The sequence below is a fragment of the Coloeus monedula genome (genome assembly GCF_965178545.1).
Source record: "Coloeus monedula genome assembly, chromosome: 24".
NCBI lineage: Eukaryota > Metazoa > Chordata > Aves > Passeriformes > Corvidae > Coloeus > Coloeus monedula.
Window position 1 is genome coordinate 377,896 of NC_138804.1, and position 68,588 is coordinate 446,483.

At 55.9% G+C, this 68,588-nt stretch overlaps 3 protein-coding genes across 3 annotated transcripts in view; 2 read left to right on the forward strand and 1 right to left on the reverse strand.

Annotated features, from left to right (window-relative positions):
• Positions 1-1,931: 1,931 nt before the first annotated feature.
• Positions 1,932-26,999, reverse strand: WDTC1 (WD and tetratricopeptide repeats 1). Its single transcript, XM_082296640.1, has 16 exons — positions 26,815-26,999; positions 20,914-21,052; positions 18,491-18,574; positions 17,410-17,456; positions 16,143-16,254; positions 15,534-15,721; positions 14,688-14,870; positions 14,296-14,390; positions 13,064-13,179; positions 11,922-11,997; positions 11,211-11,307; positions 9,667-9,840; positions 6,150-6,385; positions 5,608-5,776; positions 5,007-5,199; positions 1,932-4,873 (listed from the first exon to the last, which is right to left on the reverse strand). Exons 2-16 carry the CDS (start codon positions 21,019-21,021, stop codon positions 4,676-4,678), a joined length of 2,076 nt encoding a protein of 691 aa, XP_082152766.1. The 5' UTR covers positions 21,022-21,052; positions 26,815-26,999; the 3' UTR covers positions 1,932-4,675.
• Positions 27,000-31,231: 4,232 nt separating this feature from the next.
• Positions 31,232-57,614, forward strand: SLC9A1 (solute carrier family 9 member A1). The gene is made up of 12 exons (XM_082296396.1): positions 31,232-31,609; positions 50,553-51,013; positions 52,519-52,769; positions 53,251-53,468; positions 53,927-54,129; positions 54,339-54,428; positions 54,787-54,857; positions 55,308-55,481; positions 55,611-55,725; positions 56,132-56,233; positions 56,517-56,589; positions 57,245-57,614. The coding sequence occupies exons 1-12, from the start codon at positions 31,282-31,284 to the stop codon at positions 57,571-57,573; spliced, it is 2,415 nt and encodes an 804-aa protein (XP_082152522.1). The 5' UTR covers positions 31,232-31,281; the 3' UTR covers positions 57,574-57,614.
• Positions 57,615-65,027: 7,413 nt separating this feature from the next.
• The window catches only part of TENT5B (terminal nucleotidyltransferase 5B), a 5,437-nt gene continuing 1,876 nt past the window's right edge, over positions 65,028-68,588 (forward strand). Inside the window, exon 1 of the mRNA XM_082296408.1 lies at positions 65,028-65,460. Within this exon, the coding sequence (XP_082152534.1) occupies positions 65,278-65,460 (183 nt within the window). The 5' untranslated portion in view covers positions 65,028-65,277. The remainder of the gene's footprint in view (positions 65,461-68,588) is intronic.

Below are 68,588 nucleotides of genomic sequence, written 5' to 3' on the forward strand. Positions count from 1 at the left end.
TGGGAACCTTCCCTGTTGTGACAGCTCGAACATTAGAAGGACTGCCAGAACCAAAGCACTCCAGGAGGAGATCCCCTCCCCCTCCTGACATTGACAGCCGAGGCGGCAGCAGGAGCTGACTGGAAATGTCACCGAGGCTCGGGCTGATGGAGGACACCAGCCCCGTGTCCTTCCCCGGCCCCACAGGGGAGGCTGGGCTGGGTTTGTGCTGTTCCCCTGCTCTGGTCTGTGCAGCCTGAGAGCCTCTCCCGGCTCAGTGCGAGCCAAAAACCTCCCTCGGGGCTCTGCTGGTGCCACTCAGCCCCACGGGACGCGCCAGGCTCAGCCACCCTCCCCAAAAGTGGCCCTGAGCCACCTCGGCCCTCAGCTCCAGCATTCGGGGCTTTTCTCTCTCCCTGTCACTGGGAAGCTGCATTTCCCTCCCCCCCCCCCTCTCCCTCCCCAGCTGCCACAGCCGATCCACAGGGCAACTTCCATGGTTAAAGGAAAAGCCACCGGTTTCTCAGGGACAAGGGGCACCAGTGGAAGCGCTCCCAGAGCCAAGTGCTGGTCATGGTGATTTCTCAGCTGTGAAATCCAGGACAAGACCCAGCTCCTCTCCAGGCTAGCCCTAAAGGGGGTCCCCGTCATTCTCCTCTCCTGCAGCAGCAAGGCCTGAAACATCTACAAGGACTGAACTGCTCCTGGCACCCACAGCAGGCAGATTCCCGACACCCTGCTCCCATTTTGCTCAGACACAGGACCCATCTTGAGCCTGGTGCAGTTTTATTGCTGGCACTGCCAACAGTTCCATCAGAGAAAAGTGAATTTGTCAGTCAGGCTGCAACTGTTCCTCCCCCCACATCTCAGAGCATATCCCTCCTCTGCCTCCTCAACCCAATCCTCTCACCCAAATGACAAATAAAACTCATTTTCTGGGTCCTTCTACCCATTTCCACCCACAATTCAAACACTCAGCTTCCAACCACTCACTCCAAGAGCTGACCCAATTAGCTGATTGCCAATTCCAGCTATGGATGCTCATTGCTTTGTTACAGCAGAGCTGCCTCTTAAAGCAATAATTTATATCAGACAGGATTTGAAATGAAGAGGCCTCAAAAGACCTTTGGCTGAAAGGTGTCCAACAGGAATTTTTAAGAGAAGAGTTCAAATGGATTCTGAAAATAACAGCCTGGTTTTCCAACTCTCCCTTAAGGCCTGCAGCTTGGAGAGCAAGGAAATATTTGGGAGGTTTTGCAGCAGGAACCCAGAGGAAAAAGTGAGTTTGTGAGATCCTTTAGCAAAGGAACATCTCAGGGTCCAAAGGCTGGTGTTGGACACGCCACGCAAGGCAGGGAATGTGCTGCTGCTGACACGGGAACATCTCGAGGTCTCTCAGTGAGTGACTCAGGCAGGTGACCTTGGCTCTGCCCGGGGCCCCCGGGCTCCACAGCTCCGGCCCGGGGCCTCTTCCAGAGCAGCCACAAGGCCGGATGGGCTCGGGCAGCTTTGTGCCTCTGCTCACCCACCTCTGGCTTCTGGGTTCAGCAGGGACCTCACCAGGATTTTACAGCTTTGCTGTCTCTGACAAAGCCCCTCAGACCCTCGGACTGCTGGAGCAGCTCTGCAGGATGTGCTTTTCCCTCCCCTCCTCCCAGGCAGCTGCTCCCATCCCCACCCCAGCGCTGGCAGCTCCAAACCCTCGCGCCACTGACAGCTCTGAGTTCCCAAACCCGGATAGATTAACTCAGCACTGACTCCGTGGCCACCACAGCTCATGAGCCACGTTCTGGGCTCCCCAGCCCCCTTCCCACTCAAGTTTTTGGAGCCTCTGTTCTCTGAAGAACAGACAGCACCTGGCCCAACCAGGCCACCCTCCACCCACCCGCACAGAGGAGAAAGGTAGAACAAAGCCACCACGATCCCCCAAACAAAACACACCAAGAAAGAACTAGAACAAAGAATCGTTTAATCGCTTAACCCTTTCTCTTCCAGGGACCAGAGAAACAAGTTTTCTGCTCCTTCTAATGAGGGCAGTAAGGCTCGTGTGTTACCTCTACAACTGCAGGGGCAAAGTTTACGAGATGATCATCTTTAGTACTCGAAAAAGCGAGAAGCAATGGTCACTGCAACACTAAGAGAATCCTAGAGTCTCCTAACGGAGAGCCCATTGCTAGAATACAAAAATAAAGGAGGCATCCCTGCATATCCCAGGCTAGAAAGAGTTAACCAGAAAGAGCAGGAAGAAGCTTTCCCAAAGAGGGGGTTGAAGTAAACAGCAGAGGTCAATAAAGCAACATCTTCTCCTGACTTCCCCAGCATGTTTTTTTCCTTCACCAATAAATACAAATTCCTCGTTAACAAGCGACAAGCAGGTAATCTGCCCACAGCAAGGGGAAAAGGGGCTAGAGGCAGAAAGATTTTTCTCTCCCCTTCTCTCCTATTATTATTAATCTTCTTTTTTTTAACCAAAGCAGCCATTAAAAACAGCAACCCACTTGCAGAGGCAGGGAATCTGGTTGCTTTCACACTGCAACTGGCAGGTAAAAGAGCTGCACTGTCTCACAAGGGTAAAAAAACCCAAAAAATAGCTGCCACAGCAAAAGGTGAATGGGGAGGGAGAGGTCTGTCCTCTTCAGAGCCTTCCATCTCAGTCTCTCAGTTTAAAAATCAAAGTCTGCAGACGTCTACTGAAAGCTGAAAAAAATGTTTGAGTGGGAGGAAGAGAGGGGGAAAAAAAAAAAAAAAAGATGCATCTAGTAGGAAGCCTTAAGCAAAAAAAGAAAAGGGCATACCATGTCAGAAAGTCACCCAAGTGAGGAGAATTTTCTGCTGCCTCTGGGTTTGGAAGAGCAGCAAGTGCCAGGGGTGCACCCCCAGCCAGGTGAACTCAACAGTCTCAGGTACTGCGTGAGAACAAACAAACCTGCCCCAGGAGCTGAGGGACACCTGGCCCAGGTGAGCTCTGCCTCAGCAGCAGAGGGGAGGCTGGTCCTGCCACCACAGCTGGGCAGAGCACACGGGGAGCTGGTCCCTTTGAGGGGCTCCCACAGCACCGGGGCGAGCTCGGGCTTCACCCTGGGACAGAGCAGGCGAGTCTCTGTCTGAGGGGCACCCTCAGGTCCCAGTTCTCTCTCTCTCTGCAGGGAACAGTCCTTGGAGAGATGCTGCCCGCTGACCTCTCTCCCTCCTCGTGTCCAGGACTGTTCTGGAAGGCAGAGGCAGCCCTGGCTCCGGCAGCCCCGCGCAGCCGCGCTCGGCAGCGCCTGGCAGCCAGAGGCAGCCAGAGGCAGCCAGAGGCAGGAAAGGGAGGCCTCTCATCTTTCCACGGCAGCAACAGGAAGACCAGGGATTGCACCACATGGAAGAACAGCACACACACATGCGCGCACACTCCCAGACACACACCTCACACCCCTGGGACCACGGCTAACATGTTCAGACCTTCGGCAGGAAGAGACACGAGACAGCGCAGAGCGGTTCAGATCTCCAGGGGCTCTTTGGTCTTGGTTGATAGTCCTAGAAAAAAACAACCTCCAGAGGTGGTTGTAGCACAGCTGTGTAAGATCTGTGGGGTATTTAGTGTTTGGCAACTGCAAGAGGGGAAACAGGGCTGTGTGTTACAGGAGGGGGAAGGAATGGAAGTACAGTGCTGTGTTTCCAGGTGTGCTCCTGGCTCTGCAGCCAGTCAGGGTGTGGAGAGCAGGAAGAGGAAGGAGGGTTCCTGAGAGGACCACGAATCCATCCAATGTTACACCAACAAGGAGGCAGGGAAGGCCCACCTTGGCCAAGACAGAGCAGCTGGCTGCACAAAAACGCTGCTTCTGACAACTCCAGACTGTAGCTGCATCATTCACGCGGTGACAACGTTCTCAGCTCCCGCACGGGTGACACGGAGAGGAGAAAGCAAACACAGCTACACACCTTGGGCAATGGAGAGGTGCTGTCACCTGCCCGCTCCTCAGCAGCTTTAGCTACACAAGTCCTTGGCCTCTCATCCAACCTGTGCCCATCGCTGTCACCTCCCTCCACGGGCTCAGGGACCACAGGAGGGAGTATCAGAACTGGGCAAGCTCGTCCTGCCCCGTGGAGCTGCTGCACACACCCAGTGCCTTCTCTGATCCCTCAGCTAAAACAGGGGGACAAGACAGGCAACCTCCAGTCCTCAATACAGCACAGCTACATCTGCTGACGTGTCTGAGATGGAAGCCAGAAGAAAGATGTTATGGGACAAAACAGGTGTTTCATGGCCAACAACCATAAACCGGGGGCCTCTAGACAGGCTGGTAGCACAGTCAAGCTTTCAAAATCACTGCAGTAAATTCATTCCATAACCCCTGCCCTAGGTTTGTATTTTATTCAGGAATTTAACATCCCCCCTGCAATGCAGGCAACAGCCCCTGTACCAGATCATACAGCAGCTCTGGAAAAATAATCACCAGTTACACTGCTCACAGACAACTCAAAGACCCCTGTTGGGACTAAATTCCACTAAAGGCAAACCCCGGACTGCACTGCCGGGGAGGAGGAGGAGGAGGAGGTGATGGTTTAGAGACGGCCGCTCCTGCCCCTGCCAGCTTGTCCTACCCTGTGCATAGTGCGAAACAGTGCAGTCATTCACCAGAGAAAGTTCAGGACCAAGGAAACTCGGTTCCCTTTCAGCCAAACAATTAGAGGAAGGAGAGGCAGTTCTGTTTTAGCTGGGCCGGCACTGGACTTGCCCCTCTGAGCTGTCTTCATCATCTGAGCCTCCAGCCCCACCACTGGTCAGTCCTGTGATCCGGTACCCCATGTTCAGCAACATCACCTCCAGCGGGTCCGCGTTCATCCGCCTCTGGTTGGCTTGGGAAGCACCTTCCATGTCCACGACCACGCGGCCGTTGAGGGTCTCACTCTGCAAGACACCGAGGGACAGCACTCAGGACCAAAGAGGGGCTGTTCCCGCTGCTGCAACGGGAGAGCCCAGTAGGAAAAGACAGCAGCAAAGAGCATCCGACGACACGGGAGGCTCTGACTGCAGCTCTTACCTCCGGCCTGGGGTTCCAGAGTCGCACAACCGGGTCGATGCCGCTGGTGGCCAGGAAGCAGTAGCTGGGATGAGGCTGCAGACAGTTCACAATGGACTCGTCTCCCTGCAGCACACGCACCAGGTTGGTGGTTTCCTTCTCCCAGATGAAGAAGGAGCCGTCGTCCGAGCCGCTGACGATGTACTGGGCATTGCTAGGGCAGAGGAGCAGAGCCTGGGTCACACTCAAGAGCCAGGCTCCAGCAGGCTGAGAATCTCATATGGCTTCTACCATCAGCAGGCTGACACCCCTCACACTTACAGATCCACATAAAGCTACCCGTGCTTGTTTCCTGCAACCCCAGGAGCCCTGTTTTCAATCCCAAATGGATTTCTTTAGTGCTAGCCCAACCAGGCCCTTTGTGGATCTGCTCCTCACCAGCTGCTCATGCAGCCACACGGGAGGAGGCTTCCCGCCAGCTTTTCCCAACCCTCCAAACCAGCGTCCGTGTCATTTCATGAATGGGAACATGGGGCTACACGTGAGGCTTTATCCCACAGAACAGAGCACCCTGCTGCTGCTCACTGTGTCCTGCACCCCTGGCTACCACCTGCCAGCATACCTGCCAAAGAAATTGGCCTCTTTGATGTCTGTCGTGGTGTTACAGTGGCCGCAGTATCGGAATTTGTAGTCGTAGCTGCGCTCCCTCAGCACCATCTCGTCCTCAGAGATGGAGTCCTTGCGGCCTGTGGCTCGCAGCCGGATGGGGCCTCCCCCCTTCTTGTCTTCAGCTGGAAGGACAACACGTTTCCCTCAGCACCACTGGGGGAGTTCTAAGCAAACAGCACCCCAGGAGACCCCAGCAGCCTTAGAGAAGAGTTAAGGACAATTCCAGCAGGGAGCTGGGCTCAGAGCACGAGCTTCCTTCCTTCTAGATTATCTCCTGGCTACATCAGACTCCTTTTATCACACTCTCACTCAAGAGCAAACCAGGACCAGGCACAAGGAAAGAACAGGCTCAGGCTAGTTTTTCTGCACAGCAACAATCAATCACTCTCAGAAGTTGGAGCTTTACTTCAGAGGGGCAGTTTAAGGAGGAAAGTCCTTGTGTGCTCATTAGATTTCAGTGTAACCTTGGAGAAGCCCAGGAGCAGCAGCACTCACCGTTATCACTCTTGGAGAATAGGGCAGCATTGATGTCCCTGTCTAGTGCATCGCAGGCACTGCTGTGTGCTTGTTCTGGAAACTTCCCTTTAAAGTCATCCAGACACTCCAGTGCTTCTGCCACGTACTTGAGTTCAAAGAGACAGCGGGCAAGGCGGAAATGGGCCTTCAGGTGGCATGGATTTAGGGATATGGCCTTCAAGCAGTCCCTCAGAGCATCGTAATGGTCCCCATCCCTGAGGAAAAGGGAGCGGTGGATTAGCCAGCCCAAGCAGCAACAGCAAACATTTTCCACTGCTGTTTCCCAGCCCTCATTTCACTCCACAGCTTGTTGTTTCCAGCTCTCTACACAATCCCACACCCCAGGAGCTCACTAACAGCATTTGCTGTGACTCGGGGGCACCACCTGACCCAGCCCAGCCTCCCCAAGGCCTCTGCAGACGCCCACAGGCAGCTCTGGGATGTGACCACACCAGGCTGCCCCGCCAGCCCTGACCTGCCATTTTAAATCCAAGAGAGCAGAGCTCCCTGCTGCAGCACATTTCGGGAAGTCCTTTGAAGATGGAGGATGCAGCAGCCCTCTGGCCAGGCAGCACAGCCCTCCCGTGCCAGGCGGGCTCCCTGTCACAGCTCAATCGTGCCCCTGTGTGGACACACGGCACAGCTCCGGCCCACGGAGCCCCCGCCAGGAGCTGCAGGACTTCCCACCACAAATGCACAAATGTCTCAAGCAGGAGCCTTTTCTCACCTTTACAGGAAAAAACCCTGGAGTTTTAGAAGTGATGTTACAGCAGGCTGGGCCATACTGGGTATTTGTATCCTGTTTACAGCCTGATTCCCCGAGCTCAGGGCTGTGGGGATGGGGCTGTCTCTGGCTGTGCTCTGGGAGCAGGAGGGACTTGTTGAGCCTGCTATGGTGCTCAGCTCAGGCTGGCAGGGCAAGGCTGAGTGCCCAAGGCTCCATTTGATGGTTAATAATAATAATGTTTCATACCTGTAACCTACATGCCCCACTGTGACTGCCCCATCCCTGGAAATGTCCAAAGCCAGGCTGGACAGGGCTTGGAGCAACCTGGGATAGTGGAAGGCGTCCATGCCCATGGCAGGGAATGGGATGAGATGAGCTTTAAGGCCCCTTCCAACCCAAACCATTCCAGGATTCTGTGCACTGTACCTACCAAAGTCCAAAACACCCCCAAGGAGATGATGAATTTGCAGAGCAACAATTTTAGATCACATGAAACCCTTGTCAGGGAAGCACAGGAAGGCTCAGGTGGGAAGGGACCACCGGAGGTCATGCAGGACACCCTCCCTGTTCAAACAGGGCTCCCTACAGCACATTCCTCAGGATTGTGTCCAGACAGTTTTTAAACACCTCCAGTAAAGGAGACTCCACACCCCCTGTGGGGAGCCTGTCCCAGTGCTCTGTCACCCTCAGAGTAAAGAAGTTCCTCCTCATGCACAGGTGGAGCAGGGAAGAGGTGTCCCAGTGACTGGACTTACTAAGGGGAGCTCCAAATCTTGCAGGAGCATGTTTTGCAAACCATTCACCCTGCAGCTCCCTCCTGTCCAGGTGGGTATTGGCCACTCCCCAGCACAGCAGAGGGTGGAATGCCCTGCCCATGAGACCTGCAGCAGGAACAGGACTCTCCAGGGCTGCCTCTGCACACTGCCAGGGTTAATTCAGGACACGCAGCAACAGGCCCCTTTCAGTCAGAGAAAGAGGGAATGCAAGTTACCTGTTAGGGTGACAGACAGGTGTCTCACACTTGCACACCTGACTAGGCTTTTAAACTGCTCTGCCACCCTCAAAACATCCTTCAAGCTCAACTACCAGCGTTGGCAGCCCAACAGACTGGTGTGAAAATGGACATGGTGGGATGTAAAGCAGGCTCTGACTTCTCCCTTTGTTACAGGATTGACTCAGCTTGTGCAGAACTAGAAATCAGCTCAGTACTGCCAACGTGGACTGCTGAAAGCAATCCAGAGGGGGATGCAGTTGGCTTTTAGGAGCAAAATTTCAAAGGGCAGCCTTAGAAGTGCTGGAAAATATGAGCAGCATCTTAAGGGAGATGAGCAAGGGGAGGTTAGGAAATTACAGACCTTCATTTTTTCTTGCTCTCTGTTATTTAGAGAATGAGGCCAAAGCAGGACCTGCAGGGTTCTGAGGGTGGCCTGTACCTGTTCCAGACATCAAGAACACCTCAGAGACACGTGGTGGTTCAGCCTGGGTCACTGTCTGCCTCTCCTCCTGCTCAGTGACATCCCAGCCATCTCCTCCACTCTCCACAAACTATTCCTAGCAGAAAAGTGCCCCTTTTCTGCACCTGGAAGGTATCAGCTCAGTGCTATTTAAATCCTACCCCCTGCATGCCACAGAAACCCACTGTGTCTATGTTTTTCACATCTTCCTGCTACCCAAAACTGTGGCAAAGCAGTAGCTGACACACTGAAAGGTTCAGATGTGCCAACACCCTTCGGGAGAAAGGATTCCTATAAGAAAAATGTCATTCATGAGATCAGCACTCAGCTTCTGTGTTCCATCCCTTAATCCCAACCTATTGTTCTTCTCCCTCTGAACACTGAGGTCTTTTTGAGGCAGCTCCCAAATCTCTGCTATTGCAAAACAGCCAGTAGGCCAGTTACCAACAGTCACAACAACTGCTGGCTGCTCTTTATCTTGGCAAGAAGAGAGGAGAATTCATACTGGGGATTTCAGCAGGGAGAGGAGAAGGATATCCTCACAAAGCAAATGTAGATGAAGGACCACAGCTATTTTAAATATGTTAATGGCAAGTCATGCTACTCAGTCTTACTCTGCTCAAGGGGACAGGCACTAAAATAACTCAGCTGTATCTTGCAGATGCAGCTCTGGCCACTGGTCAGAGCAGACATTACCTACTGCAGAGGCTGACAGGGTGTTTTGCAACCACCAGGGCAGAATCCCCTCCAGACTGCCAGGATCTGCCACCTCCCCAGATCCCTCCCAGAGGTTTGTTTCCAGTCAAAGGGAATGTGGGTTAACTGGGGTAACACAGGAACCACCAGGTCTAAGTGTCTGCAGTGTGAGGTACTTGGATAAAGCAGCAACCAAAGCCACCCCAGCAGCCCTAAAACAGCCTTCTGTCAGGAGATGTTACAAAGCACAGTCACCATTACGTCATGTGTTGACAGCAGATTTAAGAGCCCTTCTTTAATGCAGATCAGAACCACCCAAAGACACACAAACACCCTTGGAGACACCCAGAATGCTGTGAATCAGACGTGGATTTGGGGTTTCTTTTTACACAGGAAAGGGTCAGGATTTCACTCAGCACATCAGCAGGTGAAACAATGGGCTGCTACCAGCTGTGCTCCCCAGAATCTCTCCAGCACAGACAGCTGTGCCATCCCTTTGAGCCAGAGGTGCCCAACTGTGGCTCAATCTGATAACCCCAACCCCGCCCTCACAGAGGGAAACCAGGTCCTTCACCCAGGTGGCCCCTGGGAGTCACCCATGGTGGCACTGCCCCCTTACCACTTGCGCTTCATGTAGGCAGCAGCTCTGTTCCCGTAGAGCATGGCGTTGTTGGGGGCCTTCTGCACAGCTTTGCTGTACAGCTGGATGGCCTGGGTCCACAGCTGGCACGCAAAGGCCTCGTTGGCTTGCTGCTTGATCCTCTCCAGGTACGGGGGCAGCTCCACTTGGGGGCTGCAGGGGAAGAAGGGAGCAGCACAGGTAAGTTGTACATCCTTAACTCCAGGTCAGAGTCTGCAGTGTTTAGTTCCAGCTTAGCTAATGCTTGCTGGACTTGCTAATAAAAGATTCAGGAAAAGGCAAAAAGGGACTCTGAACCTGAAGAATCTGAGTTTAAGAAAAAGGCTTGGTTTTGACCACAGAATTCCAGAATAGTCTGGGCTGGAATACACTTTAAAGCCCATCTCATTCCACCCCCTGCCATGGGCAGGGAAACCTTCTCCTATCCCAGGTTGCCCCAAGCCCCATCCAACCTGGCCTTGGACACTTCCAGGGGCAGCCACAGCTTCTCTGGGCACCCTGTGCCTCCCCACCCTGTGGCAGTCTCACTACATCAGTGTGACCATCATTTGACTGTTTCCATTTTTTCTTCATCTACAGAGACACACTCCAAAATGAGCAGTGGGTATTTTAAGCATCGGACCTCACCAATACATCTTTATTTTGACTGCATAAACAACATTTCCAATCCTCTTTTAGCAGTGCACAACAATGCAAATGCAGAAGCATCTGAGCTCACCAGGCCCATGCTCCGCAACCCAAAATTCCAGCCCCATTCCTGCTGCCGCGGTGGAGGGGCCATCTAGAGGAGAGGAGCTGAAACATTCCACAAAGTGACTTTGGAGGAACCCAGACTACCCATATATGGTATTAAATAAATGCCTCGACTTAGAACCAAATCTCATCAGCTGGAAGAAAAACAGCCAGCAAGATGTGCTGCTGCTGCTGCTTCGCCCCAACTGCATTTTGCTCTTAAAGAAAGAAATCAGCAGGAGCAACAGAAGAGGCTCCATCCAGTCCCAGCTCCCATGCCAGGAATGGCAGTAGTGATTCCAGTGTTGCTGTCACAGAACAATTCTGGCTGCTTTGGTTCAGTTTGCAGCAGGGAAGTGCCCAAAAAATGGCAAAGGGAAGCAAGGTCCCTTCACCCGGCAGCCTCTGCCACTATCAACACACGGTTCCTGTGGGCCAGGAAGCAACCACCACTACAGGACACTTTGCTTCCAGGCCTGAAAAATCATTTCTTAGTTTTGTCCACCTTAACTGATCATAAGAGAGGAAAAATCCTCACGGACAATTTCCCCCAGGATGCTCTTGCCCTGTCTGACTCCCTTTCACAGCCCAGGCACCAGAGGCCAACACAGCCCCAAGGACAGAGGCCACTTGGCGAGCCAGGAGCAGGGAAAGGGGATTTGCACTTCACACCTTTTTGGCAGCACCTCACCCTGGCGAGAGGCAAAGGACAAGGACAAAGCCAGAGAACCCCCTGGAGGGGCAGTTGTGCCCTCACCTGCTGTGTGCCCTCACCTGATGTGTGCCCTCACCTGATGTGTGCCCTTCCCTCGGACAAGCGGAAGCCGTTGCTGTGGAGATGGATCCCATTGGACACTCCATTGGTAGAGGTTTTTCCATTCTGCACTTCTGAAGGTTAGAAAAAGAAATATACAACCATGCTAAATATCAGTGTAGATGATACAAACTCAGGGTTTATTTTACAGCAGGGCCAAGCCAACACAACAGCCCCACTCAGAGCAGAAACAAAACCTCCGTGACTCCACCTGCTCCAGCCGCCTGGATTTGATTTGTCCTCTTATATTTACTACTTCTTGTATTTACAAATCTCTGCAGTGTCCTTTGCAATACAATTCTAGATCAGAAAACCAGACACACACAGAACTAAGAACTCACACACAGCAAGGGCTTCGACTGATTTTAGGCCACAGTTGGAGTAACATTGAATCCTGGAATGGTTTGGGAGGATACCAGCACCTCAACCACTGACAAAGTCTGCTTAATCCCTGAGCACAGCTTTAGGCACTCTCAGCTCACACACCCCCCTCTCCACAGGTCACTTCTGCCCTCACATTTTGTCCCTCTGCAGAAGGATTTTGGAACTCAGGGTATGAACTGCAATGCACAAACAGCCCAGCAACACCCACACCCAGCTTCATTTTCCTCCTGCACCCTGAAAATGAGTCGTGTAGCACAGAACTTCACTCTGCTGTTCACTCCCTTTGTGACAGCAGCACACTTACCCCCCGAAGTGTGGCACTTCTTTGGGAGGAGAAAAGTGTATGGTCGCTGTTTGTACGTCAGATCAAACAAATAGACCTAAGGAAAGGAAAAAAGAGCATGAGACAAGTCTGCAAAACAGAGATGCTCAAGTCAGAAATAAAAAAGGGCTCAGTGGGTGCACAGTTCCCTGTTTGTGTTTGCTATTTCCAGTTTTCTCACTGGCAATCTTGTTTATAGATGGACACACAAGGGATGGCAGCAGTAACTGGGGTGTGTCCCAGGCCAGCCCAGTTCAGAGAATAACACTGAGAAACAGGAACCTGGTCTTACTCCACACCTGCAGAACTTAGAAGATGACCTGACCAACCTGCTCAGAAAGCTTCATAGCTCAATTGAGCAACTAAGATATTTCAATTAACACAGTGATAATGAAGAAACCAAACACCAACTGACACAAAAGAGGCAGGACACTGAGGAAGAGACTCTCTAAGATGGAACCAGTATTTCCCGAGAAACTCCCAGGGCAGTCCTGTGAAATCCTGATTTACAGCTGTACTGGGACAGGAATGGACAGTCCAGGCCGGACCCACGGCTCACCTTCTTCTAAAGGGAGTGATTGCACGTGTGAGAAAGAGCTGCAGAGGACAAGCACAGTGTAACCTGCCCACAAGCAAAGGTCCTGTTTAATCCACGCTGATTAATGCTGTCAGGAGGATTTTCTCATTCCATTGATAGGCTTTACAAAGATCCATGAATATCACCCAGAGCTTAAAATTAAAGCAATCAATATTCCAGGTGAAGGCCTTTGCTTCTCCAAGTTCCTTATTCACTACATTCTATTACAGAAGCAGTTTGATGTTTCAAGAATGAGTTATGAAATCCTTTCTAGGTCAACAAAGGTCAGTTCCAGAACTGGTTTTGTTTATTTTCTTTCTCCTCTTCCAGAGAGTGAAATGTGAATTGGAAAATCACAACAGAACACAGTTTAACTTTGATCAGTGACAGCGTAACGAATATATCCCTAATCCCAAGTATTTAGTCTGAATTAATCAGAAAGCAGTTTAAAATCAATCCCATTACCCACAGAGAAGTTGCTGTACCTATTTTCAAGAGCACACAACAATGTCCAGTGACCCAATGTGAAGCTTTGCTGCCTCCTTACCTGCTCCCCTCCCATGTTGACCAAGAGCTCGGTGCCATCGGGGCTGAAGGTGACGTACGTGGCCACCAGGACCCTCAGCCGGTTGTTGTAGTCTGGAAGCTTCACCGGGAGGTGCCCTGTGAGGAGGACAAGTCCATAATTATTGGCTTAACTCCTAACTGTTGTCTTTGTCCTACCCCAGCTGCTCCCTTTTACAAGAGCAAAGCCATGGAGCACAAGCACCTCCGGGATTTTCCATTTCCCACTGTTTATTGGATCCCTCCATGAGGAACCAGAACACGCATGGTGCCTTTTCACAGGTTCCAGGCATCGATGCCCCATCCCTGGCAGTGTCCAAGGCCAGGCTGGATGGGGTGTGGAGCAACCTGGGACACTGGAAGGTGTCCCTGCCTATGGCAGGGGGTGGAACAAGATGTGCTTTAAGGTCCTTTCCAACCCAAACCACTCTGTGATTCCATGATTCCAACTTTGCACAGCCACCTCCACATGAAGACAGGAATTGTAACTGCCTTGTTAACAACGAGCCTGCAGAACCCAGCAAATCTCAGTTTTAGGGATTCACTAGGATTTGGCTTTTGTGATTTGTGGCCATCTGCAAATACCTCCATCCTCAACCCCCTAATTAGGTTTCCTTAATAAAGCCCTCAGCACAACGAAACCAAAGCTCCTAAATATTCAGCTCACACACAGGTTCTGTTCTTCAGACAGCAGATGTGTTGCATGACCAATTCAGGGGACCTGAGGAATCCTCTAGTGGGACTCATCAGGAGCAGGACTGTCAGAACTGGTCTGCTGAACATGCTGGTCTGAGCTATTTTTTAAAAAAAGAAACAAACATTTTGGGGTAAAGGATAGTAAATAACGAACACTGGAGAAGAATGTCATCTAGATTGCTCAGATACTGCATCACTGATTCTTTATCTGCAGGATGAGGACAAGTCACTTCTGTGCCAAAAAATTTTGAACAGCAGCTTTGCTGGGACCAACTCCAGCAAAGCCTTTAGAGCCCAGGTTATATCCAGTCCTTGACTTTCCAGTAAGAGTGACAAAAACTCATTTATGCTGGACAAGAAGCAGCAAGGCTAGCTCACCACCCCAGTGAAACAACCTGCAACTCCACGGAACATCCCACAGAAGAGATCTTCTGAGCAGGGGGTTTGTGTGTGATGGGCAGAACTCTGCTTCTTCAGGCAGTGAAGTCCCCCCAGTCACCCCCAGTGCAGGACCCATACCTGCCACGTAGTACTGAGCTGCCCCGTCCGGGAGGGGCTTCTGCCGGTCACAGAACGTGTGCACTCCAGCTGAAGGACTCTGCTTCATGCTCTTCCTACCCACAGAGAGGAACAGCCTTATTACAACCACAGTATTCAACTGCTGGAAGCCTGATCTACACCGGCTTTTCTTGTCCACCCACGAGGACAAGGCCTCCTGCCCACACAGCTGTGGGGTCACCAGCCTCACACCACCCTGATGTACTCATCAAAAAGACTTTGGGTGATAGAAAAAATGGAGCAAAACTTCCCAGAAACAGGTGAGTGCTGGACCCCTGCAAGTCCCTCTTCCCATCAGAGCCCTGACCAGATTCCTGCACCAGAAATGTGCCCCCAAAGCCAGGGGCTGTTACCTGTGGTTGTGGATCATGCGGATGTCGTAGAGCCGCACGAAGGGCCCGCTGGCCCCCACGGCCAGGTAATTGTTATCCTGGGGGTTCACTGTCAGGCACTTGGCCTCCACCAGCTGCCCACAGTACTCAGTCAGGTCGATCAGGACCTCGGAACGTTTGCTGTTCTCCCGCAGGTCGTACTGCCTGCAAAGGGATGGGAGTGGGGCAGACACGTCATGGGGTAACAGCAGGAACAGACTCATGGAATGGCCTGAGCTGGGAGGGACCCACCACGATCATCCAGCCCAGCTCCTGGTCCTGCACAGACACCTCAACAATCCCACCCTGTCCCTGAGAGCATTGTCCAAACACTCCTGGAGCTCTGGCAGCCCTGGGGCCGTGCCCATTCCCTGGGGAGCCTGGGCAGTGCCCAGCACCCTCTGGGGGAAGAACCTTTTCCCAATATCCAGCCTAAACCCCTCCTGACACAGCTAAGAGAGATGACACCAAGGACATGAACAACAGTCATTGGTGCCACAGGTTACTAGAAGCACCTCAGTTCAACACACACTAGGCCTCAGTATCAGGATAATCATTAAAAGCAGATCTATAATGTGCACAGATTTATTCAAGTTCCAAATTTAGCTCCCAAGTCATGACCTGTTCCTTTCCTGGCCACCCTTTCCAGCAGTGAGGAAAATGGAGGAGCTGAGGAGAGTATGTATGACTCCCCAAGATAAATCTTTCCAGTTTTAGGGAAGGCAGAGATGAGTTTAAGGTGCTTAGTACAGAGACAGCCTCTCTTCAGGTCTGTGCACAGCACACATTGTGATGGTTCCCACAACCAAACCAACTGGAATCCTGTACCTGATTAACCCATCTTCTGCTGCACTCCAGAAGGTGTTTGGCCACATGGGAGCCGTGGCAATCCGCTTCACTCTGTTGGTGTGATCTCCAAACATGTGCACGGTCTCCTTGACAGTCAAGTCGTGGACGTGCACCTTGGAATCTGCAGCTCCCGTGATGAGGACCCGATCCCCCGAGTGCGGCAAGAACTGCGGGAGAGGGATGGGACACTCAGGCTGGAGGAGCACCGAGGCTGCTGACATGGACACCCTGGCAGTCATGGAGCAGGAATTCTGCTTCAGGAACATGAGCTAACCCACGTTATTCCCTATTACACAGGCAGCGTGCACACTCAAGAGTCACCAGCCACAGCAGGACACAGGGGAGTGTCTTTGTCACACATCCCACTTTGCTACAACCATTTCCTTCCAATTCACAGAGAGAATAAGCCTGGGAGCTGCATAAACTGAGTGCAATATTAGATTTAATCCCTTTTTCCCCATAAGTAGAAATATTAAACTTTTTGGGGGGGGAAAACTGCTTGCAGGAAAATGTTTCCCAGCAAGGATTTATCCTTCTGCTGCTCAGGTTGCTGCTTCTGTTAGCTGCTCATTCCTTCTAACCACATACCTTGACAGAAAAGATGTTTGCAGTGTGTCCTGTGTGCATAGAAAGGAGTTTCTTGTGGTGCAGAGGATCCCACACAATGGTATGCTGGTCATCAGAGCCAGAGGCCAACAAGCTAAAAGGAACAGGAGACAAATATGCACCATGAATTCTTCTGTTCCACACCATGCCCGGGTCCGTGGAGCTGTTTGACCGCAGACATCCATTAACTTAATTCAGCCCTAAGCAGCCCATTTCCTCTCTTCCTTCAGCTCTCTGTCCTTGCTGCTCACCGTGCACCCATCCCTTCAGCCAGGTCAAGGAGCTAAAGCAGACAAATAGCCATTCCACGGAAAACACAGCTGACTGAAGCACCTCACCCCAATTCCGATGGGAAAACAGGAGTGTTTGCTCAACAACAAAATGCGGGGCCTCCGCCTTCCTTATTACCCTGGCTGTGTTAACTGCTCCACATCATCCCTGAAGCCCAGCCAAGGCACTCATTCCCAGGCTCTGGATGTGCCCAGGCAGTCCCAGGGCTCATGGGGTGAACCACAAACTGCTTTTTAAGTGCAAAGCCATTGCAAGGTGCTCTTGGCCTTGTCCATCCATCTGCATCTGAACCAAAGGAATCTGGCATCTGCAACTCTCAGCTCTTTTGAACTTAGATCTCCCTGTAGCCATTCTCTTTCAAGCACATGAAATTTTCACTGGTAAATAATTCTGAAGAGTATCAGAGGGCAGACTTTGCATGTTGTAAGAGGCATGTCCAGAAATACCCCCTCTTCCTTCCATCCACTCATTTCTCATGCAGAAACTCTTCATTCCACTTAGTTAATGGAAGTGGCTCTTTAGTTTCCCTCTAAAACTGCAGAGGAGTGAATTCTCTACCTCCTTGCCTCGGATATTTGTCCCTCAGCAGCAGCTTTTAACAGCATGGTGAAGGGGGTGGGGAAATGTCACCACCAGCTGGGCAAATCCTAAAGATCCATTATAATCCATAATACCACTTAAGAGAAGAGAAGAGAAGCAGCCTTCAGTCTCCACTTCTTAGTCTGACCATTTCCCTACTGAACTCACTAAAGGGGCATTTCTAATAATATCCAGATATATTTAACAAAATAAAGCTTCTTTTGAAGCGTGAGCTCTACTACAGCTCAAATTCTGAGCTTGAGCTCCACTTTACTAGAAATGGGAAGCAGCTGCTTATGATAAGATGACCTACATCCTACTCTTGGGAAAACCCGGGGTTATGGCTTCGTTGATCCCCCAAATGAAGCCACATACTTACTCTCCTTTTTCATTCCATTCCAGACAGTTGACACACCCGGAGTGACCCTGAGGGAAGGAAACAAGGGAAGATGGTATTACTCAAACTTCAGATTTATCAAACAGAGCTGTCCTAAGACAAGGCCACAGCAAGCTCCCCACAAATAACAACTTGTTCCAATAAAAGCAGAGTTCTTTATTTTTTTATTCCAACCCTGCAAAGAACTCCACACACTTGGTAGATAAGCTCCTCCAGAAAAGAGAGACATGCTAGAGCAGCTGGGGTAGAAAAGGCAAAATGAAACAAATAAAAAAAGGTAGTGTTGAATAAAATGGCAGTTTAGTCTCAGAGGCTACAGCTGAAATCCCGCTGTACGCACGGAAAGGTGACTTTGCTTCCAAAGCCCTTGGCTAGGCTGACAAATTACATGTACAGGCACTCTGGGAACACAGGGAAAATGCACTTTTGATAGCTCTGTTAGAAGCACCTTGCTGCTGGGTGACTACATCATCCATCTTCATCCACATTAACCAACCTGCACCAGGATGTGGGGGAGTGTTGAGCAGCGTTTGATATGGGCGATGTGACTGAAAAGGGGGACAAAAGAATCCTTTTCTCCCCCAAATCAAGATAATTGATGTGTTTGAGGTTGGCTCAGTTGGGTAGAGCAGGGTGTTGATAATGCCAAGGTTGTGGGTTTGACCCCCAGACAGGCTGTTCACTTAAGACTTGGCCTCAATGATCCCTGGGGGTCCCTTCCAACTCAGAATATTCTGTATGATCTTAAAATCTTTTCTAAGGTATGTCAGAGTGCACTACAACCTGTTCCTTAGGGATCCCATTAGAGCTGAGTATGCTGAACAGCTGACAATTGTCTCCTTCAGGGATCAGTGCTGGGATTAGGTGATGCCCACCCTGCTAGGGTTCTCCTGCAGGCGCACCAGGTAGTGCAGAAAGCTCATGCAAGCTCTCACTGAGCTACTCCTGGTTCTAATGCAGTTTGGGGGACCAAGAAATCAGCATTTACCTCACAAAAGTGAATTTCATCCTCTCCTGCAGTGAGGTGCACACCAAGGAGCTGGTTTGCTCTCTGGACACTCACCTGCAGCTCAGCCTCCAGCCCCAGGCGGCGGATGAAGGGGTCGGTGACGTGGTAGTGGCGCTCGAAGCCCAGCGCTCCCCTCTCCTGCAGGGCCAAACAAGCACCACACTGACTACAGCAAACACAACACTCCTTTTGCCCTTCCAGAGAAGATTCTTCAAGTTTAAAAATCACCCCAGGTACTGGGGTGCCCACAGGTCCTGTACTGTAGTAGGAGTCACAGAATCCCAGAATGGTTTGGGTGGGGAGGGACCTTAAAGCCCCTCCAGTGCCACTCCCCACCATGGGCAGGGACACCTTCCACCATCCCAGGTTGCTCCAAGCCCCGTCCACCTGGCCTTGGACACTTCCAGGGATGGGGCAGCCACAGCTGCTCTGGGCACCCTGTGCCAGGGCCTCACCACCCTCACAGGGAAGAATTCCCTCCCAAGATCCATCTAACCATGTCCTCCTTCAGCTCAAGGCCATTCCCCCTTGTCCCACCACTACACATCCTTGTGACAAGTCCCTCTACAGCCTTCCCATCCTTTGAACATCTCCAGGTGGGCAGATCATAATCTTTGCCCCTGAACTGATTTTAACCAGTGCCAGGCTCCAGCTGGGAAGCCAAAACCAGCTCTGAGAGGCCCACACTGAGGCAGAATGAGCTGACCCTACTTTGGGCCTGAAACAGAAGATACAGAAGAACCTGGGATTGCCTCTTATTACCCCTTGGCAAGGATTTCAGCAGGACCTCAATCCTGAGGACAGCAGAACTGGAGCAGAGCTGCTCAGAAGAACTCTGCCATTGCCGAGCCTGTCCCAAGGCACCAGCACCATGGGGCGAAGAAATGGGGAGTGCAACTGGCCAGCTTCCTTTAGGGATGGGCTGTTCCTCAGCGAGGCAGCGGGAGCTGCAGAGCCACGGCACAGGCTGTTCCAGAGGGATGGGAACAGCTGCCACAGAACTGCGTCAGTACAAATGAAGGTGAAGGAAAGCAGGACAGTTGTTTCCCCTGTGATCTCACAGGGCTCACAGATGCATCAGCAGATGGCTCTGATGAAAGAAGGCCAACTGCAGAGGCAGGAATGAAGGAGAGGGAATGCAAGTCAGATTCTGGATGGAACATCTAATGTCCAAGGAGATTCTTCCCTAGGACTTGACCCAGCTGTGGTCCCATTCCAAGCCACACTCATCAACTTAATCCTTCCTCATCAGCATTTCGAGGTGGGAACACCAATGTCAAAATCACCCTGCTGGTGCCCAAAAAATCACCCTGCTGGTGCTCCGAGCACATCAGCAGTCCCAGAGCAGACACACAAGTGCTGAGTTCCCTTCCCAGCCCAATGTTCAGTAATGAACTCCACACACCAAAAGCTATTTGAAGACAAAATGGAGACAGACATAAAAGGATTGGAGGCAAAACAAACCAGGCTTTTTGTAGGAGCTTCCATGACAAACTTCAAACCCCTTGATGTATTTTTGTGGCGAGCACTCCTAAAGCACTGCAAGGTGCTGCAGGTACAGTTCTGTGCTACTGCAGCCTCAGTGGCTTTGTGAGGGCTGTGGGGTAGGATATTGCTTTTCCTACAAGGAACTGCCTGACTTAGCAATCTTTCCAAGGTCACACATCAAAGTCTGACAGAGCAGACAGTGTGAGACAGTCCCAGGCTAAGGCTCAAACCACAGAACCAGCCCTTCCTTGTTAGGGCAGCAAAATAAATCTTTGCACATGGATTAAATTACAAGCTTATAACCGAGTTTGGTACCAAACTGCAAAGTGAGCACTCGAGCTCCCAGTTCCTTATTCTGGCTACTCACAGATCCTTTTCCTGAATGCTGATTATCAGCAAAGCTGCAAATGATTTCAGGCCTCTGAGTCCAAGCAATAATTGCCTATTGTGTCTGCTGCAGCCAGTCCTTTCACGTTGATATTCCACAAATGCAGCCATCAGATGACTGATCCCACCACTGCACAAGTTTTTTTTTCCCTACACAAAGGAAGCAACACAGCACTCTCTAAAGAAAAGGAGACAGAGAGGCTGTGACAGAGATCATTAGCTTTACTACAGTCAGAAATACCTCTGATGGCAAGATCACACAGGGAGAACACAGAAAGCAGAGAGGGAAGCTGGCTAAGGGCCTTTGTGGTGCCCAAACACAAGCAGCTCTATTTCTCTCTTCAACTCAAAGGGAACAGAGCTGCTGATGGCAAACCAGCCCAGGGAGAGGAACTGTGCTCCTGTCATGCCAGACTTCATCCCAGATCTCCATTAAGGACAGCGACAGGTCCTGCGTGTTTGTTCTCCTAAGCTCCTTACAGGGCTTATCAATATGTAAATAACAGAGATCTCTTCCCAAGCAAAGGCAACACCAGGAGTTTTTCCCAATCCAGCGCTGACTCCACCTCTCTCCACCCAACACCAACAGGGCTCACACGTACCTTGATCTGCCTGTGGATGATGTCTCTGGTGATGTTGGCTTTTGCCATCTTCTTGCAGTGGGGCAGACGAAGAGAAGCTATGGGAAGAGCTGCTGTGCATCCAAGCATCCCAGCCGAGCCAGGATCCACATTCAGTTACCTGGACAGGACAGGAGGGACACAGGCAGGGACACCACACGTTAGGCCACTCGCAGTGCCAAGCTCTGCTTCCCAGAAATAGTGGTGGCTAAGAACTGAAAAGTTTGGAATAAAGGCTCCTGAAGGAACTCAAGGAAGGGACAATGGAAGAACAAAGAATGTCTGACTCAAGGCCATTCCCAGTTTGTGGAGAAATTCATGATGAGCAGAATTCCAGGACTACATCGGCCTGGAAAATCCATGTTCCTATCCCAGCAAAGACCCTGTGGGTCCACGGCAGTGTCCTGTCCCAGGCTTCCTTCCCACCATTCCATGACCACCACGTCCAAGGTCATGTTTCCCAAACTCTACAACCAACAAGGGTTACACTGTGAATAAACACAGCATCGGTGCTTTTGGCCACCTCTTCTCTCTCCTTTGCTACATTGGATTATCAGCAAAACAGCCCTAAAATAGCCAAAAGGGCATGAACGTTCCCTGGAAATCACAACAGCCAACCACGAGGTGACAACTGAGCACCTAATTACCTCAGCAAGAGAAAAGGGATGACCAGTTAAAATTGAATTTCCAGGAGAAACTAAGAGTTTTGCACACTCTTAATGGAGTTTAATGTACTAACCTAAATAACTGAAAGCCCATGGAATTGGCTACTCCTGCTAAAAACCATTCAAATTGCACAGAGATGGTCACAACCCTGAGCTGGACAGGCTGCCCAGCAAAGGATCAGTCAGTCCCTGAGAAATGCTGTAATTCCCCCAATTTCCATCCCACAACCTGGCCCATTTAAGATATTTCTACAGCTCTCTTTAAAAAACCAAAAAGAATAAAAATTAAATTTCAAACACCCATTTTGTCCTATGTAACCCTCTAGTTTTAAATCCTCTTTAAAAACATTTCCAAGCAGAACAAGCCAAAATTTTCCTCTTCTATATCAGGAAATGCTGATTCATTGAAACAAGAGCATTTCACAGAAACGCTGCAACAAACAGGAGTCCTGGCAAACCTCATCTGATTCTCTGCTGCCACAGGAGGGCTCCCACTGGCCCTCCTGTCCCACCCTGCCATGGGCAGGGACACCTTCCACTATCCCAGGCTGCTCCAAGCCCTGTCCAGCCCAGCCCCAGCCACTTCCAGGGATGGGGCAGCCACAAAAACAACAACTTCCCTCGGGAATGACTCCCAAGGACAGGAAGGGGAGGAAGCAGCAGCATCTGGGCACAAGGGCAGGTGGATCTGCTGACTCTGCAGCTCCTGAGAAGTTTCTGAGCTGCTTCCCCAAACTTCAGGAGAGACACGGAGGGGCTGGAGCGTGTCCAGGGAAGGGAACGGAGCTGGGAAGGGGCTGGAGCCCCAGGAGTGGCTGAGGGAGCTGGGAAAGGGGCTCAGCCTGGAGCAAAGGAGGCTCAGGGGGGCCCTTGTGGCTCTGCACAAGTCCCTGACAGGAGGGGGCAGCCGGGGGGGTCGGGCTCTGCTGGCAGGGAACAGGGACAGGAGGAGAGGGAACGGCCTCAGGCTGGGCCAGGGAGGGGCAGGGTGGGCAGCAGGAACCTGTGACCAGTGACTGGTGGCAGTTGCACAACCTGTTCCAGGGAAGGGACTGATCCACTAACCCCAAGTCCATCCTCAAAAGACACAGGGACAATATCCCAGCACATCTCACACCTCAGTCTCATATGCAGCCTTCCACTCCTCTTACTGCTTCCCTACAACATTCCCAGCTCTGCCCACAGTCTCCCCTCTCCAGGCAACATTCAGCTTCCTCCTCTTCTTCCCTGCCGGGCAGATTTCCTGTCTTCCTCTTTGAGAGCAAATGAATTTTGTTCTTAGGACCCCAAAGAACTATGCCCGGGCCAGGCAGGCTGTCCCCTCCCGACTGACAAACACCCCACTGCTCTTTTAGGAGTCTTTTTGTCACATTTCCTATCTCTACTTGTGGCTGATTTCTAATCAGCTCCTTTCTCTTCCAACAGCACCAAACAACCTCAAGGACACATGTGAAAAAATGTGTGTGCATGGAAAGGCCCAGATCTCCCATATTCAGCCATAATTAACCCACATCAAGAAGCCAACTTAGAGTTAAATAAGTCACTGCAAAACCATTAATACCCTATAAACCCACTGCATGAACAGGATGCCCAGAGGGAAGGAATATCCAAACCCCCCAAAACCACCACTCCTTAACAGACCCGAATTCCCTGGTTTTTCAACAAAGGCTCCTCTGTGCCAGCATTTTCTACCTTGTGGAACTCTGACACCCACCCTGGCCGGGTGAGAGCAGCAATACACAGGAGCTGGCTATTTCTGGGAGTGGTTTTGGGATTATTGATGCATTGTGGAGCTTCCCAACTCTGGACAAGTCACTGCTGGCTGTGGTAACTCAGAGGTGGCCCCAGCAGAACACTGTAGCGCAGGTCTCGGGAGATCAACACATCTTAACTTTACTTCTTAAAAGACACAGGTGAGGAAAGCAGGCCTTGGGTAACAGGCTTGGATAAAACCCAGCCAAACAGGAATGAGGGAGTTTAAGGTGTCTCTCCATCCAGGAAAGTGCTTGATTTGGCAACTGGATGGTGCAAAATGCTCAAAAGTCTCCTGGATCTTGTGCCTTTGCTTGGCCAAGAAGGCTCCAAGAGCCTTTCCTCCTTTCCCTTTGCTATTTGTTGCTGCTCAACAGGTATTCCACAACTACAAAGGCTCTGGGAACCTTTAAATTATCATGGAATCACAGACAAAGGATTAAGAAGCCCAAACTCTCATTCCAGATCCCATTTTGAGCATTAGCCACAACTGATCCCAGTCCCAGACTCCCAGTCCCCATGGATATGACAGTTACCTTGTTCAAATATTAAATAAATAAATAATAAACAAATAAAATAAATATTAAGTGTTCTTAACACTAAAGACTATTGACCCCACCACTGTACAGATCCAGCCTCCAGTTACAAACTGACCCTGGAACAAAACACAAAATCTCCCAAGATTTGTAGGTCTCCTGCAAAATACAGATAATAAAAATCAGACAAAAATAAACTGTGCCTCCCAATTTCTTAGACACAAAGGCTTCCAAACATGAAGCCCCTCCAAAGAGCCTGTCTTTGTCACCACCAAAGGAATTGGGAATTCCTTGGAAATTTCCACCATGGAAATTGGTAAAGAATGTTCCTCTTTAGGCAAAACCACTGTGCAAATTCTGCTCTAACCCATTCTTGCAGCTCCTGGCTTTTAACTAACCCTGCACAACCAGCTCCTGGTGGAATGAGGGATTAAGCCCCAGCGCAAGGGACGGTTTAGGATAAATCTGCACTGCTGCTGCCAGGGCTGACTCCACAGGCAGCTGCACTCTGGCTCCACGCAAGAGAGGATCCCATCCCTCCCTGCCTCTGTGAGTGCTCCAGGCCAGGCTGGACAGGGCTTGGAACAGCCTGGGCTGGTGGAGGGTGCTCCTGCCACTGCAACAAGATGATCTGTAAGGTCCCTTCCAACCAAACCATTCCATGATTCCGTGACTTCTTTGGGGTTACTCCTTAGATGACACCAGGGCACATTTCTCTATCACCCTTCAAGGACAACTTTCCCTCATCCCTCACTGCTCCAAACCTACCTGGAACACCCCAGACAGGACAAAAACCTGGGATCCAGTAACAGCTGTCACCTCATCCAGTGACAACCTCTTCTCAAAGTGCTCCCTGGAGCTCACAGAGGATCAGCCCACCTGCAGCCCCCTGCACTTTCCTCCTGGACTCTCCTGCTGCTGCCACATAAAACTCCAGGGCCACAAACAGAACTTTCGCAACACTTGGCCTTTAAATCCACAGTCAAAAATTAACAAGGTACAGATTTCTGTGGGCTCCAAATCTGGCAGGCTCTGTTTACACTGACAGTCATTTAAAAGCCCCTTAAGCTCCTGGGAAAGTACACTTCCAGAGGGTACTCCAGGGCATGGGGAGGAACACTTGCTCCAGGTCTGGAAACAAAGCCTTAACAGTGATAACACAAATAATTCCATCAATTTAACACCAAACACTCCCACCACAGCTTGGATTTGGGGGATTGCTCCTTTGCTGGATTTCCCTCTCACAGAACCACCTGAGCACCTCCCACCCACAGCAACACAATGACAGAGACGGGCTCTGCACAGGGGGGTCAGAGCCCCAGCCCCCTTTGGAAAAGCTCCATCCACCCCAAGGAACTCCACAAAGCAGCAGGCCTCCTGAAATCAGCAGTTTTAAACAAGCAATCCATTCCTAACTGCTTGGATGTGCCCAGGTTTCTCAGGCTCCAAACTCAAGGTCATTGGGAAAAAGCAGCACTCTGCACACCACGAGCCTCTGGACACACAACTCATCCCAAGGGAAGACTCCTTAGACCCTTCCCTTCAGCATCTATGAATCATTTCAGCCATCCAAACACCACCCAGAACCCACCTCAAGAGGCTTCTTTATCCTCACAACTTATTTCCCTGCTTTCTTTACCTTGACTTTCCAAGAGGTCACAGATCAAATTAAAATATATACATGTAGATAGGAACTTTTTTTTTTTTTTTTTAAAGAAACCTGGAAAACCAAGAGGGAATGACCTGGTTAGCAGTAAACACCTTGCTAAAAGAAGGTTTTGCTCCAGCTGAAGGAGCTGTCAGGAGCAGCAGTGGCTGGCCAGGACAGATGGCTGGAACAGGGAGCCAGGAGAAGAGGTGAGATGTGAACCCTGACAGAGCCAGCACGAGGGGACTGTCAGGGAAACTCTGACACACTCAGGCCACACGGTGCGTCCAGCTCAGCCCTCCCACTGGAACCCTGCCTCTCCCTTGATCCCCAGCTGACACATCCACGGGAAAAAGGGAAGATGCCAGGCAACACCTCAGCCCCGCACAAGCAACATCCCAGTGCCAAGTCCCACATGGCCCAGCAGCTTCAGGAAGGAAGGAGTTTAACTGGCAAAGGAGGAGAGGCTGATCCCCTCTCCAAGGAAGGGGCTGCAGGCCACCCACCAGGGCAGAGCAAGTTTCTGTGAAGGCTTTAGGAAGGGACAGTGGGCAGAGAAGGGAGCAGAGCAGGGTCACACCCAGGAAAGGGGAGAGGAATGTGAGGACAGGGCAGTGCCAGGGGTGGGAGGGGAAAGAGAAGCCAAAAAGCAGGAGCTGTACCTGGCAGGGGGCGGTACCAGCAGATGATGCAGGGCTGGGGGGAAGAGGGGCCGGGAAAAATGGGGGTGAGGGGCTGGATAAAGGAGAGATCCTTAAAAGGAGTCAGACTCCTCGGGGGAATAAGGGGGCACCTGACAGAGCCTGGGGTGCGGGGAAATGTCAGGAAAGGGAGGTGAGGGGGGAGAGCTGAGAGGGAAAGGGGTACATGCGGATGTAGCTGTCAGGGAAGGGGTTTGAGGAGTACAGCTCAGAGGGAAGTGGGCACAGGGCGGGCAGCTGACAGGGAAGAGGGTAGAGGGGCACAGCTGACGGGAAAGAGAGTACGGCTGTCAGGGAAAGGGCAGGAGGTGTGCTTTACTGGGGAGGGAATGGGGGGATGCAGCTGATAGGGAAGGGGGCACAGCGGGGAGAGCTGACAGGAACGGAGCACCAGGGGCCGGCTGACAGAGAAGGGGCCCAGCAGATGTAGCTGCGAGCGAAGCGGGCACAGGGTGTAGCTGACAGGGAAGGGGGCACCGAGGGGCGGCGGGCAGGGAAGGGGATAAGGGGGGGGGGGTGTCTGACAGGGTGGAGGGGCCGCGGGGGCGGCGGGGCCCGTCCGGCCCGCGGGGGCCCGTTACCTGTCAGGCCTCCCGGGCGAGAGCGCAGCGGGCACTGGAGGTTGCGAGGCTCCATCCATGCGGGGCAGAGCGGGACGCAGCGCAGGGGCTGCGGCGGGGCCCCGGCCGTGCCCCCCGCCCCCGGCCCTGTTTACCCCCGCCAGCTGTCCGGGGCTGCGCTGCGCCCCCCGCCGCCGCGCGCTGCGCATGCGCCACGCCAACTGCGCAACCGCCCCCCCCCGAGCTCCGCCGCGCCCCGCCCCGCGCAAAAGGCGTAAATCCCGTTCGTGAATGCCGCCCCTTCCTGCCCGCCACCGCGCCGGAACTGACAGCTCACCGAGCCAATGGGAAGGGAGGAAACCGTTCGTGAGCGATCCGCCAATCGGCGTTGAAGGGGCGGGAGCGTGGCGGCGCGAACGGGCTGCTGGGAGATGTAGTCAAGGAGGGGGAGCGATGGCCGCCGGCTCCCCTTCCGCAAAGCTGGGCTTTAAAGCCCCCTGGGCCCAGCCCGCTCCACAGGCGGCTCCGGGTGTGAAGCCGGCTTCGGGGACGGTGGAGGGTCTGGAGGGGAAGGCATAGGCTGAGGTCACTCCGTTTGTCCAGCCTGGAGAAGAGGGGGCTCAGGGCACAGCATATCAGGGTCTGGAGCTTCCCTGTCCCCGGAAGGGTCCCGTCCCACCCCTGCCATGGGCAGGGACCCCTCCCACTGTCCCAGGCTGCTCCAAGCCCCGTCCAGCCTGGCCTTGGACACTGCCAGGGATGGGGCAGCCACAGCTTCTTTGGGCACCCTGTGCCAGGGCCTCGCCTCCCTACAGGGAACAATTTCTTCCCAAAATCTAATCTAAACTTACACTCCACCATCTTAAGGCCATTCCTCCTTGTCCTGTGACTCCAGGCCTTTTAAGTCATCCCTTTCCCCCTTCTTTGTCGGCTCCTCCAGGTACTGGGAAGCTGCAGTGAGGTCACCCTGGAGCCTCTCTTCTCCAAACCCAGTCCTGCCAGCCTTCCCTCGCGGGAGAGCTGCTGCATCCCTCTCAGCCTTTGCTGGCTCCTCAGGATGTTCTGTGATTCTCTGCCCTCTCCACAGCCCGGCTGTGACCGAGCCCCTGCAGGAAAAACTCATCCCAGCGCTTGTTCTTTGGAGCACAGCTCCAGAGGTGAAGGAGCAAGAAGCCGCTCGTCCAGCAGCGCCAAGCTCGGGTTTGCTTGGAAAATAAAACTCCCGTGGAAAGAGCCAGGGGGTGGCAGTGTTTGCAAAATCCTTCCCTCTCCTTGTCCTCCCCGCGGCCACTGGCCCTGGGGACACTGAGGACAAGCAAGTCCAGTCCCAATTATCTTAATGAACCCTCCCAAAAAGAGGATGTAAAATAAATCAAAACTTAGCAATTCACCTCCCTGTAATTTATTTCCACAATTAAGCATTCCTGAAGTCTGTTAATAAAGTGTAATGAATAGTTTAAATTTTCATTTGGAACTTAATGCCTTGGCTCCCAGATAATCCCAGCTGCACGGCAGAAGAAAATTGCTACTTGCTTATTCCAAGAGAAGGAGGAAAAGCCCCTTAAATCAGAGACATCAGGTGGAAGCCTGAGGACTGTTCCTTACAGCTTCAGCCTCCTAAGGACAGCTGCAGTGATTTGTCTCCATCTTGCAAGTCGTTAACCTATTCAGCTGTTGTCAAAGTTCTTTACAGAAGGTAATTGTTAATTGTTGCCTCTGCATCGGTCCAGACTCTTTAATTAAACAAATAATAATCGGGATCCATCCTCACAAAAGGGTTTTATCTTCTTTTCTCAGATGCCATCCCCATGGGGATCCAAAGCTCCGCACAGAAATGAGGCAGGCTTCGGATGTCCTTGACATGGAAGTTTTTCTCTCTGATGGAGAGAAAATTGGGGCACAGGAGCTTGATTTTTTTCTCAAGCTGGTGACAGGAATGACAGGGCTGGAGCCACGGAGGACTTGCTGGTTCTGACTGTCAGACCCAGAGCTTCCTGATGCAGTCTCAAAGTTGGGGGATGCAAACAAGGTGTTCTCCCAGCAGCGCAGCTCCTGCGGGACAGCCACACCTTGGAAAACATCCTCGTGGAACAGAGCTGTGGCGTTCCAGTCCAAGGAAAGGTACAGGGAGCAAGGGATAAATCTGCCTGAGAGCTGCCCTTGCCCTTCTTACAATCTTGGAGGGAAAACAATTTAAGTAACACAAAAGACATTTTTAACACTTTCAGTAAATACCTGTCTCCTTTTCTATCTTTGACCTATGCTGCAAAAAAGAAAAAAAAAAAGAAAATTCAGTGTAAAAACCCCACAACTTGCACATAAAGTTCAATTTTACACCCTGTGCCATGGTTAGGACATCCCAGGGTGAAAATGGAGTCTCACAGACATGGATTTTACTCTGTGAGTGGTTTGTCCTGCAGACACCTGGCACTGGACTAGGATTTGTTTGCAGGTTGAAACAGTCAGGCCAGACCAAGGAAATTTCCTCTCGGTCAAGAATCTGCAGCAACCAAAACCCTTTGCAGAGTTCAACAGCCTCGACAGGCCCTTGTCCAACCACGACAAGCAGGAACCCGCTACCAAAGCCACGAGGAGAACTTCCCTGGATGCTGCATCCCTCCCAGCAAACACCCACCAGCCAGAACGGAGCGATGCAGCCCTACCCCACCACGGCTGCCAGCTGATCCAGGCACGGGGAGGGAGAAAAACCCAACCCAGTTATTTCACAGGAACATTGTACCTGTTTTAGCTTCTGGGAGCTGTTTCTGAAAGCAAAGCAGCCCCCGTGTTTTTGCCTCAACGAGTCTCCCGTTAGCAGAGCACAGTCCTGCCTCAACCCAAACATCACCAACTGCATTGCACGGGCTCAGGCTTCTCACCCAGATATGACTAAGCCCTTTCAGAACGAGAAATGCTCAGGATTTCTTGCTTAATTGCTAAAACAGATTAATTTGACTATCCAGCACATAGGCAAGCGGAAAAGAGGAATTGACACACCTAGCTGGTTCCTGCTGAGGCCGATGATCTGCTTTAATTGATGGGTCACGTTTGGGGATGATTTTCCACCATGCAGCTGCCACAGGGCTGCTGGGCTCCCCTCCTGCCCTCTGCATTCCCTGCAGCCTTCTGACCACTAGTGCGCTGGGAAGCTTAAATCAAGAATGTGACTGATGCAAACCAGCAAACGCCACCTTCAAAGCTCGAGGTTTAGCTGCCACATGTCATGGAAAGGGCCCATGCCTTCCCCACATGGAGTTCTCCCAAGAATTAGGGGCTGCATCTTTACCAAAAGGTCCCTTGGCTCCAAAAGTTTAGGCAGTAAACCAGGTCAAAACTCGTTTGGATCGCTCTGGTCACACACATGTGACACTCAGGATGCTGGAGGAGAGCCAAGAAATCAGGGTGGCCGCAGTGCCAAGCAACCCCCCCACACTACTTCACTGGTTTTATTGAAGCCTTATCAGATTTCCTGGTGACTCAGAGTAACCGATGACCGGGGAGAAGGGCATGGCCACAGCAGCAAGCAGAGATGGGGTTACAGCTCCACGTTGGTCCAGAATAGCAGCCAATGCCCACCAGGCCCCTCCGGCCCCCCAGACCACCCCAGAGCTCTCCTGCTCCACACCGAGGACAAGCAGCCCACGGCCGTGCCCTGCAAGGAGCAAACACGGAGGAGGCAGTGGCTGCTCGCTGTTCCCAAGAGCCCAGGGAGCCCTGCCAGTCCCCCATGCCCTGGCTGAGTCCCCACAGGGCGGCTGGGCCGTGCACCCCCGCGCCCCTGCAGCCCCACGCTGCTGGGCACAGGGCAGTGCCAGCCCTCTGCTCCCCGACACCAGATTCCGTTTTCCTCCTTTTCTTTGGCACCCCCTGCCCTTGCTTTGGGGCCCTTTGATTCCTGCACAGCTCCCCTCTCTGGGCACCCCTTCCTGCGTTTTCCCCCCGTGCCGGCCTTGCGTGAGCACCCTCTGCCCCTGCAGCCCCTTCCCCTGTACCCCCATTTCCCTTGTATTCCCCCTTCCCCCTGCAGCCCCTCTTCCACCAGCACCCACCCGTCCCGTGTCCTGCCTCTGCACACACACACCCCCCGCAACCCCTTCCCCCGCACCCCACCTTCCACCCCCCCGCCTCCCGATCTCCCCGGTGCCCTTCCCGTTCCCTCCTCCGCCCACCAGCACCCCCAGCCCCGCTCTGCCCGTCCCTCTGCCCTCGCCCGCCCCGCAGCCCCATCCCCTCCCTCTCCCATCACGCCTCTCTCCCCTCGCGCCCCGCTCCGCGCTCCCCCCGCCCCGTTCCCGCCCGCCGCCGGCGCCGCCCCCGCCGGTCCCTCCCGCCGCCGCCTCCCGCCCGCTCTGTGGGCCGAGCCCGGCTCCGCGGCCGCCCCAGCTCCGCTCGGGCTGTGGCGGGGCGGCTCCAGCCCTCGCCGCCGCGGCGGCCCCGCCGCCCCCCGCCCGCCCTGCGCGCCCCGGCCCGCGCCCCCCGCCCGCCGCCATGGGCGCCGCGGCCCTGCGCGCCCTGCCCTGGGCGCTGCTGCTGCTGGGGCCGCTGCTGCCCGGGCAGGTCCTGCAGGCCAACCCCATGCTCACCTCCGAGGGCCAGCCCGCGCCGCTGCCCAGCGGCAACGTTCCGGGCTTCACCCCCGCGCCCCCCGCCGCCCCCGAGGAGATCCACCCGCTCAAGGAGCACCCGGCCAACGGCTCGGGAGAGGGGCACGCCAAGCCCCGCAAAGCCTTCCCGGTCATCGGCATCGACTACACGCACGTCCGCATCCCCTTCGAGATCTCCCTCTGGATCCTCCTGGCCTGCCTCATGAAGCTGGGTAGGTGGGCGGTGTTGGGGGGGAGTCCGTGGGAAGGGGGCTGCGGAGAGGCCCCCGGTGCCATGGAGAAGGAGGGACCCCCCAGCCGAGTGGAACAGGCAGCCGCAAGCATCCAAGGAGGGACCCCCTGAGCATCCCAGGGTGGGATCCCCCAGGTAAATGGGACAGACACCCCCAAGCATCACAAGGAGTGACCTTCGTGAGCATCTACCACAAGGGACCCCTAGGGTGGGACCCCCTGAGCATCCCAGAGCAGGACTCCCCAGCCGGATGGGACAGGCACCCCCAGTCATCCCAAGGAGGGACTCCTGTGAACATCTCAAGGAGGGACCCTCTTTGAGCATCCCAGGGAGAGACCCCTCTGAACATCCCAGGGTGGGATCACCCCAAACATCCCAGGGCAAAATCTCCCGCACATCTTCTGCAAACCTCCCAGGCCGGCTGGGCCGGGGTGGGCACTGCTCTCCCCACGACCTTGGGTCTCTGTCCTGGGCCTGGTGGGCAGCCACATCCCAGTCCCTCCACTCCCACAGACTTCTCATCTCCGTGCCTGGGAGCAGAGCTGAAGATGCTCCTGACCCCCGCTTGGACCAGGTTTGCTTTCCTCCCTTTGACACTCAGGGAGGAAGCATCCAGTTTGCTCGCTTCCTCTCTAAACCACAGATGCTTTTTGTAACCTTGGAGAAGTCACTCAAAAACCTCCCGGTGCTTCGGCCTCCCCTTCCTCCCCCTCCGCAGCAAACCGGGGTGGGTTTGACTCTGCTGCAAAGCATCCAGAGATTCCCGCATTAAAGAGAACGGCGTCAGGGCTGGAAATGTCACCCGCTCGGATGACCTGCTCTGGGAAAGCATCACTCTGCCGGGGCGGGGGTTGTTGACAAAGTGTTTTCCAAACTTCTGCAGCTGGATCGATACCAGCCGAATTACCCCAAACCTGTGACGTGACGTAACCGCTCCGCGCTCGGCCCTGCTGTGCTGTCCCCAGCTCCGGCAGTGCAGAGGTTCAGCTGGCCCTGGTCCCGTCCCTGGTGATAACGCCAGGGAGACAGGTGAAATGTTTGCTTGTCCCTGCCTTGGAGCAGGTGAGGAGGGAGGGGAACTCTGCCCTCCTTCGTTTTGCTCCTCAGTTGCCATCAGTGGTTTAATAACACTCAGGGGCACTCCAGCTTGCTGAAGGAAATCCTGCTTTGGGAGCTTTTTTAAGCTGGTTCCTGTTGTCAACTGTGCCCTGTCCTGGTCTGGAGGGGTCTGAGGGACCCCCAGGAGCTCAGATCCTTCCTGCCCAGCTATTCCTAAAAATATCCCATCCCCTTCCCAGCCCACTGTGAGCGTGCGTAGGCAGGTGAAGCCCCATTTCCACAATCCCTCCTGGGTTTTATTTACGTGCAGGCGCAGGAGTGAGAACACCTCAGACCCGGAGGCTTGTCTGGGAGGCAAGCACTCAGGACAGGGTGGAACCAGGTGGGATCCATGGGGTTTATGCCTTCCTGGCTTTGCCCAAAACAACCTCGGGCACGTTTGGCTGGAAGGTGCCTCTCTCCAGCCGGGAAATCTCCTTTCTCAGGGCTCTCCCGGCGTGTGCTCAGCGAGCTCCGCTGTTGCACTGCGCCTTCAGCCCTGCTCAGAGAGCAAAGAGTGATGAAATCAGGAATATCTGTGCGGAAGCTGGTGGAGAAAGGAGGGGCCAATGGCCTGCGGCCCTGCCGGGGCGCACGGGGGAAGCCGCGCTGGAAAACACCAGAATGGGCAGCGGGCAGCGGCTCCGGGGGGATGGATGGACGTGGTGGGAGCACCCATGGGAGCCCTCAGTCACTGGTGCTGTGGGAAGCTGCTCCTGCCGCCCTTGCCTGGAGTCAGGGCTCATTTGTGCTGCAGGAAAAGTTGTGTCTGCCGGCTGTCGCGTCTTTGATGCTACAAATATTATGCAAGACTGCGTGTTTTAAGGGCTGTATTTTAGGAGAGGCTGCCCTGCATGTTTGGCGAAGGTCTTTGGAGGTGGCAGGTGCTCTGCAGAGCTCCAGAGATGCTGATTATGCCAAAATCCACACCCTAGCTTACCTATACCTGTGACAGGGCCTTGGCAGCAGGGCAGTCCTGGGACACCCTTTTCCTTGGCCTCCTTTCCAGGGTTCTGCATTTCTTGTTCGTGCTGCCTTGGCACGTAGTTCCCAAGTTGCTGGTACAGCTCCCTCTGCTCGTGAGCTGCAAAGAAGATCTCACTGCTCTGTGTCCATATCCCAGCCTCATCTATCCCGTCCTGGATCACAGGATGTTGTTCAGCAGCAGAAAATAGGCTTTTTTCCATGCAGGGAGAGCTCTTACACAACTGGGCGCTGCTGACAGTACAACCTGGGGTGGTGGGACGAGGCTCACACAGCTCCAGGCTCCCCAAACTGGACAGGGTTTGCAGCATCCCATTTCCATGAAGAGGGGAAGGGGGTTGATAAACAGAACAGGAATTTGCAGTGCTTCCTCTTTCTCGCCATCCTGTCAGTGTGCATTTATTGATGCATCAGGATGATCCTCCAAAATTCTGAGGGGACAAACATCTTCTTACTCCAAGAGCAGGAGTTCCTGCAGCGTGGGCTGCGCATGACAGCTTGGCACCTCCTGACTGCCCTTCCTCATCTCCACAGGCCTCTTTGCTGGGTTGAAGCTGGTGATTGAGCCACAGGTTGCTGCAAAACTGAGTCTTCAACCCTGTGAGTCACTTCAGGGTGTCGTCCTCAGGGGTAGTGCAGGGTGACCATGTCGAGGAGCTCAGAAGTACTCACAGGGCTCTGCTCCAGGCCAGGAGATGCAACCTGACCTTGTCCTGTTGCTCAGTTTCCCCGTGTTGCTGCTCTTGATGCTTTAACAGCTCTTCAGGCTTAAATGCACCCCGTTGTCCCATCCAGGGGATTTGTCCTCTCTCCAGCAGCTCTCACTGTGAGATTGTTTGGGGAATCAAAGGTGTGAGTTGAGCCCTTCCCCTCTTGCTGCAGTTTTTGTAAAATGCCTCAGAGATGTTGGTTCCTGGAGGACTCCTCACCTGACAGGGCACAGAGGGATGTGTCCCCCCAGCATGTCCTGTGGGCGTGGGCTGTTTCTGCTTTGTTAATCCCGGTGGAGAAGGGGAAGCTGGTGCTGGCTGCTTTACTTACTACTCACATGGTATTTTGGGGCTGTGTAGGGGAAGAGGAAGTGAGGGACAGCTACAACCATGTTCAGATCACGTCTGGTGGTGGCCTGACTTTGCCAGGAGAAACCTTTGCAGCTGAAAGTTGCAACCAGACATTGTCTCAACATGTTGTATTGCTGCAGAAGGTCAGACCTTCACAAAATACCCCAGTCAGGAGCTCTCTGTGCCCTTCTCCAAGGTTTTGCAGGGATATCGTAAGGGTTCCTTCACACTGTGCCCAGGGAGTGGTTGGGAAGCTGAGGGGTTTCTCAGCAGGAGAACCTGGTTTCCTCACTCTGAGGGTTGACCTTTCAGCTCACATGGCTCCCAGAGATGTTAAGGGGAATTCAAGTTTTACTGTAAATACTTTTTTGTTTCAGGGGAAAGGGAAGGAGTGAGTCAGGAATGTAAATAACAGATTGTGGTCAGCAGTGCCTTTGCCGGCTGTGCTGGGGCCCAGCAGGCAGAGCTTTGTGGTGAGCACCAGCTCTTACCCACCTTGGAGAAGAGTTGAGGCTACCTGTGTCTCCAAAGCCCATCCTGGCCCTTCCTTCTAAAGCCAGAAAGCAGAGTCACATGCCATTAGCCACCTTCCACTGAGGCATGTCCTGTTGTCTGTCTGCACCAAATGGCTTCCCAGCCTCCCTGGAGTATCCTGGCCATTCCACCACTCAAGGGATTCTCAGGGTGTGGTGGGTTCACCTTGGCTGGAAAGTAACCTAAAATTTACATCTTGAGCCCAAGATTTGAAAGTTGGGTGGTGCCTCTGCTTTTTTTCTCTGGGAGTCCATCTCCCCCAGATGGAGAGAGGCTTCATACCAGGGCCTGTAGTGACAGGGCAAGGGGAAGTGGTTTTACAAAGGCGGGTTTAGATTAGATCTAAGAAAGAACTCACTCAGAAGGTGGTGAGGCCCAGAGCAGCTGTGGCTGTCCCATCCCTGGCAGTGTCCAAGGCCAGGTTGGATGGGGCTTGGAGCGGCCTGGGATGGTGGAAGGGGTCCCTGCCCATGGCAGGGGGTGGCACTGGATGTGCTTTAAGGTCCCTTCCAACCCAAACCATTCCATGATTCTGTGACTCCTGGTGCCCACCAAGCTGCTCTGTCACTGCCCTCCTCTGCAGGAGAAACTAGGATGGAAAAAAACCTAATGGATCAAAGGCAGTTTAATAAAGCAAAAGCAAAGGTCATCTGTGGAAACAAAGGGAAACAAGAGATTTATTCTCTACTTCCCATCAGCAGATGATGTCCAGCCACTTCCTGGGAAGTACCTTCAGGCATGTAGGGGCTGCTCCGGAAGGCAGATGTCATAATTAGAACTGCCCACCCTCTTCCTCTTTTCTCTTTGCTTTTATGTGGTGTGGAATATCCCTTTGGTCAGTTTGGGGCAGTCCCAGCAGTGTCCCCTCCCAGGATGCTGCCCACCCCCAGCTGCTGGCGAGGGGCGAGTGTTGGGGGCAGCTTTGATGCTCTGAGCGCCACTCAGCAGCAGCCAAAGCACGGGGTGTTATCAACCCCCTTGCAGGCACGGTAGGGTTGGTGCACTCTGGGGGCTGTTGTGGGGCAGATGAGCTCCAGCTCAGCCAGACCCAGGGCACAGGGACATCATTCCCTGCGTGCCCACGCCGGTCACCTCCCCACGAGGCACCGCTTCGCAGCTGAGCTCCTTGGCTCGCCGTGCGCCCGACGCTGCTCGCTGGGTTTGGAGCCTGTGGCAGTCCCTGAGTCACTGCTCTGTCTCTCCTTCCCCTTCGCAGCGCTGTTGTGTCGGGGGTGTTCCCTGCCCCTCCAGACCGAGCGACGGCTGCCAGCGCAGCCTGGTGCTCGCCGAGCTGTCCCCACCGTGCGAGTGTTGGGCTGGTGTAAAACGAGCCGGGGACGGAGCCCGTGCTCAGCGAGCAGAGGGAGCTGTGGCAGCGGTGGGTTATGTGGGGACACGCTGGTGCCTTGGGGAGGTTTGGTGTCACATCTCAGCCCAGCGTGCCAGCGCAGCGCCAGTGCTCAGTGACGCTCCTCTGGACAGCACCGATGGTCCCCAGCACTGCTGTGCCTGGGGAGGAACAAGATTAAGGAAGCTCTTGGAGCCTGCGAGCTGGCGATAGGAGCTGGGAGAAGAAGAGCAGAACATGACGGGTGCAGGTGGGGTTGTGGAGCCTCACGGGGGCTCAGGGCATGGGGGGTGGCTCCTGCACATGGAGGAGAGACAACTTCAAAATTGCCAGAGAAACATTTGTAGAAGCTGGTGGCTGCTGGCTGGCAGCGACATTTGGGTGCTAAAACTCTTGGGTGCTAAAACACTTGGGTGCTTTTCAAATGTTTTATCAGCCCACATCCCTGCCCTGAAATCGGGGCTTTTGGAGGGGCCACCCTGAGGTCTTACAGAGCCCTGCGAGTTGAGGAACTTGAGGATTCCTTTGGGCAGAGGGTGATAAGCAGGGTAGGAAACCTGCTGTGGTGGTGGCACTGGATGGAGGAACTGGATCTTGAGACCAGACACAGTGGAAACACCCCGGAGCAAAGCCACTGGCGTGGGGACGCCTCTGCAAGGCTGGGAAAGGGACAGCAAAGAAACATTCCCAGAAGATCTTTGCCCTGTGTTGGGAACACGTGTGTCTGATGTGTGGGATGAGAGTGCTGGAGTTATCTCTGTGGCCCTTCTGCCACCCCAAAGGTGGCTTCTCGGGCGCCAGGAGGACCGTGCTGGGCCGGCCTTGCTGGGATGGCCATCAGCAGAGCTGGGCTGGTGGAAGGGGCTGTTCCTTCTGGATCCTGGGACTGGCTGATGCAGGTTCCCTCACTGAGCCAGAGGGAAATCTTTGTCTTATTCTTGGTGGGAATGTTTGTGTTACAACCTGGCTTATCATGTGTTGACTGCAGGCACTGTGGTGTGAATGCTCTGAGATCACCCTGGTGTCCCCACTTGTCTCGGGGAGCTGTTCCAGGGGAGCTGGGCCTTGGGGAATGACTGTTGGCAAAGGATTTTGGAGTACTGCTGCAGCTGTGCCACAGAAGTGTAAATTGTCATGATAATGAATTTAAACAGTCTCTTCCAATGCAGACGTGTTGCATTCCCACTTCCTTATTGGGGAATGATCCAAACACATGCTCTGGCTCCTTTTTCCCCTGCTTTGCCATCTCAGAAAGAACAGCCACGGCATTTATTTTTTCCTCCCTGATCTGCCCATTGCTGGTGTCTGAGCTAAAAAACATCCAAACTGTTCCCTCCATGGATCTGAGGAAACCATTAGTTTAATTATGGCTGGAAGAGTGAAAGGTTCCTGCTGTGAAATACAGGATGGTGATGGAATGGGAAAAGCAGAACAGGTCTGTAATCACAGCCATTCCTCCCTGGCGAGCCCGAATGTCCATTAAGGCAGGATTACACTCTGTTACAGCCATGGCTTTGCTCCCTGCAGGGACCCCACCGCCTGTGCTGTGCCTGTGGCAGCTTCTGGACCTCAAGGGCCTCAGGAACCAAAGCTTTTATTTCATCCCATTTATCAACAAAGGCTTGGAGACCGGATGCTGGGGTCAGGGATAGGCTGGCTTCCCACACGGGCTGCAGGTGGAATTCGGGATGTGGGTGTTGCAAGTCCTGTGGCAGCCAGAGCTCACATTGGTGCTGGCCTGGCTTTCAGGGAGATGCCATGAAGTTGTCCCTCCCCTGGGACCTCCAGGTGACCTGGGGTGGTTTGTGGGCTAAGAGCAGAATGTGTCAGTATTTGGCCTGTTTGGTTCAAATCCTTTCTCCCAAATTGCCCAATCACCCAACCACGGCTTGTCCACGATACCCGGAGATGCTGGAGTTCCCTTGGGAATTAGTGGGGTGGAGGACAAGTCTTCTGTCTGCAATTAATGTAGCTAAATAGTCTCCTTTGGGGTTTGAGAATTACACGTGGGAGAAGAGAAAACCAGGAGGTGGTGGAGAGCGGAGGGTTATTCTTGGGGTGACAGTAATCCTGTGGCACAGAGGGGCTGCAGCCCCTCTTGTGCACAGATATCTCTGTAGTACAAACCAGATGCTCATTAGGCTTGCAAATAAATATGTCTTTGACATAATCCTTCCCCTTTTCCCTCCTGCAAGCCCTGGTTTTGGCTGTAGATGCAGAGGTGATGGGGGCTATGAGCCTGTTCCAGGGTCAGTCCTTTTGCTACAGCACCGTGTGAGCTGTGGGCACCAACAGAGGAAGAGCAATAAGGGGGATGAATTACTGCAGCTGCCTTGTAAACATTTAGTTTCTTTTTTTTTTTTTTTTCCTTCTCTTTTGGGTCTCCAAGGCCTAATTTGTTCAAATAAAACCCAAAATCCACACGGAATACTCTGTGAAAACACAGCCATGCTGAGTGGAGCTGGAGCTGGGTTGCACCTCATCCCCCTGTCTTCACTGGGCTCCCTGAGTCAGCAGCAGCTTTTTCTCACCCATTGGGGCTCAAAACTGCTGGTGTAGGTTTGATGAAAACCTCAGTGTTTTGAGATTAGGGCCAGACAGCTTCCAAGGGGACAGCAGAGGAGCAGGGGATGCTTTGAGTTGAACCAAGTGTTGATGGTTGATCCTCTCACTCCACTGAGGTACCACCGTAGGCAAGCTGTTCCATCACCATCTATTCTGCCTGGTGTTGGATATCTCACTGCCCTCTCTGATTTTCCGGTGTCTTCCAGTTCTGTGGTAATTGAGGGATGGCTCTCTCATCGTGTTCTGTTCTTCGGCTCTTTCCTGGGCCAGCAGAACTTCCGTGTTTCTTCTTGGGAAGGAAGAAACCAAATTAAAAGCTCAGCAGGCGGGCGTGCACACACTTGTTGCTGCCTGTTTGTTTGTCAGAAAAGGTGAGATCCAAGGCTGATCCTAGCTTGGAGTGGAGCGCTGAGAATGGATCTGGTGGTGTGTCACCTGTGGTGGTACAAAAATTTGGTGTTACATCACCCCCCATGTGTTGGGGTTCCTTCCAAGGACCTGCCTGTGTGAGAAGGGCACGACTGAGGCTCATTGGAAGCTGGGGAGGTGTTTTGAGTGGAAAGCTGAAGAATGCAACATGCTTTTTTAGTCAGAAGAGAACACACAAATTTCCTTGGGCTGCCCAGGAGTGACTCACAAGCATCTCAGCATTCGAGGTCTTTGTCTCCAGAAAGCTGCAATACAATCGACCTCCAGGGACAGCACTTAAATCCCGCTTAGCAGAGGGTGCTGCTAGGGAAATAATTCCCCTCTCTTGTGCAAGACACACATCTGCAGAGGCAGACACCCCTTGGCAGCAGTTTATTTCCAGTGCCTGGAATTATTCTGCATTTTGGAGTCATGGCATGCTAAATCTTAATGACGGATTTGGAGAGAAGGCAGCTTCCCACCCCACTGCTGGAGATTTAACAGCAGACACGCCAGGGGCACAGATTGCAGCGCATACAGGCCTTTAAAGAGAAGAGCTGGTGTTTCCAGCCCTGTTAGTGCCTCAGTTTCCCTTGGGAACGCTTTTCCCACAGCAGCCTTGGTCCCTGGGCGTCCCTTTGCAAGGAACAGCTCCTCTCCTGTCTCAGCTGCTGCGTGGAGGGAGAGCAGCTGCTCCCAGGAGCTCGGCTGGGTGTGAAAAGCATCCTGGCTGGGGATAGTGCTGGAGGGCTGGAATGGAGTCTCTGTGTGCTGGGGAAGAGGTGACAGTGGCCGGGTGCTTGTGTTGGCTCTGGACGCGCTGCTGGCGTGTGCTGAGAGTGGTGTCACTTTGCCTGGGCTTGCAAAGCCCGGTAGTAATCAGTGCTAATTGCAATTACCTCCTCCCTGCTGTCCGAGTGGAGACCAACAGGTTATTTCCTGAAAAGCTTTTGTTTGTCTTTCCTGCCCGTGTTCCCGGTAGGAAATCTGCCCTTCCTGGGAAGGGCGATTGGCATCGCTCTGCCTGGGGAGTTTGTCTATGGTCACCTCAGGCTGGGTCAGGTTTAACTCTCCTCAAGGCCTCGAGGGTCAGCAGGAACTGGGAATTTAATGCTGTGTCCTGTGGCTGAGGGCAAGGAGCTGGGAGAGAGACTGGAGCCTTATTTAGGGTGACCAGGCACTGTCTCTTCACATCACCTTGGGTCCCTTCTGCTCCAGAGCATCCACCATCTGCATCCAACAGTGCGAAGGTTCCCTTTGCACCACGCAGATGTTAACTGGGAGGATTCTATTCCAGAAATCCCCTGGCACTGACCCCTCCTAAATCAGCTATTCATGGCATCCAGCGCCTTGCAGCAGCTGAAGGAATCTGGGAAGAGCATGGCTGATGAGAGTGAGTTATGTTTAGCTCCTTGTCCCTTTCCCTGGAGCTAAAGAAGTTTTTCTAGACCTTAAACCTCAAAATGCTCAAGTCCAGCTGCTGTGTTTTGAAGGATATAAACCTGGATGAGGATGCTGTTGCCCTGTAGAAAACTCAGTTTTCCAGGGTAAATGAGCTGTGCCAGGAAGATCCCAGCCTTGCAGGCCTGGCTGTGAGCTGCACCCATCCAGAGCTGGTGGGAAAAAGTCAAAATGAGTCTTGGAGCAACAACAGCGGAAATCTGGGTGGCAGTTTGTCCCCGTGTGCCTCCGTGCCCGGCTCCTGCTGGGTGAATGCCATGGGTTGGTAAAGATTCACAGTCCCGCCCTAGAAAAACTGCATGGAGCCTGCCCAGAGGCTCTGAACAGGTTTGGTAATCGCAGGCTGTGGTTTGGGAGCGGCTCTGGAACATGCCCGCTGGAGGAATGCAGTCAGCAGGGATCGGGGTTACCGGAGCACCGCAGTCACCGGTGACACGCAGCGCCAAACCCTTGACCGGTTTGCCAAAGCTCAGCAGGGAAGGGTGGGTTTGGCATCTTGTCACAGGGCAGCTCTAGACATGGAGAGAGGTGGAGGAGAGCTGCTCCACGCACAGCTGGGCCTGAGAGGATTTTTCAAGATGTGGTGGCACCAAGTCTTGAAGCCTCCCAAGCCATCACTGCTCATTGACTCTGTGCTTTCCTCCCAGCTTGGAATGCTGCAGCCATGGGGTGACGAGGTCCGAGGGCTCTGGGTCTCTCAGTCTTTAATGGAAATTAGGTCTTTGTTAATATCTGCTTTTCTTGCAGAGTGTCCTTGGCTTTCCTTCTGGTGTGAAGGAGAAGCGTTATCTAAACACAGGACTGGAAATTGGGAGCTGCTGGGTTCTCACGCCAGCTCTCACACGATTCACTTGGGGACTTGGGCAAGTCCATTTAATGTCTTTTGTCTCTCATTTCCTTTTTACAGCTGGGAGGAAATTAATACCAGTTCTGTAAAAGACTCCCAATTGATCTGTTAATTTCTTGTGAGTGCTTCAAGATAAAACCAGGGTACGTGCTCTTACTGCTCCCAAATAAAAATACGTTCAAGTGTTTCTGCTAAAGGCCTCTGCCCATGGATTGTTCTCAGGGCATGTTGTGGTTGTGTGTGGGCACCTTCTCCTCTCAGGAGGCTGCTGCTCCACGTCTTCCCAGTCCTTCCCAGGCTCAGGGCAGTGAGGTTTAATTGGGAGGAATCGCTGGTGGCTCTTTGGCCGCAGGCTCAGCAGTGTCTGCTTTGCAGGGAATGCCGGACGTTGGATCACGCAAAAAGCTCCTCAGGCTCCTCTGAGCTGTCCCGTGGTGTTTGGAAAGAGAGGGACGCAGCCCCTTCAGATGGGGGAGAAGCAAACCGAGGAGCAGCCGCCCATCCCTGTGCTGGAGGGAAGAGTGGGTGCTGAGCCAGGGAAGAGATCTGCGTGTAATCGTTGCATTCCCCATGTAAACAGCTCATTTCTGAGTGTACACAGCGGGCTCTGGCAGGGGGGCCGCCCATCCTGGCAGGCTGAGATCCAGGGTGCCTGCGCGTGATTCAGAGCCGGGATCGCTGCGTCCTCTCCCGCTCTGCAGCACTGCAGCGCTGCCGCGGGGTCCCAGCACACCTGCAGCACTCACACAGCAGCCGCCTGCCCTGCACCCTGCCGGGACTGGGCTGGGGGAGGGAGATGGGATTTGCCTTTCCAAGGGGAGGGTGTTGCTCCTGGAGGGTGTCAGGGCAGGTGGGGAGCTGGGCTCATCTGCATGCAGCTCCTGGCTCTGGCTGCTGCAGGATGCAGCGACACCTTCGGTCGTGTTCCCCTGTCTGCTCAGCTTTTTGGGGACCTTTCTGCATCTCCAGATCCGGCCCTACATGGGAAGGACAACCTCGTGGTTTCCTGGTAGTGCTGCCATCATCATCCTTGGGAATTTCTGTGCTGGTGCTCATGGCTGCGAGGGGGCTGCATCACCAGGGTTCTCAGTCTGGCACTCCCTGCATCCCTCTGGAGCGTGGCAGTGCCTGCTGTGGCTGGCATGGGACTGAGGCACATTCCTACATGATGTTGCTGCAGGCACTGAGGTACCAGAGGAGACTTTGTCCTTGCACTCAGTTGCCAGAAGAAGCTTTGCCCTTGCCCTGCTGTTGCTGTCTGTGCCAGGGCTCAGGTCCTTGCCCTCTGTCCCCAGTGGCTGGTGCTGGGTGGGAAGGAGCTGAAGCCCCCTCCCCTGCTCACCCTCCCCTCCGTGCCCCACCCCAACAGCTGGTTTGACAGCACACCAGACCCCGTCCCATGATTACCATTAGCAGCTCCAATGCATGAAATGGCTCTAAATAGCTGCTCTCCAAAAGGCTCCATGCACAGAACAGCCCAGCCTCATCTCCCAGACCGTCTCTGAACTGTCCTTGGCACCTTGACCTTACAGAGAGCCACACCAGCATCGCTCCTGCTGGTGCCCTGGCATCCATCCCCTCTGTGCATGGAGCATGGGAAGCTCTCAGCACCCTCCTGAGGGGAATGGCTCTGGCTGCAGCTTGTTCTGTGTTTATCCTGTCCTGGGATGTGGGCTTTGCTCCCCAGAGGTCCGCAGGGAACAGTGAGATTTCAGAAAGGCAAGTGCACTGCTGCTCCCTCCAGCTGCCTCAGATGAGGTGTCTGCACTTGTCTCCCTTTCCATCAGAGGGTTTATTCAGGGCCTGCCAGTGGGAGTTACCTGGGAGCTGCTGCTGCCGGAGGATGGTGCCCTGGGAAGCTGTCAGACATCAGAGCCCTGCTGCACGTCCCTGCCAGCCCCTCCTCACACAGCGATGCAGGGGGGCCTCTGTTGTTTCCCAGGGCTGAAGGGCTCTTCCCTGCTGCTGCACTAGCCAGCACTCCTGCTTTGGCTGATGTGGCTATGCCTTGAGGGCTTGACCAAGCCATTTCTCACGAGTCTTCCTGCGTGGAGCTGGCTCAAGTTAGGGGTTGTGGCTGCTTGGCTGAGCTGCAGCAAGGCTGGTACCTGGCAGTGTCTGCTTTTTGTCCTGTGGCTTTCAGGTTTTGAGTCACCCAAGGGCTGGCCCGATGCTATCAGCCGTGTTCTTATCTCCTGCAAAGCAGCCAGGGTCCAGCCAGGTCACCTTCCCACACACACCTGCCTGGCTGCAGGCACTGGGGCTGGATACACGGGGCTGGGGCAGCTGGGGCTGTACCAGGCAGCCCCCGGGCTCCTATCGCAGGACCTCCCTCCATTTGCCCCCTCTGTTTGCATTAGGTGGGGAAGAGGGGTAAAACCAGGGGCAGCTGCGGGGTGGGGCCGAGCTGGGTGAGCAAAGTCTGTAGGCACAGGGTGACAATGTCACACCAAGAGAAAATAAAACTGTCCCTTCGTCACCTGGCAAGGGGTCCCAGTGGGTATTGGCTGTGACAGCGTGGCTTTGGGGGTGTTGTGGGCAGTCCAGCTGCTCGGGGTCACGGCGAGGCTGTGCTGGGCACCTTGGGCAGGCAGACCCTGGGGGAACCAGCCCAGGGCTTCATCCCCTCCCATCCTACGTGGATGAAGTTGATCCTGACTCCTGAAAATGCCTGGAGGCTGCAGGACAGTGTTGGATGCTCATGGATTTTAACCAGTCCTGAGCACCAGCGGGGTTGCAGCCCCTGCCCAGCTGAGTTTGGGGTGCAGGAGTGACCCCAAATCACGGCCGGATGTTTTGCTTTTCCCTTCTCGCTGCACTGGCTTTGCACGCTGTGCCCATGGTGAGGTTTGGGGGGTGGCTCTGTGGCCCCTGTGTGGGATCTGCATTCACTCAGTGACTCACAAAAAGCAGCATAAATTAATTACCCTCCTGGTTCTTGGCTTTGCTTCGTAATTAGCGGCAACAAAATAATGAGGCTTGAATGAAACATTTGGTTTGTTCTGGAGGAAATTGTTTTGCTTAGAAGCACTTTCTGTACCTGCGTCTTAACACAAAAAACAAGAAGTCAACTTCTCACCAGGAAATGGCATTTTGGGGTGGAAAATCAACGCTTTTCCGTTCTGGGCATTGAAGCCACTTAAAAGGTTGGCTTAAGGTGTGCTTAAAAGGTTGCCCAAATCAACCCCAACTGCTGAAACCAACCCAAAAAGAGCTGCAGGGAAGCACTGGGGTGACCTGGACCTGCATTAAAACCCTGCCTGATCCCTGGTGAAACAGAAGAGGGTTTGGCAAAGCCCAAACTGCGTCATGGCTCCACATGTGCCCTCCCAGTGGGATGGCTGTGGGAATAAGCCAGGTTGGAGCTCTGTGGGGTTGGGATTTCAGGGCACATGGTGACGTTGGAGCTTGTGAGAGGCAATGGATGTAATTTAAGTACGGTGGTTTTACCCCCTCTCCTGGCAGGGTGACACGAGCCATGGCCTCGCTCTATTTATAGGTGTAAATTAATTTTACCAGCTCTTTAATTCCTTTTGGGCAAGTTCAATTTTCATCCCCCTTCCCTCGAGGCTTCCCTGCTACATCTGGTGCAGCTCTCTCCGTTCTCCTTGCTCCCTGTCTTTGCAGGAAGCCGCTGGATCCGGCTCCATTTTCCAAGGGAAAAGCACAGCAGGGCTGAGACATCCCCACATCCCCTGATGGCCCTGCTGGAGCCATCAGCAGAGCCTGGCTGATCTTTGGGCAACTGCTGCTCAGGCAAGGGGAGAGAGAAATCCAGTGTGGGTTTTTGAGAGGGAAAAGGATAAATGGAAAGAAGCTGCAGCCAAACTCTGGAAGACTGGGATGGATTTTCCCCTGGGGGCCAGTTGCAAAATGTTCTGTTAGTGCATCGCCACCCTCACAGGGCTTTAACCCTGCTGGGGTCTTACCTCCCATCCTCGACCCTCCACCTCCCCAAAACACAGAGTGGGAGAGCCAGATCCCAGGGGCTCAGAGCTCTGCGGACCCTGGAGCCCAGCCCAGCCCTCCTTCCCTTCCCTCCCTGCTGCTCTTCAGCACGGAGAGAGAAGGGGATGGTGCTGAGTCACGGCTTTGTGGATCGCTTGTGCCCGGGCCTGGTGACACATCAGTGATTTTGGGGTTCAGCCAGCAAAGTGTCAGTGTGTGGGGGCTCTCCGTGGTGCCTGTGTCACACGGGAACGTGGGAGGGTGTCCACACTTGGCTGCATCCCTCACCCCGGGATTGCTGCTGCCCCTCTGTAGGGCCCACCCGGCCCCTGCCAGCCTGGTGTCCTGAAGGGTTAAAGTGGCCTTCGGAGGGGCCCCGGTGCTGTCAGACACGTGTGTCTCCTCCAGCCCTGCTCTCTGCAGTGTCCTTCAGAAGGGCAGCCCTTCTGAGCATGCCTGCTCCCCCGCTGCCTCCTTCCCAGACCCTGTGCCTTCTCCCAGGGCTGTTGCAGCTGCTCAGCTCCATGCCCAGCCACGGCCGCTCGCTCCCACCCTGCAGCCCAGACCAGCACCCGGGGTCCCCAGGGCTGCACAGAGCATCACCTGGGGAGCTTCACCACCCCCTGACCCACACTAACCCCTCACCTACTACCTCCTTCCAGACCAGAATCCCCGGGGCTGGGAGAGCTCCTAACCCTGGTTAATAATTGAGTGATTCCTCTGCGCCTGCCTGCTGGAGCCTGCAGCTGCTGCAATAAACCTGGGAAGCCTGGGAGGATGGGGGTTTGTGTAACCATTCTCCTTTCTCGCGCCTCCTCTTGGCTAACAGACGTCACCCTGGGAGCATCCTGGCTTTCCCGAGGCCGTGTCCCCATGCGTGGGCGCTTGGGAATCTGGGGTGAAGCCTCAGGAGCATCCGGCTTAACCACGAATGTGCCGAGCCCTTCCAGCCCCGCCGTGTGCTCCCTGCCCCGCTCTCTCCCCGTCCCTACCCGGCTCCGGCTCTAAACACCAACTAAATGGGTTTTCTTCCCTCCTCCTATCATATTTCTCTTCCTCCTGTGGAAGGGGAGGATGTTAATGCCACCCAAATTCAACCTGCAGGGGGATGTGACAGCTGTTGGCAATCCCCAGTTGCAGGGACTGGCTCGTGGGGACAGTCCCCTTGTCCCCAGGGCTGGCACACTGTGTCCTGGTGCAGGCTGGCTCCAGCATCAGCATTATATATTTTTTTTTAACTTTTTTTTTTTAGTTAATTTTATTCTTTATTTATCACGTCTGAACACCAGCATCTTTCAGGCCCGTGGGAATTGCAGAGCCTCTTGCAGTTCCGACTCCAGGAATGTCCCAGTGGTGGGAGCCAGGGTGGGAGATGTCACATCTCCCCAACTTGGCCTGGATCAGGGAAGTGCCTGAAGGCTTTGCCTCCTTTCCTTCATCCAAGGTTTGACTAAAATGTCCTTATAGTGTTCTGAGGGAGGTCTTCAAACCAGGGGAGCACTGCAAGAGCTCTGCCTAAGGCTGACCTTGGATCCCGTGCCATATGGAGCTGTAAGGGCTGGGGCAATGACAAGCTGCAAATCGTTCCCTCCTGGCCTTGGGAGGGGCTTTCCAAGGGGCTGTGAGCACCTCAGGGCATGGAGATTCCTCAGCCTCAGTTGAGGGGGAAGTGTCACCTCAGGCAGATGCTGAGAGGGATCGGGCTGGTTCTGACATCCCCAGGGTGGGAATGCTGGGTCTGGATTGGGTGCCTCCCCTTCCCTCCATGTCCCTTCAGGCTCCTCCTGCCTGGGCTGAGGATGGGAGCAGATGAGATATGGTGGGGTTTGAGTCATGAGGCAGCTCATATAACCCCAGGCACAGCACCCAGTGACCCAGGTACAGCCCAGGAAGAAAAAATCCACAGTGGGGCAGAGTCTCCAACCAGGCTAGTTGGTTGGGAGTAAATATTTACATGGCACTGCATCCGCCAGCAGCCGGAGCCTTGGGAAAAGCAGCCCAGCTCCTCCTTGGAGGGATGGGGGTGAACCTTTGGCAGCCAGAATGGGAGCCCTCACACTTGGAAACCTCCTGGGGGAAATTCTTGATGTTACCCTCAACTGCCCCGTGCAAATCCACTGACCCCAAAATAAAGACCAGAGATGTTCAGAAGCTGCGGAACAAACCTTGTCAGCGCCAGCTTTCCTTGCCCAAAATCTCTTCAATTTGGAGGATGGGATTTCCTCCAGGTCTTCAAGTGCTTAGACTGCAGTTAAAACCGGGATTCCAGTCCCTAATTCCATTCTGCCCCAACCCAAGGAATTGCTGACCACCAGCAGAGCCATCCCCGTGTGTGCCTTGCTGGGTGTGTGATGTGGGCAAGGAGCTGCTTTAATAGGAACTGTTAACTCCTGGATTTCCTTTTCCGTGTTTGCACACGCTCTCGGGGTTCACGTTTAACTCGACTGTCTCGCTCTTAATGGTTCTGGTGGTGTGTGATGCTTATTATTATTATTATTATTATTATTACTACTATCATCATCATCTTTAAAGCCATTATCGAGGCTTATTCCCCTTTCTGCTGCCCCTGGATGTGCCCGTGGCCAGGCATCCTCATCTCCTAGCATCCTGCCACAGCCTTCCTCATCTTCCAGGAGGGAAGTTCAGGCACAGAGCTGGGATCACCCCTGCCTGGCCTCATCCCCACAGTGGGGCCGTTCCTTCCCACCAGTCACCCCCATCCCAAAGGGGGATGCTGGCTCAGCACTCGGAGCAGGATCCCACCAGCAGGTTGGTACCAATGAGCTCTGGAATGCTCTAAAAATACTGAGTGGAGCAAGCAGGGAGCAAAAAATGGCTGAGATTTAGTGAAATCAAAGGCATAATTAAAATGCAGCCCGTGTAAGTGTATTTTTAGGGCCCTACAAAAAGGCTGTAAACCATTGAATTCCCATCAGCACACGAATGTTCCAGTTTAATGGAATCCTGGGGCCTGTGGGGAAGAAGTGAGAGATGCTTAATTGTCAGTGTTTGTGTTTTATTCATGATTGAACATACTTAGCAAGCAAAAACTGATCTGCTGCTGGCTTCTCGCTGCTTGTGTGGCTTTAAGCCTTATCCCAGCCAGAAATTGCCCGGTGTGCTAGAAGGGTCGGTGATTCCCGGTGTTAGCATGAGCTGTGCATGGGAAAGGGATTATCACCTCCCCTCCCACAGGCAGCCAGGGCTGCCTTGGGGTGCTCAGAGCTTGGGTGGGCTCCAGGGGATCCAAGAAAGAAGGAAAACCCCATGGGAGTAAATCAGGAACTGCATCCGGGCTGGGAAGTCCCTAATGCAGGTGACTGGGTGTTGGGAGAGAGTTTGGATGTTCCCATCTCCTCCCGGCCTCCCCTCATGCCTGAAGCCAAAGCCATCGAGCCATTTGCTGGGGATTGGTGCTGCTGTGGCAAAGCCGAGGTGGGACCCAGGCTCCTTCCAGCACCACTCCAGCACCAGGGACCCTTTGGAGCAGCTGGAATGGTGCCTGGAGCCTCGGGTGTGATGAATCCTCTGGGCTCGCCCACACTGGAGCCTGTGCCCGCAGCTCAGGTGGAATTTGGGGGCTAATCCTGCCCCCAGGGACCTGCACGGGGCTGGGCCGGGGGCTGCAGTCCTTAGGGAGGGGCTGTGGAAGTGTGGCCTCTTCCCATGGGAGCTGGATCCGTGCTCTGCGCTGCGCAGGTGGAGGAGGGATGAGCTGGCCATGGCACACATGTGGCCCCTGCGGGCTCGGGGGGATCTGACTCGTTCTGGAGGGGATTTAATCTGTTGTGGAATTGCTGCAGATGGCACGGCCGGAAGGAACGGAGGAACACGGCATGCCAAGGCAGGGTGCCTTATTTTAAACTGCTTCCCTTGCCAGGGAACAAATATGCCTCGCTTCAGAATAATAATTATAAAGCCTGGGAGAAGATCCAGGGAACCCAAAATCCTTCTGTGGGTGTTGGTGTGCTGGCAGATGCCCGGCTGGGGGTGTTTGGTGGGAATGTCATCCCAGCGGGTCACGGCTGGCTCAGAGAGCTGCGCTGGGAGCTGGGCTGTGATTGAAAACGGGGAAAATGTGTTCCCTGTTGCCTTGCACCCCAAGGATGCATCCTGTCCCTGCTGCAGCCAGCCATGTGAAACCTCCAGGAAGGGGAATTGCATCCCGAAATCCACCAAGCAGCAGGTCCCCTCCCTGTGCCTTGCGTCAGGGCTGCCCAGGGATGGGCCCTGAGCCTGGCACGCTGGGAACAGTGGCACTGGGTGGGCAGGCTGCAGTCTGACAGGAGGGAAATGCCACTGCCTGCGTGTGCTCGGGATCAGCTGGAGCCAGTGACAGCTCCTGTGGAGAGAGCTGCTTGTGCTGCAGGGCTGGCGCAGGGCTGGGGGCCACGGAGAGACCCCGGCGTGTCCCAAGGGTGGCTGTCACCTGCTGCACTGGGACTCGCAGCGTTCTGGCCTGACACCAGCAGTGCCAGGGTCGGGTTAAGCTGCGGTTTCTGTTTGACAGAGCAGGGCAGGAGGGGAAACTGAGGCACACAAGGAGCGACAGATCACAAGGAGTGCAGGGAGGGCTGGGAACTGGTCCCTGACTCCGGCAGGGCTGTCCCCCTGCAGACAGCATCCTCCATTCCTGTACCCAGCACGTGTCTTGCTCTCTCCTCTCCAGGCTTCCACGTGATCCCGTCAGTGTCCAGCATCGTTCCCGAGAGCTGCCTGCTCATTGTGGTGGGCCTGCTGGTTGGGGGGCTCATCAAAGGGGTGGGTGAAAAGCCCCCCATCCTCAAGTCGGACATCTTCTTCCTCTTCCTGCTCCCTCCCATCATCCTGGACGCCGGCTACTTCCTGCCCTTGCGCCAGTTCACCGAGAACCTGGGCACCATCCTCATCTTCGCCGTGGTGGGCACGCTCTGGAACGCCTTTTTCCTGGGGGGGCTCATGTACGCCGTGTGCCAGCTGGGCGGCCCCGGCCTCAACCACATCAGCCTCCTGGCCAACCTGCTCTTCGGCAGCATCATCTCGGCCGTGGACCCGGTGGCCGTGCTGGCCGTCTTCGAGGAGATCCACATCAACGAGCTGCTGCACATCCTGGTCTTCGGGGAGTCCCTGCTCAACGACGCCGTCACCGTCGTGAGTGCCTCAGCCCAGGGAAGGGGGTTTGCTTTGGTGCAGGAGCATCTCAGGGTGGAGGCAGCGGGGTGGCGGCTGTCAGGGCCATCCCAAGCTGCCAGGTGCCTCCTGGCAGCTCCACTTGCACCAAACCTTGTCCAGGTGCAAAGCTAAAAATAGAGGCTTAAAACACCGCAGAGGTGGGTTGAGGTGAAGTGTTTCATGTGGTGGGTTGGGGAGGCTGAGGGCACGTGCCCAGTCAGCCTCTCGGTGCCATGGGCTCTGGGAATCTGCTCTCCTGGCTGGAGCTGCTGCCAGGGAAAGCACGAGGGGCTGATGCTGGCTCAGGCAGCACTGCCATGGAGCTGCTGCTCCCTCTATCTCCTCTCATGTGGTCACCCTTGCTGTCCCCCAGCTGCAGCTCCCAGGAGGTGGCAGGGCAGGACATCAGCCGTGGCATAGAGGAGAGCTGGGGGGGCTGAAGCCAGGCTGGCATCCTGCCTGGATCACCCCTCAGCCCCGCTGCAAGCAGCAGCTTTGCAGGGACCTTTGGGAGGCAGGGCCAGGCCTGCTCCTTTCCAAAGGACGCCACTGTCCAGGTGCTGGCTTGGCTGTCAGCGTGGCCTTCTCCTCTCTGCAGAGCTGATCTCTACACTTACTTCTAACCCACTGCTTTTTCCTGGCTCCTGTCCCGTATCCCAGCTGTCCGTTTCGGAGCTGGCTGCTCAGCCCCTGCTGACAAGGTTCCTGGTGACAAAGAACACTCTGTCCCACCACGGGGCTTTTCCCAGGCACTTCTCCCCCATTTTCCACCAGAGGGGTGCCTGCAGGGTCTGCGTCCCCACTCTCATCCCTGGGGAATGCTTTTGTCTGTCCCTGCCCCACCCAAGGCCTGGCCCTGGCAGGCAGGAGCTGGCACCTTGCCCTTTCCCTGCCTGTTCCTGCAGGATGCCCTAAAGCCTGTTTCCCATCCTGACAGCTGCTTTAACATCTCTGCAGTGTCTGGGGGTGGGAGAAGGCAACACAGCCCAGGGTCTTTCCCTCAGGTTTCCCACAGCTACAGAAACTCCAGGGCTTGGGCTCTGCTCCGGGCTGGGAAGGGCAGGGCAGATGGTGGCTTTTCTCTCCATGCATCTGTCAGGAGTCCCCCAGCCTGGATCTGTCCTGACCTGCTCGTTGGCAAAACAGGAACAGCCTCTGGCTGGGGATCAAAGGCCCTCCTGGGACAGCTGGAGAGCAGAGCTGTCCCAGACACACCTTCGGTGGCACCACATCCGTGTGGGCACAGAGCACGGGGAGCTGGTCCCTCGTGTCTGTGTCTGGCACAGCAAAGCACCAGCAGCCAGATTTGGTGTGAGCCTTGGTCAAGCACAGGACCCAGCTCGGGGTCACCAAGCACCGACACAGCTCAGCTCAGGTGTGCCTGGCTCCCAGGGGAGGTCCCTGTGCAGGTAGGTCTCCTTCGAGGTGAGGCTGTCTCTTGCCACAGGGACAGTTTGAACCCTGCTCTCCTTTCTCCCTGCCAGGTCCTCTACCACCTCTTTGAGGAGTTTGCCAACTTCGAGCAGGTGACCATCATCGACATCATCCTCGGCTTCCTCAGCTTCTTCGTGGTGTCTCTGGGCGGGGTCCTGGTGGGCGTCATTTACGGGGTGATCGCTGCCTTCACGTCCCGCTTCACCTCCCACATCCGGGTCATCGAGCCGCTCTTCGTGTTCCTCTACAGCTACATGGCCTATCTGTCTGCCGAGCTCTTCCACCTGTCCGGCATCATGGCGTGAGTTGGGAATGGGGCAGGAGGTGCCCCCCTGTCCCCAGGGCCCCTGGGAGGATTTCCTGTGGTGTAACCACAGCCTTCTGGCTGGCCCAGCGTGGTCAGTTCCTGCCCAGTGAGGCCCAGGGGTGTGTTTGGGCTGGACTATGCAAGGAGGCACAGGAGGGAAGTGAGTCTTGGGAGATGTCCCACAGATCCCGGGGTGCTGGCAGCCCATTCCTGTTCTCCTGGACACACAGGAGCAGGCAGAGCCTGCTGAACGCTTGGGACGATGGGTTTGTGCTCCAGTGCTCACTCCTGCCCTGCCAGGGGACGGAGAAACCTCGCGTTGCCTTCTCTGGAGGCCTTGAATATTTGCTGGTGGTTCACAAGGCCTGTCCTGCCCTGGGGTTGGGTGTCAGAACACAAAGCACTGCTGCAGGGCCAGGGCTTGGGGCTGACCCCACGTCCCCACGGCTGCTGAGTGCCCCGACCTCACCCTCAGGCTCATCGCCTCTGGCGTGGTCATGCGGCCCTACGTGGAAGCCAACATCTCCCACAAGTCCCACACCACCATCAAGTATTTCCTCAAGATGTGGAGCAGTGTGAGCGAGACCCTCATCTTCATCTTCCTGGGTGTCTCCACCGTGGCTGGTCACCACTACTGGAACTGGACCTTCGTCATCAGCACGCTGCTCTTCTGCCTCATCGCCAGAGTGCTGGGTGAGCTGTCAGTGTGGTGGCAAAGCCCTTGGGGTGGTAAGAGAATCATGGGATGGTTTGGGTTGGAAGGGACCTTAAAGCCCATCTGGTTCCAAGTGCCATGGGCAGGGACACCTTCCACCAGACCAGGTTGCTCCAAGCCCTGTCCAGCCTGGCCTTGAGTGGCCACTTGGGTCATGGTGACCTCTCAGGACCGTGATGGTTTGCCTTGCTGGGGAGGCTGGAGATGGCTGGGTGGCACTGCTCCGCCGTGGGCATCACCCGTGCTGGTGGCTGGTGGTGTGGGGAGATGGGGCTGAGGCCGTGCTTGTGCCAGACACGGGGTGGAAGCTGGTGAGGGATTCTGAGATGAGCAGACAGCTCTCACCTGCACCCACGCCCCCGAGGGGCTGCAGGGTGGCTCTTTGGGACTGGAGAGGATCCTTCACCATTCACACAGGACTGTGCTGCTCCCCCAGGTGTCCTGGTCCTCACCTGGTTCATCAACAAGTTCCGAATCGTGAAGCTGACGCCGAAGGACCAGTTCATCATCGCCTACGGGGGCCTGCGGGGAGCCATCGCCTTCTCCCTCGGGTACCTCCTGGACTACAAACATTTTGGCATGAGGGACATGTTCCTCACAGCCATCATCACAGTCATCTTCTTCACCGTGTTCGTGCAGGTTGGTGGCATTCAGGCTGTGCTTTCAGAGGGAAAGGGGGCTCGTCGTGGCCGTGTGGAGAGTGGGGAGCACATCCCCCCTCCATCCCCGACCCTGTCCCACGTCCCAAACACTGCCCAGTGACACCGATAGCAGTTTGGCTGTGCTGAGCCCATCCCACTGCCACCACTGTGCCCTGGGCAGAGATGTAACCCCCTCCCCTTCCCCAGGGCATGACCATCCGGCCCTTGGTGGATCTGCTGGCTGTGAAGAAGAAGCAGGAGACCAAGCGCTCCATCAACGAGGAGATCCACACGCAGGTAACGCGCTGCTCCGGCCGCCCCACGCCTGCTTTAGCCCTCTGCTCTCTCTGCTTCTGCCACTCCACCACTGTCACTGGGACTGCCCCTAAATCAGTGCCCAAGGTAAGGGGGGCAGAGCGAGGGCTCTCCCCTGTCTGTGTCGTCCAGTGCCCGCTCTGACCCAGACCCCCCAGTGCCTGTAGAGCCGAGCCCGGTTGTGTGGGTCCATCCTGCCCTCCCAAAGCCCATCCTGGACTCACAGCCCTGATTTTACATGCCCTGAGTGCTCTTCCCATGTGTCAGTGTGGGTGTCGGGGGAGGGAGAGGGTGGGCAAGAGCCCTCTGAGCTGCTCACGCCTTGGGCCATCTCTTCCAGTTCTTGGATCACCTTCTGACAGGAATTGAGGACATCTGTGGTCACTACGGGCATCACCACTGGAAGGACAAGTGAGTGGGGAGGTTTGGTGGCTGGGGAAGGGTTTCTGTCACCACCCACCACCCAGAAGGTTTCACAGCCCTGTGCCAGGTTTTTCCCCGGGCTTTAATATCCACACACAGACTCCCTGTGGGGAATTACGGCCCTGGATTGAGAGCAAATGGGGCTGCAGGGCTGCACCCCTTGGCCCCACCACCCACAGCAGGTCCATGGCAGGGTGGGAGCTGCCAGTGGCCAGTCCCTGCAGGAGCTCAGGGCCATCCCCAGTGGGTGCCAGCAGGTGCTGGGTGTTGTGGAGACACCCTGGCTCGGGAGGGATTCAGGGAAGCCTGGCCTGAGCCGTGCTGGTTGAACTGGACCCAGCACTGAACTCAGCAGGGCTGTCCTGGGCGGGGCTGGGGAGGGGGGCCAGGGCTGGGGCTGAGCTGTGGCTGCTCCTCCTCTCCCACACTCCCGGGAAGGCTGAACCGCTTCAACAAGAAGTACGTGAAGAAGTGCCTGATCGCGGGGGAGCGCTCCAAGGAGCCCCAGCTCATCGCCTTCTACCACAAGATGGAGATGAAGCAGGCCATCGAGCTGGTGGAGAGCGGGGGCATCGGCAAGATCCCCTCCGCCGTCTCCACCGTCTCCATCCAGTGAGTTCCCAGCCCTGGGCACCCTCCCGTAGCACCCTGAGTGCTCCCTGCTGGTGGCCACAGGGCAAGCAGCCCTTGAGTGCTGCGTGGCCATCGTGGCGTGGCTCTGAATCCTGTCTGTCCATGCAGGAACATCAACCCCAAGACCCTCCCTCTGGAGCGTGTCCTTCCAGCCCTGTCCAAGGACAAGGAGGAGGAGATCCGGAAAATCCTCCGCAATAACCTGCAGAAAACCAGGCAGAGGGTGAGGTGTCCCCTGGCACTGTGTCCCCTTTGCCTCGCTGGGAGTGGCAGGGACGCAGCTCTCAGCTGGGCCCTTCACTCCTGCTGTCCCTGCCCTGCTGTGCCTTGTGCTCCTGGCCTGACTCCTTCCCCAGGATGTTTTTCCCCCTGGGATGGTGCTGGGATAGTCGGAGGGGGAGGCTGTTTTGGTCAGCAGCTGAGCCCAGCCTTTAAACCCTTGCTGGCCAGGGTGGGTGAGGATCAGGCATCCCGTGGTGGCACACCAGGGATGAGCCACGAGCCTGCCTGGACCTGCTCTGCCCACTGGTGGCTGTTTCATCCATCACCAAGAGGAATGGGGCTGTGACCATTCTTTCCCTTTCCTCTGGGATTTTAACCCGTCTCCTTTCCTTGGGATCTCTCCCCAGCTGCGATCCTACAACCGGCACACGCTGGTGGCCGACCCCTATGAGGAGGCCTGGAACCAGATGCTCCTGCGGAGGCAGAAGGCCCGGCAGCTGGAACAGAAGGTGCTGGGGAACACCAGGGCTGGGCAGGGCGAGGGCTGGGGACGTTCCCAGCCTGGGAAGGCTCAGGGAGGGGGCTGAGGGATGACAGAGGGTGACCCCAAGCCTCGGGGGTCCTCTGATTGCCCCAGGCTCCAAGCACGTCCCTGGAGCGTGGCTGGGAGGATCTGTGCCCTTGTCCTCTGCATCCCACTGCTGCTCCTTGCCCATCCCTGTGGCCAGTTCCCTGCCTCTCTTCCCCTCCTGCCCTGGCCATGCTGGTGACGATGCCCTGCTCCCGTTCCAGATGAACAACTACCTGACGGTGCCGGCGCACAAGCTGGACTCGCCCACCATGTCCCGGGCTCGCATCGGCTCAGGTAGGTGGGAGGGAGCTGCAGGAGGAGTGGCGCCTGGAGCACCTGGAGGTTGGGCTGTCCTGCACCTCCTCAGCTCCCTGTGGCTCTCCAGCCCCGACCATGTCCATCCCACACCCATCCAGCTGAGCCACAAAGGGTTGCTGTTCTGAGCAGAAGCACCCACCTCGCTTCCCAGCACAATTCCCACTGGGAAATCAGGTTGGGCTCTGTCTGGAGCCCAGCTCGCTCCATCCACACAGCCACGTCTCAGTCCGTGCCCGTCCCAGCCCTCCTCAGGAGAGAGGATCAGGAGTGCTCAGCCCCAGCCCTGTTGCCGCTGGATTCCCAGTTTCTCCGTCACACACTTGCTTTGCAATCCTCGGTTCCTCCTGTCCTGTGTCCCCTCCTGCTCCGGGGACAGGGTGTCGGGTGTCGGGGTGTGGCGGGGCTGCGGAGCCGGCAGTTCATCAGCAGAGGGCAGCTTCGCCCTTCCCGATGGAGCCGGGCTGCCGGCAGCTCCGGCTGGGATGTGGAAATCGGGAAAAGGAATTACACAGCAGAATTGGAAATCAGCGACACTGCCCAGACACCCCAGCCCCAAACAAACGTCTGGGGTGCATCACCAGGGGGTCCCTGAGATCCCCCCTTCCCTGCCTGACCCCTCTCTGCCCCCCAGACCCGCTGGCCTACGAACCCAAGGAGGACTCGGAGAACTTGCCCATCATCACCATCGACCCGGCCTCGCCGCAGTCCCCCGAGTCCGTGGACCTGATGAGCGAGGAGCCTCAGGGAGGCTGCAGTGGCCTCCCACCCTCGCCCGAGGAGGATGAGGAGGGGCTGGTGATGCGGGTGAAGGAGGAGCCTTCCTCCCCCGGGACTGACGACGTCTTCACCCCGGGGCCCAGCGACAGCCCCAGCAACCAGCGGATGCTGCGGTGCCTGAGCGACCCCGGCCCGCGGCCGGAGCCCGAGGAGGGGGAGCCCTTCATCCCCAAGGGGCAGTAGCTGCTGGCACAAAGCCTCCAAATCGTTTCTCTCTCTCTTCATTTGTTCTTTCTTTGCTCTCCTTTTTGGTTTCCTGTCACTACACGCCGGGTTCGGGAAGGGGAGACCGTCCTGGATGGACTGGGATTGCCAGGACAGCTCTGCCCAGCGAGCCCTGGGCTGGCCCCAATGAGCAGGGAAGGAGCCCTGGGATGCCCCGGGCTCCTCGGGCAGTGTGGCCTGGAGGTGACGGACAATTTTCCGCCCGGGATTGGGATTTGCAGGTGCCTCACAGCCCCCACGGGGCTCTCCCAGAGGTGCCCACCCACTCAGGACCTGCGGCCGGCTCCGACCAGGGGTGTCCACAGTCGCTCCCCCATGGCACAGCTTCCCCTGTCCCCACTTGTGCTTTAGCTGCCCCCTGGCCTCACTCCGGAGCGGAGAGGTGGGACGGCAGGAGCTGTCACCGGGGCTGGCACACCCACGCTCCCATGCACCCCCCGGGGACCTCGGGCTCATGCCGCTGCCCCCTTGCCTTGGCAACTTCCCCGTGGGACCGGCTGTGCCTGGGATCCTCCCTCCTGGCCTCACATTTCATGCCAGGTCTTTTCAAATAAATATTCTAGAGCCATGCAGGGGGGCAGCTGGGACCCCTCGCTTTGAGCAGCATCTCCATCCCTCCTGGAACTGCTGTCACCTGTCCCCATGGGGACCCTCTGCCAGCTTCAGCCCCTCGCCCTGTGCCAGTGCGGCAGCGGCTGCTCCTTAACCAAAGACGGGGCCCGGGGTGTGCCAGGGGGGATTTTTTGTCTCCCTGCGACCGAGAAGAGCTGGGGGAGAGCCCAGGGCCAGCTCCCCCAGCGTGGGGACACGATGGATCCCGAAGGTTGGCAGGAACAGGACGACTGGGGGTGCCAGGGGTCCTGGAAGGACCCATCTTTCCCCAAGGCTCGGGAGGGCTCACTGGGTGTTTCGGTGGCTCGCAGCCCTCCCCGGGCTCAGGGGTGTCCTGTATCTGTCGCCTCGTCCCCCGCGTGCCCCCCAGCTCCCGCCATGTGCCACCTTCGCTGTGGGTGCCACGGGGGGCTCACCGCCCCCTCCCCGGGGACCCCCGGCCGCTGTCCCCTCCCTGTGCCGTGCCTTGCCACGCTCTGCCCCGCTGCCTTGGTGGGCACCTGTCCCACATCCCCCCCGCTCCACATCCCGCTGAGACCCCCGGGTCCGGCGTCCGCGGGGCTCCGTCACCGGGGCGAGCGCCCACGTCGCTGCCTGCGCCTGCCTGCTGCCCTGCTCTGTTTCCAGGAGGAAAAAAGCAATGGAAATTCTCTTGTATAAAAAGGAAAAAAAAAAAAAAACCCAAACCCACATGTAAAGAGATTCTTGGTTTTTATCATAAATATTCTAATAAATTAATGTTAATTTTTAGTGGGGGTTTTTCCAGCTGTTCGGACTCCTACCGCTGCCACACAGTCCCGGCTGTCCCAGAGGAACGAGGTAACCGTGAGACTTCGTCCCCATCGCTGTGATGGAGAGTTTGCCTCTCAGCCTCCTGCCGCGGCTCGGGGTCACCTGGAGCCCCATCCCAGGGGGACATTTTAAGCTGTTCCGAGCTTTGGCAAGGACAGGGCTCAGCAGAGCCCGGGCTCCCAAATCCCTCCCTGGGGCGGCACCGGCTGAGGGTGTGTTGGGAGGGTCCCGCGGGAGATGGATCCTTTTCCAGGGGATGGATCCCCCCGGCGCAGCCCCGGGATGCCCCAGCACAGCTCTGCCCATCCCGAGCCCGGTGCGTTGTCCCCAGGGAGAAAGGGGCAGCACCTGCCTTGTCCTGGCACTGCAGCAGGGCTTGGGGGGGACAAAGGTTCCATCCCCAGGGGAGGGGTCTTGGGGACATCTGAGCCCCGTGATTTTCTTCCTGGATTTCCCCAGGAGCCGCGGCTGGGGCTGAGCCCTCGTAGAGGAGCCAGTTCCCAGCAGCATCCCGGGACTGCGGAGAGGGGAGAGGCTCAAGGCAGTGCCCGGCTGAGGAGCGGCACCACAACCCCAAAACCCCCCGGGATCCACCTTCCAGCCGCAGCTGCACTGGCACCTCCTTCCACTCCCCGCTCCAGGGCCGGGGGTGTCCCGGGGCGGCCGGAGTCCCCCGCTTTGGGGAATTGCAGTGGGAATGTGTTTCGTGGCTGCAAATTACAGCCCTGAGCCGGGAGCCGTGACTCAGCCTCCGGGCATCCCGCAGCGCGTCAGCGCTCGCCTTGCTCACCTGCCCGAAATACCTGAACGCCGGGGTCCCCCTGGCCTGCGGCGGGACTCGGCTGGGTCACCCCACTGCAGGGGTGACCCGAGGGGTCCCTGGGCAGAATGAGGTGGCCGGGGATGTGGGGCAGGCGATGCCGTGGGGGCCATGGCGGTGCCGGTTCGGTGGGTGCCACCCTTGCATCCCACGCGGGGTCTGGGCTGGTTTGTCCCCAGGCCAGGGGGTCACCAAAACAAGAGGGTTTGGCAGGAACAGGTAAAGCCAGGCCACGGCTCCATCCTCACCGGGGGAGAGCAGCGGCTTTGCCACTCCAGTTGCAGGAGTGGGAGCACGAGAGGTGCCGGACACTGCCCATCCCAGACACGGAGCGGCAGCGGGAGCGCGGCAGCCCCGGGCAGTGCCCGGGTAACTCAGCTGCCCACGTGTTGGGGAGCGTCACCTGCAGCCTGATTTCAGTCATACCTTTCGAGCGAGAACTCCCCAAACCGAGGCATTTCCAGGATATTCTTGTTTCTGTCTTAAAGGGTGAGTAACTTTTTTAATGAGGGAGGACTGATGATCCCTCCAGGGCTGGGCTGTCACCGCTGAGCCACTGCCAAAGCACACGAAGTGCTGAGGCTGGGAGGTGGATGGGCCCCAGCGTGTCCCCCCCGACCCTCCGGTCCTGGCAGTGATGTCTTTTCCCTGTGTGTGAGCCCCCCGTGCCCCACATCCCTCGCTCCCTCCCAAAGCATGTTTGGACCTCGGTGGTGGCACCAAGGACAGGGAGAAAAGGGGCTCTGAGCAGGATGACCTTGTCCTTGCACACGTGCCGTGGTGTTTATGCCCCTTCCACAGCCCCCATTCGTGAGCATTAAAGAGCTGCTGCCCCAGCCGGGAGATGGGCTTTCCCCTGCCTCAGTTTCCCTCTGTGTGGCGGGGCAGGAGGGGAGTGAACATCCCCATGGCCCCAGCAAGGACCAAAAGCCCTCAAAAAGCCATGAAATCCCTCCTCGAGTCACCGACTCCGGGCTCAGCAGCCTCAGCTCAGCAGAGTTCCCGGCTTTCCCAAGAGGAGAGGCTGGCCCAGCGATGGGACAGGGTGTCCTGGAGCTGCCACCACCTGCAGCTGCACTGAGGTGTCACCCGAGGCCCAAGAGCCCAAAGCAAAGGGAGCGTCTGCACTCCCTGCCAGGCCCAAATTTGCAGCACTGAGATGGGTCATCCCCTGCCACAGCTGTAAAGGCACAAGTCATGCCAAGAAAAACAGCACGTGGTGTCCCCGGGAAGCCACCGAGCCTGGGGACACACAGGTCATGATGCCAGGGGAAAGGGATGTCCCCAGCCAGTGACACCCCAGGGGAGATTCAAGACAGCCCACGTCGGTGCCGTCCTTGTCCCCGCAGCCTGGCGGTGCCGTGTCCCCCCCACTCCCCAGGCAGCATTTTGCAGCAGCCGGGGGAGGTGACAGGTGCCATTCCCCAGCTCTGTGTCACCTGCACTAATGACACCCTGTGCTCCCTTTCATCTCAGGGCCTCCCAGGTGGCCCCTCTCAGGCGGCATCACTCATCATCCCTTCCCTTCCAGGATGGGATGTGGCCAAGTCTGGGGGCCCAGGGTGGTGACACAGGGACCCCAGGCTGAGATCAGAGAGTGACAGCAGAGAGTGACACCCCTCATGCCGTGCAGTGGGTGCTCACAATGTCCCTGTGCCAAATCCAGCCTTGCTGTGGCCAGCATGGGGAAAACACCTCTTGGGACAACTGCAGCCAGCACAGCAGCCAGTGGCACAGCCCCAGGGACACGGGTCACCAGTGGGGAGGGTCTGGGGCAGCGAGCAGTGGTGGCACCTTCGGGATGGGCTGTGTGGGACTGACCGGGGCTGGACAGTGAACTCAAGTGACTGGGAGGTGTCCAGGAACTGTTTGCCGAGGGAGGATTTGGACACGGCCATGGAGAAGGACTCCACCTCCTAAACCCACAGCGGGCACGTGGACACGGGCATGTGCGTGGGGATGGCAGCGTGGGCGTGGGGACGGTGACGAGTGTGTGGGGACAGCAGCAGGTGTGCAGGGGACAGCGGGTGTTTCCCTGGTGACGGCGGCTTTTGCGCATGGGGACGGCAGGGAAATGCCTGGGGACGGCTGGAATCTGCCTGGGGACAGTTTGTGTCCGCCTGGGGACAGCTCTGCGTGTGCGAGGGGCAGCCGTGCACAGCCTGGCCGGTGCGGGCACGGAGCAGGCAGTGCACGCTCGGTGACAGCGGCGGGCACGGGGACGGGGACAGCCGGGACACGGCTGACGTGAGCGCGGTGGCGGTGCCAGGGCGCTGCCGGGGAGCCCCCACCCCGACACCGCCGTGCTGCTCCCCCGAGGCGACGCTGGGTGACGTTGGTGGCTCCGGGAGAAGGGCTTGGTCCCTCCTGCTTGCTCAAGGAGTTGGCACACGCCCTGCTCAATGCCGAGTGGGACGGAGCCGGTCCCACGCGAGTCACGGAGTGCCCGAGGTCTCTTCACCTCCAGGCTGAAGAGATTTTCACCCATTGACCCACTCCCGCAGCTCTTCCAGCCCTTTTCCCCCAGTTCCTCACTGACCAGCCCGCCACGGCCAGGGGGGGCTCAGCTCGGGCTGGGAGGTTCCGCCTCTGCCCCCCGTCCGCCCTCCCGGCTGCCCCCCGGCCTTCCCCTGCCCCCGGCAGTGCGGGGCCCCCGCTCCTCCCCACGCACACGCCGGGGCACGCTCCGGCTCCACCCCGGCTGATTTCCCAGTGGGACGAAGCCGTGTCCGCCGGGCAGCCCCGGGATGCTGCCAGCCCCAGATCCGCGGGGCAAGCGGGGTCACGGCATCCCGAGGCGCCGCACCCCTGCCCAGCCCCTGTCCCTCCCGCACATCTCCAAAGGGGCTCTGCCACCCTCGTGCCACCCCCGGGAGGCAGGATCCGCCCGCGTTTCACCTCAAGACGATGATTATTCCTTAATTGCCAACAAAACAAACGAATAAAGCCCGGGCTGGCCCTCGCTGAGCTGGAAGGAAACGGCCCGGCTGCCATTCCCAGAGCCGGGTTCGCCGCCCGAGGCTCTTTGGGATAATCGCTCGGTGATGGACGTTAACGAGCGGCTCTCCCAGTCCGGCCGGAGCGCGTCAGCTCTTTCCAGTGGGCCGATGTTTCCTCCGGAGCCAGCAGCACCTCTGTCCCTCTCGGCCTGGGGGGCACCAGAGTCCATCCCAGCTCATCCCAGAAGGATCCGCAGCGCCTTGTCCATCCCATCTCCACGTCTGATTCCTGACTCACCACCCAGGGCTGCCGCGGCTGGGAGTCCCCCAGGCCCTGAGCAGCCCTTCCTCCTGCTGAATCCCCCCAGCGGGATTGGTCCTGATCCCTAAAGCCCTTTAGGCTCTCAGCCCCTTGGGAAACCCTTCCTGATCCAGTATTTTTTGCCAGCAGCATCAAAAGAGTTTTGCAATGAGAGGCAGCTGCCTGATTTTATAATCAAGTTCCTTGGAAAACCACTTTCCACAGCACTGCCCTGTGCCCCAGGTCAGAGCCTCACGGGAGTAACCAGGAGCAGCTTTTAATCCCGATGGAGAAGCCTGGTGTAGTCACGCGATGCCCTGGAGCGGAGCACCACGGCACGAGGGGCATCCCCACATGGGGACCCTGGCGGAGGGGACTCCAGCCCCCTGGGAACCACTCGGGCTGCCAGTGCATCAGGGAATGGGGAGGATTTCAGAGGGAATCTGGGCTCGGGACACCACTTCCCTTCTCTCCCCTCCAACCCCGGCTGCGGATGCTCCTGAACACCCCACTTCCCCCCGTTCCCCTTTCTGCAGCCACCTCCAGCTCCCAGCAGCAAACCCTTGGGATATGGCAGAGGTCTTGGCTTGGGAGACAGACTTTGCATCTTGGAAGAGCTCTGCAGAGCCTTCCCTGAGGTGAAAAGTCCCAGGGTGGATGTTCAGGAGTTTCCAGGGGAGTTCTTGCAATAAAACCCTGTGAGGGTGTGAAAATAAATCAGCACTGGCTCATCTCCCAGCAGGGCTTGTGGCTCCTAAGGATGGATCCAGGCTCCAAGCAGGAACGGGGGATATGGGAGTGGCCACCGCAGATGCTGGACTTGCGTCTGTCCATCCCCGGGACCGCGGGGCACCAGGCACCGGCTCGGCGGAGAAGGGCCTGCTGGAAATGTCTGCAGGGTGAAACGCTGCGGAGAAATGAGCTCTGCAAAGGGGTGGGAATTGTTGGGATGGAAGGAAATGGGCGGCCAGAGGCCGGGGACACGTCTGGCGCCAGGAGGAGGTGGTGGCTCGGCTGAGAGCTGGGCCACGCTCAGGGATTTAGGGGCTGGGCCTGAACTCCCACAGCTCCATCACTCCAGGGTGTGACCCTGTGTCTGCTGGGTGCCAGAGCTGGCACAGGGGGGCCCTGGGACACTTCTGGCCAGGGCCAGGGGCCTGGGGGAGCTGGGGGTGTCAGGATGGGGACACTGAGCTGTGGAGTGACAGGCCACGGGGTGTCTGTGGGGTGTCAGACCATGGGGCATCATTCCATGGAGAGTCAATGGGACACCAGCCTGCAGGGCATCGATGAACATCGATGGGCATCGGTGGGCATCAGAGGGCATCAGACCACAGAACATCTGTGGGGCACCAGGGTATAAATGGGGCATCAGATCATGGGTATCAATGGGGCCTCAGTCCATGGAGAGTCAGTGGAGTACCAGGCTGTTGGGCATCAATGGGGCATCAGATTGTAGGGCATCAGCGGGCATCAGATCACGGGGCATCGGTGGGCATCGATGGGATATCAATGGGATATCGAAGGGTACCAACGGCGTGTCAAAGGGCATCAATGGGGCACCAAAGGGAACCGGCAGCACATCAAAGGGCACCAGTGTGGCATCAGTGTGAACAGCGGGACCCCGAAGGACCTCAGTGGGACATCGGCGGGGTCTCAAGGGGCACCAAGGGTGACACCCGGGCTGTCCCTTTCCCGCGTGTCCCGCGTGTCCCGGCCGGGATTCCCGCGCGCCGCGGGGGCGGGGCTGCCCCGGGCCAGCCCCGCCCCTCGCCCCGCCCCTTCCCCATCGCCGCTCCGATTGGCCCGCGCTCCAGCCGCGCTCCTCCCCCTGAGCCGGTACTCGGGCCGGGATTGGCGGGCGGGCGGGCCAATGGGGCACGGCGCGGGCCTATATAAGGCGCGGCGGGGGGCGGGCGGGCGCAGCGCTCGGCGGAGCCGGTGGCGGGCGGGGGGCGGCCGGGGCCGGTTCTGTGCGAGTCCCTGCGGGCACCGACCGCGCTCCCGCCGCGCCCCGCGCAGCCGCCCCTCGCCGGCGCCACTTGGGGGTTGGGGTTTTTTTTGTTGTTTTTTTGTTTTTTTTTTTTTTGCTTTTCCCCCTATTTTTAAATTTTCCTCCCTCTTCCCCTCCCCACCCGGCACTTCCGGCTGGTTTCCGGGCAGTTTCCGGGTGCGCGGCTCCTTTTCCGGCGGGGGCGATGCTGGTGGCGGCGGCGGCGGCGGGGGCCGCTCCGGGCGGCGCGGAGCAGCGCGGGAGCCGCTTCAGCGTCCTGACGTGGGAGCAGGTGCAGCGCCTGGACCAGATCCTGGGGGAGGCCGTGCCCATCCACGGCCGCGGCAACTTCCCCACGCTGTCGGTGCGGCCCCGCACCATCGTCCAGGTGAGCGCCGGGGCTGGGGGGCTGCGGGGGGCCGCGGGCCGTGCTCCGTCGCCCCGTTCGACTCTGCCCCGCTCCAGCGGGGGTCAGGGAGAAAATAAAAGTGCTGAGGCGGCGATAAGCGGCCCGTCGGGCCCCGAGCCAGCCCGGCCGGGCACCCTCGGCCTCCCCCCGCCGGGCCCGGGGCAGAGCGGCCGGTGCGGGTCCGCCGCGGGGAGCGCAGAGCCTTCGAATGGTTCGGGTTGGACGGGACCTTAAAGATCCTTGAGTCCCCTCAGCTGGAGTGGACCCACAAGGAGTCCAGCCGTGGCTCTGCACAGGACACCCCCAGAAATCCCCCTGTGTGTCTCAAAGCGTTGTCCAAATGCTGCTTGACTTCTGGCAGGCTTGGAATTCGGGGAAAGCATCTCGTCCCAGCACCCTGCTATGGGCAGGGGCGCCTTCCACTAGAGCAGGTTGCTCCCAGTCCTGTCTAGCCTGGCCTGGTTGCTCCAGGGGGAGTTAAAAGTTTTGGGGGGACTGGCCAATCTTCCTGTTCCCCGTTCTGGGGATGCTGTGTGCTCAGCTGGCCCCACTTCCCAGTCCTGGAGGTCTTGGTGGGGCTGGCCCCTGCCAACAGCCACAGCAGGAATGTCTAAAGCTTGAGGGCCCCTCCTGAAAAGCTCACATGTCTTTAAAATGCATGCCCCATCCCCGGAGCTGCTGCAGCTTGTGCCATAGCTCCTGCTTAGCTTCCTCCCCTCTTACGTTGTTCCGCCTCTTTTTGAGTTAATTTGTTGCCCTAAAAAGCAGTGAAATGTGTGTGGCCAGGGCTAAAGTGGCTTTTTTTGGAGTACGAAATGGCTTCGTGCTGGTGGACATGTTGGGCTCGTGTTGGAAGAGGCAGAGTTATTAATTCAAAGGCCGGATCAAATGTCCATGTCCTTTGATTTCTGGGCACCACTGACTGAGTCCTCCAGAGCCTGCCCGAGACTTTGGCTTCTTCACGAGCTCCTGTTAGTTTAGCCATCAAGTAATAACTGTGTTTAATATTAAACTAACAATGTAGCTCGAATGAGCTGATGCATATTCATATTTGGGAGGCGACTTCATTCCTCAGTAATGACTCATCAAATGTAAAATCGGGCATGTTGGCTTCTAATTAAAAAGCCTATTCACGGCGCTAAAACCCAACTGGCTTTCACAATAACCGGGATTTTGGGGCCTCAGCTGCTTGAGAAATAGTTAAAGTTAAGTTTGAGAGATGGAAAGGTGACATTTGAAAGGCTGGTTTGGAGTTCCTCGAGTTCCTGCCGCATCTGTCGCGGGCAGAAGCGCTGGGTTCTGGCTGCTCGAGCTTTGAGCTGAATGACAGACGAGAGCTGCAGGCAGGACGCTGCCCTTGGCTGTGGCAGCACCACAGCACTGAGCAGCATCAAATATTCCAGCAGTTATCCCTCTCTGGTTCCACGAAGCTGCGGCGATCTGGTGTCGGGGCTGCTCAAAAGGATGCTGCCAGCAGCAGCTTCAAACACCGGGTAACCGAGGGCTGTAATTGTGCCCGGCCGTGAGGGCAGACCCTGTGTTTAGGGCTGACTAAGCTGGAACAAGTAACCCAAAAGGCAGTTATTTATCCTGTTGTTGTTGTTGTGGGAGGTGGGAAGCTGCAGGTCAGGACGCAGCAGGATTTGCTCCTGCCTGGCTGTCAGAGTCAATTATCCCAACCACACGGAAGGTGAGCTGCTGTTTTGGGAAGCAGGTCAGCAGCTGCCTAACCCTGGAAATATCCAACCCTCTGGGGAAAAATGCAGCCCTGAACCCACTGCCTGCGGCCAGGGGGGACGAGCTCCAGGTGGAGGTTGGTGGGTGGGAGCTCCCAGGGAATGGCAAAGTGCTCTGCTCCCTGCTGCTCTGCAGGTTTGAGATTTCTGGGATGATTTGGGACAAAGCTGACTCGAGGAATTGGGTTTTTCCCCTGTTTTCTGAATATGTCTCACACGGACAGACCTGGGGAACTCGAGTAAGCTTGGAGCTTATGGGTCTGGAGTGCTGCAGGTCCTGAGCCATGCCTAGGAAGGGGTTAAGCAGATGTTCTTTGGGGTTAGAAAATTAATCTGGAATGAGATCTTCTCCAAGCACTGGGCCCAGCTCTGCATCTAACACTTTGTGACCTATATCTTGTCTCTCTAAGCCTGAGAGCACAAAACTCTTTAACTCCACGAGCAGTGCTGGAGCCGTGCCCCGGGTGAGTGACTCCAGCTGGCAACAAACGAGACCAGGAGCTCCCCTGGGTCGCCTGCGTGATGTTTGTTCAGTTTGGGGGAATAACCCTGTGTGTCTTCTAGGAGCAGATTAATTTTTTCAAACTCTCTGCCTTGGAAAACAACTTCTCTCACTGGCTGGACTGGCTGTGCTGGTGGGGACTTGGGGCTTGCAGTGGTGGATGGTTCCCTGGTTAACTGTTGCCTGACATGTGACTGTCACCACGGGCTTGGCGACGAGCCCGGCTGCGTTCCCAGCCGGAGCAGGGATGGCTCATGTCAGGGAGAGATGGGAAGCACCACCAGGGAAGCTGCCTCGTGAGCCTGAACAGCCCCCCAGGTGTGCAAACATCAGTGGGTTTGTTCTGAGATGCTTTTGCAAAGGCAGCAGAACTTGCTGGTGGCCCTTGGCTGGGTCACCGAGGGTCTGGGATGTGACAAGGGTTTCATGCTGCAGTCCCTGACCTTTTGTGTGTTCTTCCTTCCAAACAAAACCCATGGAGGGGCAGTTTTACAGCTGCTGAGACCAGGACTGCAGGGCTTCTGATCTGCCTCAGAACGGCTCAGGCCCACGTTGGCCAAGAGGGTTTGGCCCTTCTGACACAGCTTTGAATTAAAATTCACATTTTGGGCAGCCAAAATGCAGAGTTCATGGGGCCTTTCAAACTAGGGCAGGCTCGCAGGGCTGAAGGGCCCAGCCAGACTGGCTCTTAGTGATCCAGTTTGTCCATTTGTGTCCCAAGCTTTGGCTCTTTCAAGCCACAGCCTTGGGACTCCCAGGAGAATGGGAAATGGCTGGAGGCGAGCATGTAAGCAGAATGAGAGGTGGGAAGAGCTTCTGCTGGAAGGTGCAAACCCAATCTTCCTGGGATCTTTGAGCTGAGTTAAACT

Bases quoted from the DNA above. Each gene is read 5' to 3' on its own strand.
- WDTC1 (XM_082296640.1), bottom strand. From the start codon at position 21,021: ATGCTTGGATGCACAGCAGCTCTTCCCATAGCTTCTCTTCGTCTGCCC. The intron at 15,722-16,142 runs GTATGTGGTTAG...CCTCTCCCGCAG, and splicing joins CAAACATCTTTTCTGTCAAG to TTCTTGCCGCACTCGGGGGA. The intron at 9,841-11,210 runs GTGAGGGCACAC...CTTCCCCTGCAG, and splicing joins GAGGGAAGGGCACACATCAG to CCCCCAAGTGGAGCTGCCCC.
- SLC9A1 (XM_082296396.1), top strand. From the start codon at position 31,282: ATGGGCGCCGCGGCCCTGCGCGCCCTGCCCTGGGCGCTGCTGCTGCTG. The intron at 52,770-53,250 runs GTGAGTTGGGAA...CCTCACCCTCAG, and splicing joins CACCTGTCCGGCATCATGGC to GCTCATCGCCTCTGGCGTGG. The intron at 54,130-54,338 runs GTTGGTGGCATT...CCCCTTCCCCAG, and splicing joins TCTTCACCGTGTTCGTGCAG to GGCATGACCATCCGGCCCTT.